The 69,785-nt window shown below is 55.6% G+C and overlaps 1 protein-coding gene across 6 annotated transcripts; it reads right to left on the bottom strand.

The window, feature by feature from the left end:
• Positions 1–29,694: 29,694 nt before the first annotated feature.
• AXIN2 (axin 2) lies at positions 29,695–59,642 on the bottom strand. 6 transcript variants are annotated; one of them, XM_033438347.2, is made up of 12 exons: positions 58,872–59,411; positions 57,720–57,813; positions 56,036–56,971; positions 47,243–47,374; positions 39,923–40,025; positions 37,604–37,744; positions 36,992–37,518; positions 36,616–36,813; positions 36,126–36,350; positions 35,625–35,720; positions 34,298–34,465; positions 29,695–30,946 (listed from the first exon to the last, which is right to left on the bottom strand). In XM_033438347.2, the coding sequence occupies exons 3-12, from the start codon at positions 56,848–56,850 to the stop codon at positions 30,820–30,822; spliced, it is 2,532 nt and encodes an 843-aa protein (XP_033294238.1). In that variant the 5' UTR covers positions 56,851–56,971; positions 57,720–57,813; positions 58,872–59,411; the 3' UTR covers positions 29,695–30,819. The 6 variants fall into 6 exon arrangements, with proteins under 6 accessions (XP_033294238.1, XP_033294239.1, XP_033294237.1 ...); XM_033438348.2 differs by lacking the exons at positions 57,720–57,813; positions 58,872–59,411 and adding an exon at positions 59,506–59,642; XM_033438346.2 differs by lacking the exon at positions 57,720–57,813.
• Between the last annotated feature and the right edge of the window lie 10,143 nt (positions 59,643–69,785).

Genomic DNA, 69,785 nt, shown 5'->3' with positions numbered 1-69,785 from the left:
CTTCTCATCCACTCTCCCAGCAGCCCAAGGAGGCAGGAGGGAAAGGTAAACACCAACCCCTATTTGACAGGTGAGGGCCTTGGGCTTGAAGAAGACTGTGGTCTTGGTGGAGGTCACACCCGTGACCTGGAGGAACTGGCCGTGTCGTCCAGTGTTGGCTCTGGGTTCCCGAAGGGCATTTGGAGTTCAAGGCCAAGACAATCATTCACTAATTCTTTCACTGTGGCTGCTCTCGGGGAATAAAGTCAGAGAATCTCACCCTCCTCTTCTCTGCAAAGTTCCCAGCCTTCCAGAGGGGAGGAAAGACTCGGGATTAGAACGTGTTGAAGCTAAAGCATGGCTCCCAGTACCTTACTCTGCTCCGTTGACATTGTGTCTTAGCTTCCTAGGGCGGCTGGAACAATCACAAAGTGGGCGGCTTGAAACGGCAGAAATGTGTTCGTTCATAGTTCTGGAAGGTAGAAGTCTGAAGTCAACGTGTGGGCAGGGCCGTGCTCCCTCCGAAGGCTCTAGAGGAGAATCGCCCCTGCCTCTTGCAGCTTCTGGCGGCCCCAGCGGTCCTTGGCGTCTCTTGGCGTTCAGCGCATCACTCCAGTCCCTGCCTGTTCTCTCTGTGTCTCTCTGTGTCCTTTGCTCCCTTTAGAAGCCGGTCGTTGGATTCAGGGCCCACCCTGATCCAGTGTGACTTCGTCTTAATGAATTACATCTGCAAAGACCCTAATTCCAAATCAGATCACATCCCGAGTTCTGGGTGGACGCGAGTTTCGCGGGGGACACCCTTCAACCCACTGCCCGTTGTCCTCGTCGGTGTGGTTAATCAGCAGCTCTTGGGTCACCCCCACTGACTCCAGCCAATCCTGCAAGCGGGGTGCTGAGAACATTCCATCTCAACACTCCTAAACCCACCCTCTTCCTTCACAAGCCGCCCCTTCTCCTGCGTCCCCTAGGTTGGCGCCTAGCGCAGCCATGTATCCAGATATGACTCATGCCAAAAACTTGGAGGTCAGTCTCAACAGCTCGTACCCCTCACTCCCTCTGCCTCCAAACCTAAAAGCCACACAATCTCCTATGTGTCTGTTCGCACACCTCTCACCTCCTCTCCACGCGTCTCATTTCTGCTTTCTGTCGTCATCACCTTTCACCTGGACCCTACGAACATTTCTCACCCCCATCCACCCTGCACTGGAATCAGCTAAAATATGAAACTGGCCGGGGCGTTCCCAACACCCCTTTGAAAATCCCTTGAAAGTGATGGACCCTCAGCTTCGGAAGAAGCGCACATAGACGCGTATCACACAACTTCGCACGGAATTTCAAGGGCCTCACGAGATCCCGTTACCCACAGGGCAAAGCTTCTGAAACCTTACATCACCTGGGGATCTGGGGAAGACGCTGGTTCCGTCTCCACGCAACTGGGCAGGCCCAAGAGTCTGCATTACTCCCAGCTCCCCGCTGAGGCAGATGTCGGTGGTTCTCGGACCACAATTTGAGTGGGTGCATGACTACCACAGTGACCAGTTATTGTATCATCTTTAATCCCTCCAGCAACGCTCTACGGGTGGCATTATTAGGTTAAAAAACTGAGTTTTACAGACTTATGGTTACCAAAGGGGAAAGGGTCTGGGGCATAAATTAGGAGTATGGGATTAACAGATCCATGCTACTATATACTAAAATAGAATAGATAAACAACGAAGCTTTACTGTAGAGCACAGGGAACTATATTCAATAACTTGTAATAACTTATAATGGAAAAGAATCTGAAAAAATATGTTTATATAACTGACTCACTTTGCGGTACACTTGAAACGAACACAAAATTGTAAATCAGCTATGCTTAAATTAAAAAAAAACTCGGAACAAAACTGAGTTTCAGCCAGAGTAAGTAAACTGCCTAAGATCGTACCACTGCCACGAGCAGAGCCCAGATCTGTCCATCTCTAGGTTCTCTGCCTTTAACCCACACGAAATGCCCCACAAACCTTTCCCGTCTCTTGTCACCGAGGCAGATGGACTGTCCTCTCCTTGGGTGCCTCCGGGCCAAGAACTTCCTTAAAGGCACCTGTAAGGTTTTCAGCATGATGGTCTGTTTACACGTCTGTCTTCTGTGGCTTTGAACTCCAGCCCTTGACTGGGGCTCCACAAAGCTTTGAGTGACTGGGTTGGTCTTGCCCCCCCCCCCGACCCGACCCCAGGCTGGGCACCCCCTCTGGAAACTCAGCCTGAGACTGCTTTTACCTTCTTGTTAGGTCAGCGGGCACCCCCTGGCTGCAGGAGCCCGGAGAGGAGAGGCCGGGCGCACTCCATCCCGCCAGAGGTAATTGTGTCTCTCGGCCGAGAGCCGGGCCCCTGCTCCTTGCCAACCATTCACGGGGGAGAAATGATGGAAAAGCTGGAGACACTGACTCGTGAGGAAATAAGAAAAACGCGCAACAGTCCCCAACTGTGTTTAGCTTGGCTCGCACACAAAGCGGGGGATGTGATAAGGGCTCCAAGTCAGAGGGCGGCTACATGGGAGAATCGTGAGAGTGTGGCTGGGAGGGACCCTGCGTGGGGGGCGGGAAGCGGGACGGAGGGGACCAAGCTCGGGATCTGAGCTCCAGGGGACCAGAGCCTAAGGCTCCCACACGCCCCTCCATGCTTCCTGCACGGCGGTTCTGGCCAGGGGAGTAAGCGTCCTCCCTCCAGCAAACTCTCCAGCGCCCACCCTGGACCCGGCACCCGCACCAGGCTGGAGGGGCAGCCGGTGAGGAAGCCAGGGTCCGCTCTCAGGCAGCTTCTAGTGCACCAGCAAGAAGCGGTTCCTGAGGCCTCTGTGCTGGCCCTTCCCTCTTTCTAGAATGTTCTTCCCCAGATATCCAGATGGTCAACTCACCACCGTCGTGTTGGGATGACACCGACTTTATAACCGACCCTCTTTTTAACATGGTCAACCGCACAAAGCCCCCCCGACTGCGGCCCCCCAAACCCCACTCCTCCGTTCCGCCCACGTGCTCTGCGCTCCGGAGCGCTTGGCACTTTCGAACACACGTGTAGCTACTTGTTTGTTTTGTCTGTTGTGTGTTTCCTGACTCGTCCCCCTGGGAAGGACCGGGGCCCTCTCACTGTCCCCTGAGGCTGGGGGTCTGCGGAGCCCTCAAGGCGACAGGACCACGTGGACCAAGGCTCTGGCTCGGGGGTCCCTCTGGGGGTCCAAACACCCCTTTGCATCTCTTCCATCCTGAGTCACCTCCTCTGAGCCTCCTTTCCTCCAGCTGCCCGTCAGGCGGGCTGGGTTGCCCACAACTGTAAAGAAAGAATTAGAAATCATCCGGCTACTGGGGAGGAGATGACTGTGGGGGCTCCCCGCCACGTGACCAGCCGCCCACACTGAGTTATCGTGGGAATGACGCAAACACCAGTCTCTCCCCTGAGCGGGAACATGTGTCCGTCGTGTAGCAGCTGCTGCAAATGCCCCATCGGGGGTTTCACACTCTACCGAGAACAGAGGGAGCCCGAGAGGCCCAGGCTTCACCCGGAGTGAGTGGTGTTTTAAAAAGGAGCAATAAGGGCTTCCCTGGTGGCGCAGTGGTTGAGAGTCCGCCTGCCGATGCGGGGGACGCGGGTTCGTGCCCCGGTCCGGGAAGATCCCACGTGCCGCAGAGCGGCTGGGCCCGTGAGCCATGGCCGCTGAGCCTGCACGTCCGGAGCCTGTGCTCCGCAACGGGAGAGGCCACAGCAGTGAGAGGCCCGCGTACCGCAAAATAAATAAATAAAAAATGGAGCAACAAAACCAATTAAATAAGCACGAATCACCAGCAGGGGGTCAGTGTGAGTTCTAGGGGCAAAAACTCAGGAGGTCAAATCCCAACAGCCTCTCAGGTCTCTGTGACCTCAGTTGAGTTGTTTAAAGACGCTGAGCCTCCGTTTTCTCATCTGAAAATGGGTTCATGACAGGACCGTCCTCACTGGCCGGCGTGAAGCTCAGAAATGAGTGTCAAGCGCTGAGCACGACGCAGGCGTCGGGAGCGCAGCTGCACGGAGCGGCACGGAGAAGAGGAGGGTGGGAACGACAGGCACTGCTACCGGGGGCTCAGTGAGTGGTTGGGAAGACGAGGCAGGGCCCAGGGGCTTTGGGGGTTGCTGCCCCCCGCGTCAGGGTACCCACCTCCTGATTTGGTCTTTGAGTCAGTCAGTGGCCTTCTCCAGCCCACTGAGAAGAGTCCCCCCAGCCCCTCCCTGCTTCACCGCGTCTGGACGGCCTTTCTCTTCCTCTGGGGCAGGGACCTCGTCTCATTCACGTCCCCCAGATCCTGGTCCAAAACCAGCACTGTGGCCAGCAAGCACCCACTGCGTGCGTGTTAACGTAAAGTGAGACCCGTGTAGACAGCTCATACGTACCACCAACGCTGAGTGCTTCGTCACAGACGGAGGCCAGCTGAGGCCCCTGCAGGTTACGGGCCCAGCCCAGGGCCGCCCACCGTTCATCAGCAGAGCCAGCCTTGGCATGAGCCCCCTGACGCCTGGCTGCAGCCTCCCCCACCAGCTTCTGAGGTCCGCACTGGAAGGGTTCTGCTGGCCACATGCCCCGGCACCCAGAAACCCAAGCATGGTGGGCTGTCAGGAGGACGGAAGGATGGGGTTTACCGTGAAGGAGACCAGAGCTCAGTGGGAAAGGATCTACTGTCCTCTGAGCAAGAGAAACAGAAGAGAGAATTCTAGAGAACCCAGAAGTTCAGAACAAGAATGAACCGTTCGAGTCTTGGTAAACGCTGCGTGTCGCCATCCGGGCCGGGACTTCTGAGGCCTCAGGGGTTTTCCAGGGGCAGGTGGGGGGTGGGAGGGGGGACAGGAGTGTGTGGGAAGGAGGGGGTCCCGGTAGGGAGGCCTCCAGGCTCCCTCCACCCCTGCGCTAGCTTTAATCTGAGGGCTCTGCCTTTATCGGTTTTATTTGTGTATATTTCTGGGTACAATTTCCTTTGAACAAAGGGATCTGTGACTCAAAGAATGTTTGAAAACCACTTACTATTTCCAGTACAAGATCAAGGCGAAGAGCAATCGGGAATGGCTGGGAGAGACGGGGCAGGCTTCCAGGAGGGAGAGCTGGAATTCGGACAAGGAGAGGGCCCTGGGTCAGGCCGATGACGATAGGAGGGGGCGTGGGGACCAGCCAGGTGACCGCGGGATAGCCAGGGGCCTTCTCGGTAAGAGCAAGAGGCGTGCGGATAAACGGCCAAGTGGGGAGGGTTAGAGGGGCTGGGGTGGGGGCTGCTCCCCTCTCTCTTTTGTTAGGTACCCCGAGTAGCAGGCCCAGGTTTTAAGGTCTAGGGCAGCAATTCCCGAAACCTGGTTCTAGAACGTTCTAGGCATCTCCCACCATCTTCATGAAGTCTACAGCACACGGTGTCATTGGAGAACTTCCAGCAGAGCCCAGTGCTCGGAAATGTCCTCCCTCCCCTGCCGTGTCTGACCCCCTCGCTCCTGGGTTTCACGGCCTCTGGTTTCAAAGGCGTTGATCCATGTTCACGTACAAACATCCGACCCAGCAGCGGTACCCTTGGGTGTTCAACCCAGAGACGTGAGACTCACGTTCACCCAAAATCCTGCACCCGGAAGTCCCTAGCAGATGTGTTTGTAACAATGCAAAACTGGAAACCACCCAAATGTCCTTCAGTGGGTGAGCTGTGGTACATCCATTGCCTGGAATACAACTCGGTGATAAAAAGGAATGAATGATTGATGTGCAAACATCTTGGATGGATCGCTAGGGAATTATGCTGAATAGAAAACTCCCAGTTTTAATAGGTTACATACTATGATTCCGTTTACATGACACTCTTGATATAACAAAGTTACAGAGATGGGGAACAGATCACTGGTTGACAGGAGTTAGGTATGGGGAAGAGGGTTAGCCTGGCCATAAAGGGGTCGGGGGAACACCAGAAAGCCTTGTGCTCCAACGGGAGCAGTCCTGTGTCTTGGTGGAACTGGTGGCTATACCAAGCTACACATGTGATAAAAGTGCATAGAACTACACATGCACGAAATGAATGCATGTGAAACTGGCAAAATCTGAATAAGCTTTAAGAATTGTACCAACGTCACTTTTCTCATTTTGATATTGCTCTATAGTTACCCAAGATGTGGTCATTGGGGAAAACTGGGTGAAGGGTACACAGGACGTCCTGTGGATTCCTTTCTTTCTTTCTCTTTCTTTTTCTTTCTTTCTTTCTTTCTTTCTTTCTTTCTTTCTTTCTTTCTTCCTTCCTTCCTTCCTTCCTTCCTTCCTTCCTTCCTTCCTTCCTTCCTTTCTTTCTTTCTTTCTTTCTTTCTTTCTTCTTTCTTTTTCTTTCTTTCTTTCTTCTTTCTTTCTTTTCTTTTTTTTTTGCAAGTTCTTCTGGATCTGTAATTATTTCAAAGTAGAAAGTTAAACAAACAGAAACCCCAAATATCACTGGGAGGGGTCTCTTGCGCTTCAGTTAAGTTGTTGGAAATCGGTCAGATGTTCGACAGCAGAGGAGGTGGCAGGGAAGGGGGGGCCGCTGAACCTCAGCCAGCATCTCAGCTGTTTGCCCTGGCTCCAAAGCAAGTGTCAGGTTGCAAAATTAAAGCCAAACAGAACAGCACCAAAAGGATGTATCCTTGAGAAAGAAAGGTCCAGTGGTGTGCTGGGGCAGTCTGGTTGCACTTCTCCTCCATTTCACGTTCCTTGAGTCATGCTGTGGCTTAAAATCAGCCGCGGTGGGAGTATTTACACCACAGAAATTGGCAAACACTACAAATCAGGTTTGTTTTGTTTTTAATGCAGGAGGCCAGTTGTTAACTATTCACCAGCACCCCCCTGAGAATCCCTGGCCAGAACTGTCTTAGACATGAAAGGACACGTACCAGCATCTACAGAGAGGCCCTGACAGGGTGTCCAGGACCGGTTAGTGTGGTCAGCTGAATAACGGCCCTCTGAATATACTTGCATCTGTGACTGTTGTAGTCACGCAAGCTATGTGAACTGGCACTGGACGCTTCATCCTCTGAACCCCCATTTCCCTTTCTGGAAATAGGTATGGTGCTAATGCTGGCTGCCCTGCCTGCTGATGGCTCACTGGAATGAGATAAGAGGTGTGGAGATGAAAGGGCTCTGTGAACGGGCGGAGGCTCTGCTCCAAAATAGACCATCAGTACCCGATGCTCTGCTGGTCCCACGCAGCTGGTGTGTTTACGAGTGTCCCTGAAGATTAAGGGCAGGGGCAGATACTCCCTGCTGACGTTAAAAGCCACCTCTAGAGATCCTAGGTATAAACTCACAGAAGAGGCCATAATGCAGGTGTAACCTATTTGGTCTACGTGACGCTGGCAAATCGTCTCCTGTCTCCAGACTCAGTTTCCCCACGTGCCAAATAAAGGCGTTAGTTGGCTGACGTACTTCTGTGAGTACTGAGAGACACAAACCATGACGTCTACACTCGCAACCCCGTCTGAGCACCACTGAATTGTCCCTGCGAGCGCTGCGCTCTGCCCTTAACCTGCTTCAACTGCAGTGTCCTCACAACAACCTGTTTCACAGGTGAGGCATGAGAAGCTCAGAGAGGTTAACGTTCCCGAGGCCGCAGGTCACAGACCCCTGGGCCAGGACTTGAACTTGGGCCTACTTGCTCTGACACCTATGTGGCTTCCACTTTGCAAACTTGCCATGAGATATTTTCATGTTGTTTTGTAGGGAAACCAGATATATTTTCAAAACCCTTGAGAGGGTCAAGACTGTGGTCATATAACAGGGTGAAGAGTGAATCCCCCCCAAACAACACCCTGTGCATGAACTGCCTCTACCATCCAGGCCTTTCCAGGGGGAGGGGGAGGGGCCTCGGGGAGGACGGACAGACACCCAGTGGCTCCTGCCAGGCCGGTGAAAGACACAGAGGTGGAAGAAGAAAGAGTAGGAAAGAGGTTTCTTCCCCGCTCAGGTTAGAAAGTGGGGAGAGACAGAGACAGAGCTCGAAACCACTGGAAGTTCCCTCCTGTCAACCTCTCCCCGTCTTAATTAAGCAGCCAGTCCACACACCCCTCCCCAAAACTGCTTTGCACTCAGCAGGAGCTGCTGCCCGGCAGGCCCCAGCTAAGCCTTCAAAGGCCAACTGCCTCAGGAAATGCCAGCAGCCCACAGGTGTGGGCAGGGGGGCCCTTCCCGCTCTCCTGCACCAGGCAGAACAGCCGCGAGGTGGCCCGAGAAGCTGCGAGAACATTCCCCAGACCCTCCCCCACGGGCTGGGACCCCCAACAGCATCCCACCGACTGTGACCACCCCTAGGGGGAAATGCATTGACCAGGGAAGCCTGGCCTACACCTGCGAGCACCCACACGGGTAAAACTCAAACAAAACCTCCTATACTTAGCACTGTGATGTGCAACGCACATGTGTTTTCTACGCTCTTTTTTTAATGCTGGTGGCAGCCTTCGACATTCATTTTACTGCTCATGGATGGCTTTTGAGTTTCTTTTATTTTTGGCTGCATTGGGTCTTCCTTGCAGCACACGGGCTTTCTCTAGTTGAGGCGAGCGGGGGCTACTCTTCGATGTGGTGCGCAGGCTTCTCACTGCGGTGGCTTCTCTTGTTGCAGAGCACGGGCTCTAGGCACGTGGGCTTCAGTAGTTGTGGTGCACGGGCTTAGTTGCTCCGCGGCATGTGGGATCTTCCTGGACCAGGGCTCGAACCTGTGTCCCCTGCACTGGCAGGCGGACTCTCAACCACTGCGCCACCAGGGCAGCCCCTTGAGTCTCATTTTTGAAAACCCAGCCCACTGGATGGAGGGACCAAGTCCTTTCTTTCTTTTCTTTTCTTTTTTTTTTTTGTTAAATATAATTTTTATTTTTAAAAAATTCAACAGCTATATTTATTTTTAAATTGCACCTAAGTTTGATTCTAAAAAAAGTTTCAGTTATGTGTACTTCCTTTTAACAAGCCAATCTGTAACTTGTTTTTAAAACTTATGTATACATTCTTTTTTTATACATTCTTTTCCGTTATGGTTCATCCCAGGAGATTGAATCTAGTCCCCTGTGCTCTACAGTAGGACTTGCTGTTTCTCTATCCTGTATATAATAGCTTACATCTGCTGACCCCAAACTCCCACTCCATCCCTCCCCCACCCCCCCCCCTTGGCAACCACAGTCTGTTCTCTGTGTCTGTGAGTCTGTTTCTGCTTCATAGACAGGTTCACTTGTGCCATGTTTTAGGTTCCATACACAGGAGGCGCCCAGGCCTTTCAAGGAGGCCTGGCCCGGTCCCCAGGCTCACCGCTCCACTCCAGGGGCCCCGTGCTCCTGCAAACCCTGGCGGTTCCTGAATGTCTCCAGTCCTTCCACACGTCCGGACCTTTGCCCACGCTCGTTGCTGAGCCTGGATGCCCGTCCTTCTGTCTGCTGATGTGTCCTACAGTTGCGACCACCTTGATGAAGCCTTTCCTGAAGTTCTCATCTGTGCCATGGGCCGTGTGCAAGCGCCTCTGTTCTCCCCTGATCACACGAGGTGTGGTCATCCTATGGGGCCCAGGCGTGAGCCCTCTGGGACCCGTTCCTCCTGCCTGGCCAGCATCCCACAGATCAAAGTTTCTCCATTAACATTTGTGAATGAGAGAGAGTGGCAGGTTGCAGAGGGAGGGCCGGAGGGGTAGGATTCGGACCTCCTCCAACGGCAGGCCCAGCTCCTAAGGAAGGAGAGCAGGATTTATGGGTTCATCGCTGTGTCACGGACAGCACCCACCTCTGTCTCCAGGTGGGGGCATGAGTCATCCTGCAGGTAAAATGTTTAAGAAAACCCTTAGAGATGCTTTGACAAAGCTTCTTAGAAGAGAAAAGCACAACCCCTTGACTTAATCCAGAAAGGCAGGAATGAGGTAGAGATAGGGAGATTTGGGGGCAGGGGGCAGTGGGAGGGAGGAGAGAGGGGGCCCCATTTCTAGAGCAGTGATGCCTGGCCTTCAATCTAGAGCCCCTCCCCCATGCCCACCCCGCCGACAGACCCAGCCTTTAGCGTCAGTGGTCCTTCAGGGGACAGAAGGGAGATGGAAGGGAGACCTTCCCCACCGGCACGTGACGATAATAATAGGACCCATCTCACAGGGTTTTGTGAGGACCCAGGGCGTTAACAGAAATAAAGCACTTAGAAAATGGCCTAGCATGGAGAAAGTGTTCCGTTCATTGTATTTCATCATCACGTCAACACTTCAAAGTGAATATTATTATTCCCAGTTTATAGAGAAGGAAACTAAAGCAGGGAATTTCTCCAGGAGAATCAGCTCAAGGAGAAATACGTCACAGAATCAACTCAGCGAAGAGGATTTCGTGAGCCTCTCTCACATGAAGGGCCCTGGGAGGGTTCCAGGAAACTAAAGGTCCTCCCTGTCCTGAAGGGCAGAGAAAACCCTGAGGGGAGGAAGGGGCTCGTGGCTGTCAGGGAGAGCTTGGCAGGAGCGACCACACCTGGAAAGTTCTAATCAGGGTGTGTGATTAGGTGGAGAGAAAAAACCATCAACAGCTCAGAGGCGGGGAGATGCTTTAGTTAGCTTTACCTCCTCCACCCTCCAGCCCTGCACGAGAAGGTGCTGATTACAGAAGATGAAATTGCTCTGCGCGAGAGCAGGTCACAGGACCCACTTATCATGAGCCTCAAAGTAGGCTTTTGATCTCCAAGTGAGGATGCTACCCCACCTCACTCCACCAGGGTGGAAAAAAGCACCCACCCTCCATCCTCACCATTAAAGGTAAAGCCCTTCAACCTTGGGGGCACATTAGAATCCCCTGGGGGAGTCCCACCTCCCAGCTCAATTAAGTCTGAATCCCCGGGGGTGGTGCCCAGGTATCAGCAGGGCTGACACCCATGGCTGCTCCAAAAGCAAGTTTGCAGCTCTGTTTCTTTGGCTTATTATTATTATTAATTATTATTTTTAATGGAAGTGGCCAGAGCCTCTTTCCAGGCGAAGAACAGAAAGCAGGGAAGAATGGGCTTCTCCTTGTGACCTGCGTCCAAACCTCTTTTTCTCTTGCTGAGGGACTCTTCCCAGCAACCTCCAAGCCACTGGCCGTGAGACGCTGCCCTGCGTTTTCGGTCCTCAGCTATAGAACGAAGAACGCTTAGAGGCTTAGTGAGAGCTGCTCAGCACTCTGGCCCCTGGGCTAGTAAGATCTAGAGTGAGAATCCGGTGGCCCCTTCTAGGACAGAGCAAGCCCAGAACAGGGCTGGAGGACTGCAGAGGCGGCAGCATCTCTGCCACTACCTGCTGCCCACCTGTCCCAACCTTCAAGGGAAACCTCAGCAAAACACGGGGCTGCAGGATACAACAGCCTCAGGCAGCGGGCCACACCCCGAACCCCATCCCTTAAATCCACTTGAATTCGACTGGTTGGTGGGAATCTCTGTCAATGGACTGTCTCCCAAGGCCCCTGCTCCCCGAGCTTTGTTCCTCGGGGACGCGACTGCAAGCTCGTCTGAAGTGGTCCTGACCCACCTCGTGTTGGGGGTGGGAGGCTAGGCAGTGAGCGCTGAAAAGGACTTGGGTCACGTGAATGAGGCGGGGGTGGAGGGGACATTGCGCCCACATTTTCACTCTCTCCAGGAGATGCTGTGTGGCAGGTGGACCTCTCTGAGCCCTAGCGTGGGACCTGCCAGTCACACCTTCTCACCCCTGCGGTTTCCACAGTTCACTCTTACCTGGGTCCTCTGCGTTTAGCTTTGTGAACATTTGTGTCTCTCCAGGGTCATCCTGCTGGCACCCACTTCTCCTCCTGCCTCCCTTGCTCTTTCAGGGTCTTCACCTTCTGCTCCCGCCCAGTCCTTCCACTGGACTGGTCCCATCGGATGACTTCCCAGACCTAGTCCACTCCTTTTGCCCAACATCTCACGGCCTTGGGTATTGCTGACCACACAATGTAGCTGTGGTGGTAGGGTGAAAATGACGATCTTGATAGATGGATGGACAGACAGATAGATAGATAGATAGTTGATAGATAAATAGATGGTAGATAGATAGGTAAATAGATAATAGATGGATAGACAGATGATAAAGAGTCAGATAGATAATTGATAGATGGATGGATAGAGAGAGAGATGGTAGGTAGATAGATAATAGATAATCAATAGATGGTAGATAGATGATAAATAAATGATAGATAGATAATAGATGGATGGATATAGGTAGATAGAAAGATAGCTAGTTAGATAGTTAGATAGATAGATAATAGATATATGGTAGGTAGATGATAGATAGATGATAAGTGATTGATAGATAACAGATGGATGGATAGAAAGATATAGGTAGATAGAAAGATAGATGGTAGATAGATGATAAATAAATGCTTGATTGATAGATAACAGATGGATGGATAGATAGATATAGGTAGATAGATAGATGATAAATAAATGATTGGTAGAAAGATAGATAATGGATGGATAGATAGATATAGGTAGATAGAAATATAGATGATAGATAGAGATAGATAGATATAGGTAGATAGATAGATAATGGATGGATAAATAGGTATAGGTAGATAGAAAGATAGATATAGATGGATAGAGGATAAATCGATAGATATCACCTAGTGCTTAAAGCACGTTTGCTCTTTTCCGCCATTTCTGCCTCCCCTCTTGAGGGTTTACGGTGCCGAGTTTACCTGGGGGCTGCTGCTCTGTGGGTCAGCAGTGGCTGGAGGGGGCTACAGGGAGGAAGGTGTTCAGAGACGACAAATCACTGGTCTGAGGCCCCATGGAAGTGGCCATCCCCAGCCTTCTGGGGCCGCCATCCCTGGAGTGGGAGAGTTAGTGAGATGGTCCCTGCCTCACCTTCCCATAGAAGCAGCACGACCAGGAGGTGGGACGCTCTTGCGACGGAAGCAGCTACAGCCCCGGCTTCTCCCGCGGCTGCGCTAATAAGGAGGCAATCTTTCTTTTCCTCTGTCCTTTGAAGATCTGGGTCTAATTTGCAAGGGAGCTGCTAGTCTGATTGTTCCATTTTAAGGACGTGTAGGCCTGGAGGAAAACACCAACTAAGAAAACGGATTATCTTAAAGAGGCAGACAAAGGAAAGAGAAGAAATGGCGCAATTTATAATTTTTTAAAATTTGGTAAGAGAAACAGGAAAAATATTTGTGAATAGTTATGAGGTCAGGTAGGGAAGCATTTCTAAGCATACACATATTAAGAACATATAGGACTTCCCTGGTGGCACAGTGGTTAAGAATCCGTCTGCCAATGCAGGGGCACAGGTTCGAGCCCTGGCCCAGGAAGATCCCACACGCCACAGAGCAGCTAAGCCCGTGCGCCACAACTACTAAGCCTGCACTCTAGAGCCCATGAGCCACAACTACTGAGCCCGCGTACCTAGAGCCCACGAGCCACAACCACTGAGCCCGTAAGCCACAACTACTGAAGCCTGCGTGCCTAGAGCCCGTGCTCTGCAACAAGAGAAGCCACCACAATGAGAAGCCCACACACCATAACGAAGAGTAGCCCCCAATTGCCACTGCTAGAGAAAGCCTGTGCACAGCAATGAAGACCCGACACAGCCAAAAAGAAAATAAATAAATAAATAAATATACATATTAAAAAAAAAGAACATATAATGGAAGGAGTGAAAGATTTGAATACTTTTTTTAAATGTAAAATTTCTCTATGTGAAACAGAACAATTTCTATAGGTAAAAAGAAAAATGTGTACAATTATAAATTATATAGGTTAACAAACAAAATATTAGAACATATATGACAAAGTAAATGCCCTTCATATATAAAGAGCTCTTAAAAGTGAATAAGGAAAAAATGGAAAATTCCAGTTAAAGAAATGTTCAATGAACATGTAATTTACAAATGAAGACATACAAGAATACAAAGTATATCCTGTCTAGTAATAAAAAATACAAACTAAAATAACAGTGAAATTCTATTTTTTTCACTTAAATACTCAGTGTTGCTAAGAGTATGGGAAACAGGAATTCTGATTCAAAACTACCAAAAATATAAATACATTTTTGGGGGCAGTTTGCTAATATGAATTAAACTCTTCACATCCCTTCACTTAGTCACCCTCACTTTTAGGAATGTTGCTTAAGAAAATAAATGTGAAGATTTGCATATGAAGATGTTAATCACAGAGTTCTTCATGATGATTTTATTTATTTCTTAAAAATTTGTATTGGAGTATAGTTGATTTACAATGTTGTGTTGGTTTCAGGTGTACAGCAAAGTGAATCAGTTATACTTATATGTCCACCTTTTTTAGATTCTTTTCCCATATAGGCCATTACGGAGTATTGAGTAGAGTTCCCTGTGTTCTTACAGTAGGTCCATGAAGATCTTAAAATTAAGAACAACCTAAATGTCTGAAAATAGGAAATTGATTTAATATAGTTTAGCATAAATATATTGGATAAAATACAATACAGTTAACAAAACCCTATTTTCAAAAGAATATTTAGGGATACACAAAAATGCTCACAATATAGTATTAAATTTTTAAAAAGGCTACATTGACTTCCCTGGGGGTCCAGTGGTAAAGAATCCGCCTTCCAATGCAGGGGACACGTTTCCCTGGTCAGGGAACTAAGATCCCACATGCCGCAGAGCAACTAAGCCCGTGCGCCACAGCTACAGAGAAGCCCACGCACCACAACAAAGATCTCGCGTGCTGCAACTAAGACCCGACACAACAAGAAATAATAAATAATACATCTTTTTTAAAAAATTGAAAAGTAAATTAAAAAGGCAGGCTACACACTTTGTATGCATTCGAAGGCAAATATGCCTTTTTAAAAAAACAAAAAAAACAAGCTAAAGGAGTTTGGGAAGCTCTGTGTATCCCTGAGCCAAGCATGGGGCCAGATAAACTGAGTGAGTGAGTGTTCCGCTGGGACCCCGTACCCACATCTTTTTCAGGGGAGGAAGAGCCCTGGATCGGCAGCTCACCAGAGTCACATGGAGTCGGGCAAGGAGATTACCCACGGGAGGGACTTGGGGAACACAGATATAGCCATCCTGCCTACAATCTCATTGACTGTGATGATGGCAGTGGCGAGAGGGGGAGGGGCTAGAGGGGCACTGAAGGGATGCCACCTGCCGTGCTGGGGTTCCCAGGGGCAGTCTAAGCATGTACTTGGTCACTGACAAAGCCGGGCACCAAAAACTAATTTTTAAATGTTTCCCAAAAGCTTTGAACTAGAGAAAGACCAGAAATGATTGATTTCTTTATATTTATTTTGTAGCTATTATATTGAATTTGCCCTTGAGTATTGTTTTTCTTTTGAATTAAATAGGGCAGGGAGAGGAGTGGGGCTCGTCTGGCCCTCATTATCACTCTGTGCCACCACCAGACTGCTGGGAGGGGTCTGATCTCCAGCCCACCCAGAGGAGGGGGGCTACTGGCTGCAGGACTGTGGCCCCTCCTGCCTGGGAAATGGAAGGCTGGAACCAGAGACAAGGTCAGGAGAGCCTGCTGGTGGGCACCAAGGCTCCCAGACCAGAACTCAGCGCAGACCCTACTCACTGCATAAGACAATTGTGCACCTAGAAGATATTCAGGAAGCTAAGAGAAATGAGTGAGTTCTGCAAGAGCACAGGATATGAGGTCCAAATTAATACTCAATTATTGAGACTTCCCTGTGGTCCAGTGGTTAAGACTTCACCTTCCAATGCAAGGCGTGAGGGTTTGATCCTCGGTCGGGGAGCTAAGATCCCACATGCCTTGCAGCCAAAAAACTAAAACATAAAACAGAAGCAGTATTGTAACAAATTCAATAAAGACTTTAAAAATGGTCCACACCAAAAAATCTTAAAAAAAAAAACTCAGTTATTGTCTATAGACTATCAAAGAACAATTGGAAAGTAACATTTTAAAATGCCATTTATAATAGCATTTTAAAAAAAACCCAAGAAATACCTAGGAGTATATTTAACAAAATATATCCAAAATATGAAATATGAGTGTTTGAAAACAACAGAACATTACTGAGAAAAATTAAAGACCTTAACAAATGGTAAATTATGCTGTGTTCATGGGTTGGAAGACTCAGAGTTGTTAAGATGTTAGTTTTACCCAAACTGATCTATGGATTCAACTCAGTCCCAATCAAAATCCCAGAGTCTCTGGTCAGAAATTGACAAGCCGATTATAAAATGTGTATAGAAAGGTAAAGGACCCAAACTAGTCAAGAATATTTGAAAGAAGAATCAATTGGGAAGACATACCATCTGATTCCAAGACATTATAAAGCTACAGTAACCAAGACAGTGTGGGACTGGCATTAAAGAAAGACAAATTTATCAATAGAACGGACTAGAGAATCCAAAAATACGCCCACAAATCTATGGTCAGTTCATTTTTCAGTGAGTATGCTGGAAAAACGTCAACAGGGAAAGGAGAGCTTTGGAAAACTGGGGATCCACACGAGGAACAAAGAAGTGAAACGTAAATCTAAACTTACACCATAGACAAAAATTAAGCCAACGTCAATCAGAGAGCTAAACTTTATAAAAGCTAAACCATAAAAATTTTTGGAGGAAAAAGTCTTTTTGACTTTGGCGTAGGCAAAGATTTTCTTTTAGAGAAAACACAAAAAGCACTATCAAAAAAGGATAAATGGGGCTTCCCGGGTGGCGCAGCGGTTGAGAGTCCGCCTGCCGATGCAGGGGACGCGGGTTCGTGCCCCAGTCCGGGAAGATCCCACATGCCGCGGAGCGGCTGGGCCCGTGAGCCATGGCCGCTGAGCCTGCGCGTCCGGAGCCTGTGCTCCGCAACGGGAGAGGCCACAGCAGCGAGAGGCCCGCGTACCGAAAAAAAAAAAAAAAAAGAATAAATGGATGTTTGACTTCATCAAGTAAATATCTGGTCTTCAAAGATATTTCTTATTTTTCATTAAAGAATTGAAAACGAAAGCCACAGACTGGTAGAAAATATTTGAAATACAAACATCTGACAAAGGACTAGTATCCAGAATATATGAAGAGCTCTTTTAACTCAATAATAAGAAAACAAATGACCTAATTTTAAAAATAGATAAAAGGTGCTATCAGATATTTCCCCAAAGAAGATGCATTGATAACCAATAAGCAGACTAAAAGCTGATCGATGTCATTAGTTGTCAGAGAAATACGACGGGATATACTATACAGGCACTAGAAGACTGAGAATTAAAAAGCCTTATCACTCCAAATGGTAGAGAGGACAGGGAACTCTCACACATTTTCATCCATTGTTAGTAGAAACATAAAATGACAAGACCACTGTGGAAAACAGTTTGGCCTTCTCTTATATGGTTAAAAACATACTTACATAAACTAATGCAACATTTTAAATCAATTATAATCCAATATAAAATAAAATTTTTTAAAAAGGGCAATTTAAAAAAACATATACAACTCAATGATTTCACTCCTTACTTAAGTGAAAACATATGTTCACACAACTTATCAATGGATATTGAAAGGAGACTTATGCATAATGTCCTCACACTGACAACAACTCAAATGTCCGTCAACAAGTGAATGGACACACAAGTTGTGGTACGTCCATACAATGACTAAGACTCAGCAACAAAAAGAACGAACTAGACACATAACAGGGATAAATCCTCAAAACTACCATGAGCAAAACAAGCGGACACAAAAGAGTACTTCCTGGGTGATTCATTTATCTGAAATTCTGGAATTGTCAACTGTGGATGAATTTGTGCTCCCAGGGGACATTTAGAAAGATCCGGAAACATTTTTGGTCTGTCTCAAGTTGGTGTATGCTACTGGCATCTGGTGGGTAGAGGCTAGGGTGTGCTAAACATCTTAAAATGCAAAGAATTATCTGACCCCAAATGCCCAAAGAAACCCGGGCAAAACCAACCTATAGTGACAGAAAGCGGATTGCTGACTGCTCCTGGCTGGGCAGGGGGAGAGTGAAGATTGACTGCAAAGAGTAAAGAGAATGTTTTCTATCTTGATTGCAGTAAACAGAAGCATTTCATTTTATGCAAATTATACCTCAATAAAACTGATTTTAAAAATGACCCTTAACACTACCTTGAAATCCTTTTCTGTTGTTCTCATGCACCAGGTCACTAAAAATGCCTGGTTCTAAGTGCAAAGTACCCTGAGCAACCTCTTAGTTCTGAAGATACGCCTCCCACCCTACAAAACGGAACCTACGTTTCCTAACTAGAATTTGAGGAGGGTGAAACCAGGAGGAGAAGCAAGAACAAAGACGTCTGCGGTCAATCCATCGTATTATAACATACGATTATTACACACACAGATGCGGATACGGACACACACACACCCATTTCCACAAATGCCGTTTGCATGGTGCCCGACATCAGGAAAATATGTGTGTTAATAACCTTTGCTGCAACCCCACATTCCTTATGCTTTGATCTCTCCATCCATGGATGTTTTCATAAAGCCAAAAGACGCTTTAACCTTCTGGTGAGGGGCAGGCTTTGGGAATGGAGGCAGGTGAGGAGAAAGCAGTTCTACGATCATCATCTCAGAAACGTTCATCTTGGAACCCTTTTCCGTGGTGTCCTGGGACCAGCTCACAGAGGCTTGTGAAAGCTGACCTCAGGTTTCAGTCTCAAAGCAGCCGTGGTGGGAGCATTTACACCATGGAAACTGGCCGATGCTACAAATCAGAGCTGGTTGGTACACGTCTGCCGGCACGCCACTGCCTCTGACTCAGAAAGAAATGAAATTCATACCAAAAAGAGGATGCCCACGGGGTGTGAACATGGACATTGCGGTTTGGAATCTTTTGCCTCTTAGGTCGTAAAGACAGTTGCAACCGCGCTGAAGATGCATCTTCCTGTAGGACAGAGGGTGGGAGTGGGCGGTAGGGAGGAGCCTGGACCACATTCCATGCAGAGGTTTAAGTGAAAACTGTGCTTGGTAGCATGGGGGCTTCCGGTTAAGCAGAACCCCGTGTTTATTCTACAGACCTGTTCTTTGTACTGCACTGAAGCTGGATGCAGCACAGAGTCGGGTGGGATCTCGGCCGTGACCTCAACGCGAGGGCAGAGAAGCCCCCATCTAGGGAGGGCCCCACCACAGCCTCTGCTCACTGTGTTCCCGACGGTTCATGATCCCGCGGGGAGGCCGAGGAGGCGGGATTGCTCAAGGGGCCACACGGTGAGCCCCAGGCAGAGCTGAGGCGCCCTGCGGGGCTTCTGGAGCCTGACTCACCGTCTGCTTTTCCACGCGAGCAAGGCCAGGAAGGAGAGAGCATCCCCAGGGAGCAGCTTCTGGGGAGCTGTGGCTCTGCCTCTGGCTTTCTGGTGCCAGCCTGGCCCACGCGGAGAAGTTCGTTTCTTCCTGGTGCGGGAAGCAGCGCGATGACCAGACGAGATCCCAAGTCCGCGTGGTCAGTGGCAGCCCACGGCGGCCTTGGGGGCGGGACATGCAGTCCTGTGGCTTGAGGGCCCTCCGAGCATGTATTTAAATCACCTTGAAAACGGGACCTCTATTTTTTTTTCATCAAGGAGCAGTTTGGGGTCCCCGCAAGATACTGGCCCATGTCCCTGGGCTTGGAAATCAGACCTGGAAAGCTGAAGACCTTCCTGCCCTTCTGAGGGCAGATGCCAGGGCCAGGTCCCCTCCGTCATGCTGGGACACAAGGAGGAGCGGAGGGAGGCGGAGACGCCCACCACCAGCAGCCCCGCTGGGCCACCGGAGCTGGGCACAGAGTCTAGGCTGCCCCCCTGGCCTCCTAAAGGACCCTGGGCTACTCGGGCTCCCGTGGGACCTGGGATGGGGGGTGGGGAGTCTTCAGCTCCGTCCCCACCCTCCCAGCAGAACAGGATGGCAGGGCAACCTGCTCTCCTGGGTGAAACTGTGGGAGAAGACCCCCCAACCTGTCTGCCACTCTCTGCCTCTGATAGCGGGATCTTAAAAACTTGATAAAAAGAAAAAGAAGAAGAAAGCAAGCATAAAGGATTGCAGGGGGGCAGGGGAGGCAGTTTGAGGAGTGGGGAGACCCTAGGTAGAAATCAATGAAGCCTTGAAATCTTCTGCACTGAAAAAGCCTGCCCTTCTCTGTTGTCTTTGGGAAGCCGCGGAATGGCTGGGAAACTGTTTTTAATAAACAAGAGTTCAAACGCTGGGGCTCCATCACCAACAGTCACGTCTTAAACTCTAAACTTTACATGAAACTCTCGCGGTCCCTTTGAACTGGCCTCCCCTCTCCGGCAAGCATTCCAGTGTTTATGCATTTTTCGAGATTGCTGGCAGGATCTCGGGCGCTTTGAATACTTTCTCTCTCTTTAGCAATCGCCTGCTTTCAGAACCCATTACTGCTCCACTCAGCAGCACCAAGGTATTGCTTTGAAGTCCCTTCTGGCTACAGGCCTCTCACACTCTTTGGTTACTGTGCAATCAAATAATTAAATGGATTCTCAGGGAAAAAAAAAATCATTCTTTTCCTTGGTAATTAAACACTCCGGGTTGGACAGGAGCGCCGGCTTGCCAAGGAAGCGAGGCTCTGTAAAGACGCGGAGCCCAGCAGTCTTTTCTCGTGGTCCCTGGGGAGAAAAATAATCACAAGCACTCAGCTCGGTTCTCACTTCCCTTCTGCACAAGCGGCTTCCCTGGGCTCCGGGCTCTGGTCTCAGGACCGCCCTTCCAGGGCTGGGGGCGCAGGGATCCCCGCCGGGAGGCTCCCTTTGGGGGTGGGGGATGGCTGGGGTTGTGGGAGGGGCATCTAGAGGCCAAAATGGGCCTGTGAGAGATGGTAGGTGCAGGAGGGCAGGGACCGGGGCTGCTCCAACCCCCCTGTGAGTACTGGGAGGGGGAGACAGAAAGAGGAAGGGGAGAGGGGATGGGGGAGGGGAGGGAGAGGGGAGGGGGAGGGGAGGGAGAGGGGGGAGGGGAAGCAGGGCACGGGGGCAGAAGAAGGCTGCTGCCACCGGTTCTGTGTCTCCATCTTCTGTCTCCATCACCTGTCTTCCAGCCTCCACCAGGGTTAGCTTCTCCCAGAACCATCAACCCCCCACCTTTGATGGGGGTAGAGCCCCAACCTGGAAGACCCCAAGGTCCCCTTCATCACCTGCTCCACCTCTAGACCCTCCATTCTCACTTCTGTCCCACCTTCTGGCCTTGGCCAAAGTGGTCCCCTCTCCCATGACCACCCTCCCGCTCTTTTCCTGTTCAATTCCTAAGCCCCAGTAAGTCCCAGCCCCGAAGTGACCTTCCTCTGGGGAGGCCAAGCCAAGGTGCCCTCCTCTGCGCCTCCAGACAAGCTTCGTTCAGGCGACACCTCACCCCGAATCACATCAGAACCAGGCCCTCCTCTAGGGCAGGGACCATGTCTTCACTGTCTGTGTTCCCCCATCCCAGTACAGGCACACAGTGGTTCTCACTAGGTGCCGGTGATGCTGGCGATGAGGAGGTCCAGCAGAAAAGAGCCAGAGTGGGCTTAGGTCCAAGAGTCACTTTAAAAAAAGGCCATTACATACCCGAAGCCTCTGGTTGCAAGCATGTAAAAGTGGCATCCTCTAGAACTTGAACTTGAGATATCTCTTCATCACTCCATCCTGTTTCTCAAAGTGGCAAGCGTCCTCCCCCCAACCTCTCTCTCCCCATTTCGGACCATGTGGTGTGTGTTCTTGGTCTTGAGAATACATCTGCCCACTCCAGGGACAGGAGCTGTACTATTAGTCAGAAGTCTTCTGGTTGAGTAAAACAAAACCCAAGTCAAATTGAGTTAAGACAGAAAAGGGAGGACAGGATTTATTGGCTCCCAAGGCCAAGTTTGGGGGCCGTTGAATCTGAGGATACGAGTGATGTCATGGAAGTTGGTCAGTCTTTCTCTCTGCCCCCCATCCCTTCCTCTGTGGCTCTGAGTTCTTCTCTGTTGGTTTCAACCCTGGGGGTGGGGTTGGGTCACTCTGCACACTGTGGTCTCCAGGAGCTCGAGGATTCTGCGCCCATTGCAGAAGCCCAGCAGAAGGAGAGCGTTCTCTGAATTCCTGGCACGAGCCCGTGTCTGACTCTCACTGCATCCACGTTAGTCACGTGTCCGTCCTCGAACCTGTCATGATAGCCAGAGGGATGGAATGTAGTAATTGCCCAGATCCTGTGCCGTTTGTATAGCTGAGGGGTGTTCCCCAAAGGAAAACCAAGGGACTATCATCAGGAGACGAAAACATGGACGCAGAGCCAGCTAAAATAACAGCGGGGACAAATGCAAGAAAAACATCTCACCGCTGTCATTTATGGAGATTCTCGCAAGGAAGTGGGGCCCAAAGGGTGGAAATCAGCCGGGATCAGAAACAAGACGTCATCAGATGTGGTACAAAGTGGGAGACGCAGAGCAGTGGAACCCGGCAAGCAGCGGACGAATCAAGCAGGTGTGATCCAGAAGGAGGACCTCCCAACAGGTGAGGGGCGGGGCGAGGCAGGCAGGAACCGCAAGCCATTCCTTCCCCGTCCAAAAGTGAATTCCACAATTCCTGGGGAGTCAGGAGCCTCTGCTGGGCTTAGCCAGCCGCCTGCCTCCGAGCAGGAGAGCCTGTGCGATGGGCTCTCGTTGGAAGAGGAGGTCCAGGTGGCTGGTCTTCACAGTGACCAGGGCGGTCTGCAGAATGGCCACAAAGTTTGCTTGCAGCAATACAAGTCTTCACACATGTAGGGGGGATTTATCCTCAAAAACTGGGAGATGCTCAGAAGACTGAGCAAGAGATCATGCCATATATTGGTGTCTATGGGTAGTGGGATTATAGATGGATTTGGAGGGTCTTTTCTTGTCATTCTATGTATTTTTCAAAATTTCTACCATGAGTATTTCTGTGGTTAGCAAAAAAAAAAAGAAAAAATTTAAAGGAAAAATCTCTAAGTAACTCATATCAAATGTTCTATAAGCCAGACTTTTACTATCATAATCCACTCTCCCATTTAATTCATTTTCTCCCCATCTCTCTGTCCCTTGCCCTGGGACCGGCTATCCCTCAGTCTGGATAATTGGCCTCCGGCTGACAGGGAAGCAGGTGGCCCGAGCAGCCTTACCCCCTAAAGCAAGGCTGGGAGGCGTCTCTGCTTCTCCAGGTGGCCTGGTGCTGAGGGGACAGGGCTCAGATGCACAGCAGCTGCGCCCCTCCCCCAGCTCACGCCCCTCCCCGTTCTCTCACCCCCTGGGCGTTTTTGGGCTGGAGGAATGGACAGCTAAGGCCTGCAGCCGTCTCATGTCTGCCAAGCAGTGGGTGTCATCTGGCGGCCCTTCCGCCCAAACCTTTTATGTTGATGAACCGTGTCCATCAGAGGACTAATTGCGCCTTGCTGTCTCCAGCCCGGCCAAGGGCTCCGCAATGATTCACAAACCATCTACACAACTGATGATCGCAGAAGACTTCACCTCCGTGGAAACAGATGCCCGAGCACCCAGTGCCGGGTTGAGGATGGGAGCTGAGGCTCGTTTTACCGATGCCGGTCCCTGCCAGGACAGAAACCTTCCCCAAAAGTCAGTAACACTCCCCTGCCACCAGCTCCACCTACCCCCATCCCTCCCAGCTGGCCCCCAGCAACCAGGGAGCCGACCGCTTCCCTTGGGAAACATACAGTCACCCAGGCCCGTGCCAAACTCAGAATCCCAGGGAGGAGGAGACGTGGAAAGCCCATCTAGTCTCGGGCGCAGCCTTCGGGCCTAAAGATGACCACGGACGTCGTCTTCTCAACCTGGCAATCTGTGGAGACGGAAATTCCGCAGTTTCTCCCAAGGGTTTTATATCCTGGTAGCCAAGAGGGTTTTTTGGAAAGATGGTGGCATCCTGCTTTTCGTCCTGTTGTGTCTTCCAGGAGAACAGAGGGGAAATGCCCAGATCCTGGCTTCATTTTCAGATGGTCAAAGATTTGGACAACCTGGATTTTCCAGCGTGACCCAGGCTGAGTGGAGATGAAAATCACAGGTGTGTGTAGTAGTCGGGATAGGGCGTGTGGACGAAAAGCCGGCAGAGTCTGCTGGGGTCTGTGACAGCAGGCAGGCTGGGAAGATGCAGTTACCAAGTTGACGGGTGGGCGGGGGGAGTGTGGAGGTCTTTCACGTGGTCAGAGGAAGTTTCTCCTCGAGACGATGCTTCAAGTTTTTCTCTTTGAAAGATGTGTGCTTTTCTTTTTCTGTTAGGACAAAATGGTAGGTGTCCCCATTCTATCGGTCGGGAGACAGCCACCACTCTAGGTATTTGTTATGGGTTGAAGTGTGTCCCCCCTCCGGGGAAGTCCTAATACTCGGTACCTCAGAATGGTACCTCATTTGGAAATAGGGTCTTTGCAAATGCAGTCAGATTAAGATGCAGTGACGAAGGTGGGCCCTAACCTAAAATGACTGGTGTCCTGATAGAAAGGGGACATTTGGGCTTAGTCACAGACAAGCACAGAGGAAGGGCTGTGTGAAAAGACACGGGGAGATCGCCACGTGAAGACTGGGCTCGTGCAACCACCAGTCAGGAGCAGCTGGGGCCACCGGAAGCCGGGAGAGGCAACAAAGCCCACTTCCCTCCAGGTTTCCAGGGGAGTCTGGTGCCGCTGCCACCTTGACTGGGGACTTCCAGCCTCCAGAACTGTGAGAGGATACATTCTGCTGTTCTCGGCTACCCAGTTTGTGGTATTTTGTTACCGCACCCCAGACTAATGTAGCGTTTTAACATAAAGTAAACCCTGATACAGGGTAGGAGACGCTCAGAAATTTGGTGAACTCAGCAACGGGCCAGGCTGAGCCTGTGGTCACGACTTCCAAAGCTCTGCAGAGCTCACCTGCCCAGGCAGCGCTCCTGGGTCCACTGCTACGATCCTACACGTCCTACACGCACCACACACCCGCGAGCTGGTGGCCGGATGCCACCAAGGGGAGTCGGGCATCTCTCCCAGCTCCAAGCCCCTCGGGGACCAGGGAGCCGAGAACGGGCGCCCACGAGGCTGCAACAAGCCCCGTGTCTCCGCCACTTGGAAGTCAGCCGACGAGCCAGAGGGAAGACACCTCTGCCTCCTACTGAGAGAAAGGAAGTGGTGGAGCCCACTTCACATCCAGACACAGAGGGGTCGGGAGAATGCGGTGCTCAGCTTTCCAGCCTCTGCCGTACAAGAGAGCGTGTCAGCAGCAAAATGGGAGGAGGACCAGGTGAGAAATTCACAGCACCCATCACAACTGGACTTGCCAGGTTAAACGCCCGCCACCCCGCCACCTTTGAATTTCAGATATGTTTTTAGTATAAGCATATCCCGACTGTGGTGTGAGATATACTTACACCAATAAAATATTCATTGTTTATCTGAGATTTAACTGGCGTCCTCTACTTTTATTTGCTAAATCTGGCAAACCCAAACACAATGCCGTAGGGAGCCGACCCCCGGCTTCCTCTTGTTGGTAAGATCACTTGGAGAGGGTAGGAGACAAAGCCAACCCTCAACTTCCTGACCATCGGACTGTCCTCTGATCCTCTCCGTGCACCACGTCTGACACGTCCGGGGCTCCCGATGACATAATGGCGCCAAAGCCGAGTTTGGGAAAACGGAGCGAAGTCGGATATGGGGTTCAGGAGGGTGGTGTGGTCATGGCACGTCTGGAGGAACTTGCCCTCGCACTTTCTCTGTCACTCCGGGTGACCTTCTATCCGTAAAGTTCTTGCACATTGAGGTCTGAGCCACAGGTCTTGCTCTCCAAGTGGCTTATAGCTCAGGGGAGGAAAAAGAAAAAAATAGCCAATGTGAGCACAGGCTGAGCGAGTTCTGGGGTTCTGAGATGGAAGGCTGGGGAAGGGGGGAGCAACGGCAGGGGGACAGGGCTTCATTACAGGCAAGAGGAAGAAGGAAGAGGGCTGAGCAGAGTCAGGCCTGAACCCAGTCGGCAGGGGACAATAGCGGCCGACGTGTACGAGGCCCTTATCGTGGGCCAGACTCTCTTCTGAAAACCGCGCACACCTCAGCAACTGTCATCAGCACGCTGAAGGACGCTCATGACTCTCGTTTTACAAAGAGGCAAAGCCAAGTAGAGGGAAATTCACTGCTCACGACTACCCAGCTCGCAAGTGGAAATCACGGCAGAGAGACGGGCTGGGCTCAGATTAGGGCAAGCCTCGACTATTCAGGCTCGAGAGGGAAATTGAAGCCACAAACCCGGCTTGAGTGTCGCCCGTGAGCCAGTCACTGGGGAGTCACAGTCAGGGATTCACAGACAGGATGTGGCCAAAGCCCTAAAAAGGACCTTCCGGGCTTCCCTGTTGGCGCAGTGTCCGCCTGCCGATGCAGGGGACACGGGTTCGTGCCCCGGTCCGGGAAGATCCCATGTGCCGTGGAGCGGCTGGGCCCGTGAGCCATGGCCGCTGAGCCTGCGCGTCCGGAGCCTGTGCTCCGCAACGGGAGAGGCCACAACAGTGAGAGGCCTGTGTACTGCAAAAAAAAGGTAAAAAAAGAGGAACTTTTTTTTTTTCCACAAAAGAAAGAAAACCAACCAACCAACAACCGCAAAAAACCCAGTCTTACTTGATTATTCAGATACACTGGACTACTTTCTTTGGGGTGATTTCCAATTTCCTTCCTTTTGACAATACGATTACGGTCCCTGAGGCTGGGGGAGAAGAAGACGGGATCCTTTTCCCCAAACCCCACATCTCCACGTGAACCGTCCCCCTAGGTGAGGGTCCGCACAGATTTCCCAGGTACCGTGTAAGGCCAGACTTGATAAAGAAAAGTTTAAAGATGTGCTGGGGTCAAAGCGAGGCTCCGGCTGAAAAGTCTCAGTTTCCGACTCCAGCCGCCTGCCAGTGCCTTGCCCCCCACTTCTAGGTTCTGTGCCAGGGCAGGAGAAGCCGGACGCCCGCGTCCAGATGTTGCAGGAGGAAGAGGGGCAGGGCTGGAATTTCCACGCGAGGAGCTAACTCACCCAGGGAGCAAGGATGGAGCTGTGAAAACTCCAACAAGCGCAGCCCAGTGTGGACTCAGCCCCGTGGTCCGTGCTGCCCCTCTGACGAGCTGGTCAGCAATTAACCAGGAAAATGAGGCCGGAGCGCCTAGGAAATGAAGATGAGGTTGGTGAGCCCGATTTACAGCTGGGGTTTCGAGAGGGAAGGTGGAAGAGGACCGGAGCAGTGACGCTCCATCGCAGCCAGGCCCCCCCGGGGCGTGGACGGGGGTTGGGGGCGGATCTGGGGGGGGGGTCGCAGCCAGGCCCCCCCGGGGCGTGGACGGGGGCTGGGGGCGGATCTGGGCGGGGCAGCTGTGTCTCACCAGCTCCCTGCTGAGACCGGAGGGCCCGGAGGAGGCAGGGCTTGCGTTTTAGCTTTTTCTTTCGAATATTCTAGTAAAGCCATAGACCCTCTCGTCAGAGGAAGGCACAGGTGATTCTGCAAACAATGTCAAGCGTTCAGGGATCCCAGAAGCCCATCCCCGCCAGGTGAGGAGCCCCAGACGGTGAAAACAAGAAGCAGAGGTACGGGGCCCCTGTGAAGAGGTACAAGCACGAGTGGTCACCTCATCTGGTTTCTGTCCCACAGATGCTGCTGGGAAGGTGCCCACGGTCCCCCAGGAGGTGGTGGCACCGGGCCTTGGGTTCAGGTTTGTCCGAACCCCAAGCCCGTGTTAGACCTCATTACTCTCATGAGATGAACCCAAAGGCCTGAAGACGAAAAGCCCTAACCCCCCACACACCCCCAGGCACAATGGCTTGAGCCTCTTCATCCTTCCGGATTGGAAAGAGCCTTACGATTCTGGGAGTGGGTCTGGGATACCCCGGTATGAGCCCCCATTCCAGCCGGAGTGAAAGGGTGCAGCCACCTGCATCCTGAGGACCAAGGTCACCGAATCCTGCAGCCCGGACTCTCTCGGACCCTCGCCAGCTCCCCTGGCAGCTGCCCCATCACACCGCCACGCGGAGGCTGCGCACTGCAAGCCGGCCCCGCCCCCATCCCCGCGCGGCCCCCATCCCCTGCCTTCCTCTGCCTCTTCGGCCCTGAACCAGCTTACAGAGGAGCAAAAAGTCAACCAGATCCGCCGCAGACCCCGCTCCTGAGAAGTCAAGTCCAGCTGCCATCACAGACACTTTTTCTTACATTTTATTGTAGTTGATTTTCAATGTTGTGTTAATTTCTGCCGTACAGCAAAGTGATTCAGTTATACACATATATACGATCTTATAATATATTCTTTCCCATTGTGTTTTATCAGAGGATGCCGAATATAGTTCCCTGTGCTCTACAGTAGGGGCTTCTTGTTTCTCCATCCTGTATATACGTTTGCATCTGCTAACCCCAAACCTCCCACCCCACCCCTCCCCCACCCCCTCCCCCTTGGCAACCGCAAGTCTGTCCTCTGTGAGTCTGTTTCTGTTTCGTAGATGAGTTCATTGTGTCGTATTTTAGATTCCACGTATAAGTGATATATGGTATTTGCCCTTCTGAGTTACTTCACTTAGTATGACAATCTCTAGGTCCATCCATGTTGCTGCACGTGGCATGATTTCATTCTTTTGTATGGCTGAGTAGTATTCCATTGTATAGATCTGTACCACATCTTCTTCATCCGTTCATCTGCACATCTGTACGGCGGACATTTAGGTTGTTTCCATGTCTTGGCTAACGTGAGTCACGCTGCTATGAACACTGGGGTGCAGGTATCTTTCTGAATTATAGTTTTGTCCAGGTATATGCCCAGGAGTGGGATTGCTGGATCATACGGCAACTCTATTCTTAGTTTTCTGAGGAACCTCCATACTGTTCTCCATAGTGGCTGCACCAATTTACATTCCCACCAACAGTGCAGGAGGGTTCCCTTTTCTCCACACCATCTCCAGCATTTATTATTTGTAGACGTTTTTAAAGATTAAAAATTTTTTTTATTTTGAAGTATACTTGATTTACAATGTTGCGTTTCAGATGTACAGCAAAGTGATTGTCATATATACTTTTTCAGATGTTTTTCCATTATAGGTTATTACAAGATAGTGAGCAGAGTTCCCTGTGCTGTACAGTAGGTCCTTGTTTTTTATCTATCTTATATATAGCCGTGTGTATCTGCTAACCCCAAACTCCTAATTTATCCCTCGCTCCCCCACCTTTTCCTCTTTGGACATTTATTTCAAAAAGGGTTCATCATAGGACTCCTTTACATGGACTTGCCCTCCGGGATCTGAAATGCAACCCAGCCCTGAGAGCTCTGAGCGCGGGGACGGGACATGTGTTTGTTGGATGAACAATGGCCACACGAAACAAACTGTCAGTGAACAGCGCACGCTTCGCACTGAACCGTCTGGTCTACCCAGCCATTGGGAGGACGGCTGAGTAGCACCGAGATCAAGGTGCACTGACCCCACTGGGTATTCACGACCTGCACACCATTTTCAGTGGCTTTTCACCCCCGAGACACCTATTAAAACACAAGTACTCCTGGGAGGACCCCATCCCAGCTCCTCACCTGTACCTACCTGGCCAGATGGCAGGCATCTGCCTGGGAGGAAGAGGCTGAATCCAGGTGGCAGACGGGGGGAGGACATCAGAGGAGATGCTGTCCACACCTGTTCCACGACGAGAAAACCCTCAGCCGGTCAGCAACCAGGTGATTTTGAAGAAATCGTTTTTCGAAACACCAGTAGGGCAAGAAGAGCTCCAGGTCAGATAGAAATGGGCTCGAGCAAAGTGGGAAAAACGAAGCAAAGAATGCTCACGTACAAAAGGACGCCTCTAACCCACTTCCACCCCAGGGGACTCAAAAACGAGGCCGATATTTTGAAAAATATAAAATTTTAATAAAGGCTACATCTCTTAATTACAATAATTATTGTACCAAGTAATTTTCCTTAAATGAACTCTTTATAATGCATAATTTACAGTATAAGTGGGACAAGATGCCATGGCAAAAGTCATCGAGTACAAGACTTGTAATAAAAAGGCATAAAATATATTTGTACATAAACCCCTTTCAAAAAACAAGGGAAAGCTGGAGCCCTCAATATAGGGCGACACACGGCGTGGACACCGTGCAGGTACAGGTACTGTACTGATTCAAGGTCAAGCACTAGAGATAGTGGATTAATACTCTTTTCCGTACAATATATACAGACGTATGGTACAAGGAACAATGGCAAACAGAATGCACAGATTAAGTTAATGTAAAAACCCGAACGTCACGATGAAGGTGTCTGGAGGAAAGGTGCTGCTAGGTCTTCCCACAACTGTTCGCTTCTTTGCCGGGCGGGGCGCAAGGGGAGGGGGTAGTTTCCAGAATGCCTGGGGTCCAAAAACTACTTTTAAAAGACTCCCAAGGAGTTGTCATCTCAAGAAAAGCACGAGTCGAACCACGTGGCTCCGGAAGGCCTCAGCCGTCGGGTGCTGGGCCCTGATGGGGAGCTCCAGGAAGTCACAGGGTGAACCTGGGGCCCCGGGGAGGCTCCCCCTCCTCCACAATGAACCATCCTGTCCGACAGGAGGGCCCCCAAATCAAACCTCAAGACCTTTATGACAAAACAGAGCAGCGCTGGGGAAAAAAGATGCACCATTTTCTGCGTGTGGCAACGGCAGGACACCATTTTTAAAAAGTCTATGTTCACCTGGAGAAACGCACGGCACACCTTAAATCCTCTTTCCGTGAAACAGAACCACGAGAACGTCCTCTCTCCCCCTTCCGTGTTTAAAGCAGCATATCCACAAACTGGGGGCGGGGGAGTCGACTGTCCAATAAATAGCAGGAAGGGTTCCTGTCCAGGTGAGCTACACAGTTTCTCCTAGCGGATGGATCCGGAGCCCTAGGAAGTCATAGGTTATGCACGGCGGTCTCTCCAATACCGTCAGCGTCTACAAGAGCCAGGAGCCGTCCTGTCCGAGGCCGGTGGCCCGAGCCAGACGCCGAGGCTCAGTCGATCCTCTCCACCTTCCCCAGGATCCGGCCCTCGTACGTGGGCAGCACCACCTCGTCGTCCCAGACCTCCTCAAACACGGCTCCACACGCGAACTCGTTGCTCGCTTTTTTGAAGTAATACCTTAAAAGGAAAACCCAACACGCGGCTTGGTAAAGCTGCATTTTCTACTGGGTTTGAGAGGAGAGTCTGTCAGCGCTGGGGGCGAAGGGGTCTGAGAATGCCGCTACCGCGGGCGGCAGGGAAGTCTCCGCCCGGGTGTCTGCTTCGTGCGGCTGGTGGGAGGGCAAAGCCAGGCAGGGGCCCCGGAGGCGGCGGCGGCGGGCCCACAACGCTGAGGCCCAGCACCGTCACCCGACACACACGGTGAGAGGGACCCTTTGCAGAGGACGGCTGCTGCTTTCTCCCCACTTTATTGGGGGGGGAGGGGCGGGGAGCGCAAGGCGTGCCTGGAGGGGTGGGTCCCTCAAAGAGCCCCCGACGCAGCCCCCCGACCCGGCAGGAGCCTGCGGAAGGCCGGCACCTCTCAGGCCCCCTGCCCTCCGGCGCCCAAGGGCCGGCCCTCCCGGCTGGTGTCGGGCACAGCTCGGGCTGGCGGGGCCAGGACAGGCTGCTTCCCCTGTGGTCACCGCAGGAGGCGGGCAGCCCACTGCTTCCCGGGGTTGCAGCCACCGAGACCCCCGCTGCTCTCCCCTCTGCCCGGCCCCTTCCCTCCCCTCCTCCAGGGCAAACGCTAAAGGCCCCTATTCTGCCCGCTGATTAAAAAAGCTCCTTCCATCCCACCCCGGCTTCTTGCTTGAAGCGTGTTTAGCTGTAAGGACGCAAACGACCAGCCTGTCCCAGGAGAGTCACGTGTGAAAACTGCTGTCCCGCTCAGCCAGGCCCACCCGAGACCCTTCCCAGGACACGAAGCCAAGGCCTATCCCTCCCCGCCCCAGGCCAGGGAGACCCCTCAGACGCTTTAAACTCGCCCCTGCAAGCTGTCATCTTCAGCCAATAAAGGCCACCCGTGGAGGGAGGATCACGGTCCCCTGGGGGGAGGGTAATAGCTTCTCAAAAAAAAAAAAGTAATTGTGTCTCAGGGTTACAGTGGTTTTCTGTTTTCGTCTTTTCTCCTTAAAAAGTTTTTTTCAGTTCCCCTTGGTTAGAGCTAAATTTCTTTCCTCTTTAATGAAGGCCAGCCAAGTACTTTCATAGGAGATAAGGCTAAACCCAGTGAAACAGCTGCATTTAGTCAAGGGTCTGGGTTTCTGGCGTTCCCGGCCGGGCTAAGGCATCGGGGTGACCGCCCAGCTCGAGGGGGTCAGCGGAGAAGACGCTCTGGCACGAGGAGGGCAGAGTCCCGGGGGGCCCGATGAGAGCTGGGGAGGGGCGCCGTGCACAGGAGACCCTGGGCAGCGGGGGGAGTTCTTTCTAAATGAGAGGCTCCAATGCCTATGCCACCCCGGGCAGGCCTCGGGCCCAGCATGGGGGCTCTCCCGGCCCCTCTGAGCAGAGACACGCAGCGAGTGACCTTGTCCCTGACTGCGACCTCCTCCCCGGCCCTCCCCTGCGCCCCCAGACTTCAAAGGCACTGCGCTGCCCTCAGCTTCTCTTCCACTGCGACCTGCTTCGTGGCAAACTCTGCTTCCTTCTGCCATCTGGCACGTCTGCAGGGGCTGCTCTGAAGCTCTGCCACGTTGAGACTGCTCAGCGCAGCCCAGGCCCCCGCTCCCCGCCCCCATCCTCTGGGCTCCGGATGGCGGGCGGCGGAGAGGGGTGTGAGGAGAGTGTCACAGTGCCACCCCACCGGGAGGACGAGGCGCAGCGCCCGGTGCCCTCCCGACCAGCGGGCAAAGGGTCCAGCTCCGGCCCGGGAGCCGGTGGAGCCGCCTAGGGCGGCTGGGAAGGGCCGCAGCCCGACCCAATCAGCAGAGAATGTGCCAGTCGCCCATGTGTGCGAGTCTGTGTGTGTTAAAGGGGAGGCCGGGGCTTCAAAGCCAGGCTTGCTGAGTGCGCCTCAGAAAACACTCCGAGCCAGACGGGGCTCGAGTGGCTGCGTGTGGAGCCGTCCCTGCAGCCTCTGCTCAGCGCCCCTCGGCCCTGCTCCCCTGAAGGTCACCTGCGCTTCCAAAGTCCAGCCGAGCCAAAGCTGAGATCAAAATGAATCCCTGGGGGGCACACTTGTGTAATTAGTTTCACCTTGTGTCTGTTCAAGATAAAAAAGAAGAAGAGGAAGAAGGAGCCAGGCCCGTTCCCCAGTCCCCTGGTTCATTTCCAGAACTGTCTCTGCCCGGGCGTAAAAGGGAAAGATCTCAGCCCGGCTCCGGGCCCCGCTGTCGGTCACCTGCAGGGTCCCGGCCCTGAGCCACGTCCCTTCCCTGCAAACAGAGTCACTCTGGGCTGCTGCCCAAATCAGCACCTCCCCTCCCCCCGCACCGGCCCCGGCGGAAGGGGCTGCTCTGGAAGGGCTGGGGTCACGGGCCCCGGGGGTGGGGTTGCTGGGGGTCCAGAGCCGGCACGCACCCAGCAGGTGGTGAAGTGTGTTAGAGCTCTCCGTGCCATCCCTGCTCGGGGCAGCAGCAGGGGAGCACCTTCCGGGCCCGGGCTGTCTCCTCTCTAACCTCCTGCCTCTCCTGTCCCAGCCCTGCACACGGCACTCGGGACACAGCGGGATGGAACCCACGGGTTCCCTTGGGACGAAGGCTGCCGAGAAGGGGCAGGTAGGACTCTGGTCATCACCTGCCCCACGTCGAGGGGAAAGTGACCGAGAGACGCCCAGGGCCAGCCCCCGGCTCTTGAATCCCCTCCAGGGTCCGGCAGGCCAGGGTGGGCATCTGGACCGTGTAGAGGGGAGAGGACGCCGGGAGGGAGGACGGGTTCCAGTCCCGAGGCCCCAGCAGGAGGAGCGGCCAGCCCTGACCCCGCCCCCCTGTGCCCACCCACAGGTCCTGCCCTTCCTCTGTTACAGGCAACCCTGTCCCACATGACTTGGGACACGGAGGCTGAGGGAAGAGGACGCTGCCACAGTGCAGGCAGTGGTCTCTGCCTGTCCCTGAGCCTTCGGTGAGGACGGCCTCTCCCAGACGTGCCAGGAGGGCAGCCTTTCAGCCTTCTCATCAGACAGTCTCTCCGTCTGCCTGTTCCCTCCCTAGCTTTCCCCCGCACCCCTCGCCCCTTTCAGGCAGAGCCTCCACGAGACGGCCCCAGCCCAGCTCTCCTTCTGGCAAAGCCAGCCGACCCCTTGCTCCTAACCCTAACCCTCAGGCTCGTCCACCTGGTAAAAGGAGCCCACCAGGTGCCCAGAGCCCTCCCCGCCGCCACTGCTGCCGTGTCATCTCGGGGAGGGGGGAGGGGACGGCATCAGTGAGACAGAGCGAAGCGTCACGCAGCCCCTCCAGCGGCCCCTCCAGGTCTGGCCCGGCCAGGAAGCGACCTGGCTCTTGGTTCTGAGCAAGCCAAGTCCGGAGCAGAAGGAAGCCATGGGACGCTTACCTGTAATTTCCCTTTTTGCTGAGCTGCTCTTTAAAGTGGCCCAGGGTCAGGCTCTGCGCCTTCAGCATCCTCCGGTACGGGATTTCCTCCCCGCAGAAGAAGTAGGTGACCACCAGCTCGCTGGCCTGGAGAGCGTGCACCCCCGCCAGCTTCTTTGGCTCTTTGTGACTGAAAATAAGATGGAAAAGCAACAAGTCCCGCATTTGAAGGCAGCAAGCACGTGTGCACGTACGTGCACGTACACAGCCGGGGGCGCTGTCTTCAGAGATAAAGTCGGGCTGCAGCTGTACACCACACGGGCGCGGGTCCCGATTCACAGAGGCAGCCACCTCCGGTGGACACACGGTCCCCCCTCGGGTCCTCTGTGTGGGGCAACCAGGAAGGGACCGTCTCCTTCCACCCAATGGGAGGACAGAGCAGTGTCCATCAGGGGGGCACCAGTAGGGTGCTTGCCAAGGAAGATGAGAAAGAAGAAACCCACCCAGAGCCACAGGGACACACCCAGGAGTGGCATGAGCCCGGAAAGCCAGAGTCCACTGGCGGGGGGTGGGGTCAGCCCTCAGTCATCTCAACTTCTGCGTTTTTGTGGAGTGGCTTTAAAAAAAAAAAAAAAAGATGCAGGCCCGGACAGCTGGTCAACTTAAGGTCCACCAGCTGTTGACAGGGTGGAGGTCTTCTCAGCTCGAACACTGTTCATTGCTCACGATGAACAAGTTAACCAAAAGAACTTTAATGATTCAGGCCACTTTAGATCTCTGCAACCTAACGCTTTTTCAACGCACCACCCTGGAGTGAAGCGAAGCCTGGCTTCCCCGCCCAGTTTACAAGAGTGTAGGTTTAGGACAAGAATCATGGGACCAGTGGGGAAGATGTGCTGCTCCCCCCGCAAAACAGCAAAGATGGTCCCCTCTCCGTCCCTGCAACGGTGGAGAGGCACCCTCCTGCTCAGTGTGACACAAAGATGGTTTTCCAACTCGCTAACTTTCTGGGCCAATGGGGACAAGTTTTCCATCTGGGTTTGGGGTCCCTCTACCCGTCAGCTAAAGGCTTCCCGTCTGAGCTTGAGTCCAGGAACCCCGAGCCATCCACCACCTCAGGAGGGAACACTTGTGTACAAGTCATGATGCGTTTCTTGGTGCAGGTGGGCTTTTTCGAGATCCTAATTTACGGTAACATCTGGGTTTACCGTTCCTTGTCGCTAATGTGAAAACGAAGGTGATTTTATAGACTAAAAAAAAATTTTCAAACACCACAGCCCCTGATAGAGAACTCCCTGAAAACTAAAGCCTCTGGGCGGATCTCAGCAACACCAGGTAAAGACACTCACTCTTCCGAAGCCAGGCTTGGGCTGGAGAAGGGCGTGGCTCCGGGCTGACCAGTGGCCGAGTGGTGCCTGTCCCTCTGCTGACTGGCCACGCAGCACCTGAGGACACCAAGGACTTAGACGGAAGCCTGCCGTCCCCGGGGCCAGTGGGAAGCAGTCAGAGAAGCGCTCTCCCCGGCCTGCGACTTCCATCCCCGCGGAGACCCAACCAAGGCCTTGTGTTGACGGCAGCCCCTGGAGACCTGGCAGAGCTGTGCTAAGCCCCCCAGGAGCCCAGCGCTGGACGCCGCAGCCCAGGCAGAGGGCTGAAGCCTCTAGAAGCCCCCTCGGCCACGGCTCCCCGTGAGCTCACCTCACCGTTGGGACCTTCCTAAGGGAACGGGAGCTGTGAGGGCTGCCTCCTCCCACGCCTCGCCAGGTCCCGGGGAGCCCTTCGGCTAGCTCAGGGGAGCCGTTCCTAGAGGCCGGCGAGGGGACCCGCCACCGGCCGCCCCAGCCACTCACCGCTGCTTCGGGGGTTTGGACACCTCCGCCAGCCGGCGGCAGGCCTCCTCCAGCTGCGCCAGGGTGTTGGGTGGGGTCAGGGGAGGCACCGCAGGGTCCTGGGTGAACGGGTGGGCGCGGGCGGCGGCGCGGGGGTGCCCGCTGCTGCCCACCCACAGGTGGTGACGGCCGGCTGGGGACGCTCGGGCGCACTCCAAGGGATAGGCCCGCTTGGTGCTTTGGGCACTGAACGGGCAAGGGCGAGAGAGAGCCGAGGGGAGACACGGGATTAGGGGGCCGGAGAGCACGACTTCAAGAGAAATCACAGAGACAGGGGAGAAAAGAAAACGCGACGGTAACACGGCTAGGCGCATGGCCCCAGCGCGGCACTCCTGCGGGCCGCCCAGTCGGACGCTCACGACCAGAAGGGCGGGAGCCGCCGGCGTGGCCGCGCTCGGCGCAGAGGGCCCCCCACCCCCACCCCGCCCGGGCGGCGAGCCGGCGTGTTCACCTGTGCGGCTTGGGCTTGCCCGGCCGCTCGCTCTCCAGCACCCACTGCCATACGTCCTGTGCCCGGTCTCCCTCCTCCCCGGGCGGCTGCAGCGGCCCCGCTCCGCCGGGGGCCCCTCCTTCCCGGGCTGGCCAAGCTGGGCCTGGCTCCGAGCCTCTCCCGCTCCGTCGGGGTGGGACGGCGCCTCGGCCACGGCCGCTGCGGGGAATGAGGAGCGCATCCATCCCGGGGACCCCGGCCGCCTCTGCCTCCGCGGCCCCTCCAAGCCGGCAGGCGAGGGGCACCTGCTGCCCAGCCCCACGCCCCCGCCTGCCCCGCCGCCCTCCCTGCGGCCCAGCGCCTCCGCTCCCCGACCCTCTGACCACGGGACACCTACCCAGCCTGCGCGGCCGCCGCGGGCTCCGGCGCCCCGGGGTGGCTCTTGCACTTGGCGCAGCAGGGGTAGTCGGCGCCCCCGGGGGTGGGGACGGGGCAGGGGCAGCGCGCGCGCTGGGCGGCCTCGGCCTCCACCTCCTCCCGGGTCCGGGGGCCGGCGTGGTGGTGGATGTAGTGGTGGTGGACGTGCTTCGTCGTCTGCCTGCTCACGAAGCCCCGGGCCCCGAGGAGGGGGCAGCCGGCTGGGGCGGCGGCGGGGGGGAGCAGCGGGCCCCCGGGGGGCGGGGGCGCGCGGTGCTGCAGGAGGTGGTGGCGGCGATGCTGGTCCGGGGAGCGCGCGCGGGGGCTGTAGCGGCCCACGCCCGGGGACTGGCAGCCGGGGGTCTTGAGGACCCTGGACAGGTGGTCGTCCAGGATGGTCTGCGGGTCCTCCTCGTAGCTGCCCGATGGCAGGAGAGAGAGGGGGTGCTGGGCAGGCCCCGCCTCCCGGGCGCTCAGCGCCAGCTCGGAGCCCTCCTTCTCCTCGTCCTGGAAGGCAAGGTAGCGGTCGGGGGGCGCCGGGGTCAGCAGGAGGGCCCCCCCAACCTCGGGCAGGGGGCGGGGCGGCGCCCACCTCTCGGATCTGCTGCAGGCGCTCCTCCAGGCTGTGCCGCGTCTCCAGCTCCAGCTTCAGCTTCTCCAGCCGGGAGATGAGCTCGGCCGCGAAGGCAGCTGGCTCCACGGGGGTCATCTCCTTGGGCAGGCGGTGGGTTCTCTGCGGGGCGCGGGGAGGACACGGGGCGGACGCAGTCAGGGGGCTGCCCGGGCCTGGGGACGGCGCGTCCATGGCTGCGCGGAGAGCGGGTGGCGCGGGGCCCGGGCTGCTCGGCCGCTTTATGTGCCGCGGCCTCGGCCTCATGGAGAGCCATGGTCCCGGCAGCGCGTGCCGCAGGCAGGAGCAGTTGGTCGCACTGCGAGGGGCCCCGCTTGCCCTCCCTCTGGAGTACAACCAGCCCATCAGACGCTACTCTGAACTAGAAAATCTTCAAAGACTGTTGTCAAACATCAAAAAAAAAAAAAAAAAAAAAAAAAAAGGCAGCTCTCTGCGATGGGGAGGGGAGAGAGCCCACCTCAAGGAATAAAAAGTAGAGCCTAAACAGAAAGGGAGCTGGAAATGTAAAAAATAAGATTGGAAGGGCGGTGGGCAGGGGGAGGAAAAAGGGGAAAAAAAGGGGGAGGGGGGGAAAAAGAGGAGTCACAGGGCCCAGATCAGACGCAGCGGTAACGTCTCTCCTGGCCGCACACTGCGCACCTTTGAGGCGGCGCTGTCTACCGCTGCCCCGGACCCCCTCTGTTCCCCGCCCCTCCTCCCGTCTCTTTGTACAGAAAATGAAGCAAGTTGCTGCCGGCTAACGGCAGAACACTGCTGCGCTCGGCTGCCGGAAGCGCAGCTACCGAGGGAAAAGGGCGCATCTCCAAACCGGGATGGGATACAAACAGGCACGAGCACGCCGGCCACCGCCGCCAACAGAGAGGACCCCCGCGGCCGGCTTTCTGTCCCCCTGCCGTCGGCTGGTGCCCGCAGCCCCCGCCCCTCATGGTTCTGCCCCCTACCCCTCGTTTGCCTCCTGCTTTGGCCCTTTTCTTTGGGAGGGGGCGGGATGGGGGCAGCAGAGAGCCAACCTGCAGAGGCTGGCATCTCCCCACCCGAGCCGCAGATGAGAAAACAATCGCACACCCCAGGACAGAATCACCGAGTTCACAATCCTGGGGGGCCGCACAGCTTTCCTTAAACACACATACCTCCCCCCAGTGCCCCCACCAAGTCAAAAAAAAATATATATATATATACACACACACATATACGAATACATCATCGATACTGCTGTACGGGTGGGGGGGATGTTATTGAGGGGGGATGCTGGAGGTCCCCAGAAAAGCAAACTTAGTAGGCTAATTTTACAAATTTAAGTCTTCCCTGGACTGTCTGAGGGGCTTCAGAGAGAAGTGGCAACAGTCCGCACACTAACGCAACGTGGGATTAGCAACTCGATGTGTCCGCTTCCGACGTGTGACATCACCGATAGACAAATCGGATTCTCTGAAGCTGGCAGGAAGGACTCTAAGCAGAGATGCTGCTCTAAGCTGGGCACTCTCTTCCCCTCCCTAAGGAGCAGCTGGACCTCCGGGTACCACAAGAAGCACAGCTCCTGAGACGCAGATGGGGCAGCTCTCCATGTGCGGGGGCCACGGGCTGGCTGCCCCCGGGACTTGGAAATCGTAGGGGAGGACCCGGAAAAGCCCTCCACGCCACGCTGGCCTCTCATCTCAATCGCAGGAAGGAGCTGCTCACGGGACGCTCAGACACTTACTGGGAGCAGATTCAACAAGCAGGCACTAAGCCACGTGCTGGGGTTGGAAACAGACAAGAAGAGGGACGGCCGACCTCCAGGGCTTCGGAGGAGAAATGGCCGAGCACAGAGATGAACAGTGACTGAAACGACACGGCCACGCGGGCAATGCAAGGAGCACGTCCCAGGACGCGACCCTCACTCAGAAGGCAGATCCCTCCAGCCTCATCCTCTCTCTCTTTCCTTCATTCAGTGGACCAGCAAGTGTTCAGTGAGGACCCACGACGTGCCGGGCACTGTTCTCGCCTCCGTGGCGGGATGGACTTAACGGGATAGCCCAACGCAAAGCACCAGTTCCTCCCACCCTCCCACCCTTTGCTGCTTCACTTCTTTCCCATGGAGTTTTCTTTTTTGAATCGAGGAAACGGAAAAGGCCGACTAGGGCACCGTGGGCGCCCCTGCTCTGGGTTACACCGCAGTGAACCGCAGATCGCCCCTTGCGTGGCCCTCCCCTGCCCTCCCTCCCCCCAGGTCCCAGGCGCGCTGGCCCCCAACCCCCCACCCTTCCCCCCAGAAAAGAGCTGCCGGCCGACCGTACTCACCGGGAAATGAGGTAGGCACACCTGGCCGTTGGCCTTCACGCTGCGATGCATTTCTCTCTGGAGCTGTTTCTTATTCCCCCCGAGGTAAGGAGGGATTCCATCTCTAAGGGAAAGGAAAGGGCAGAACCCACCGGCTCACGAGGAGGCCTTAGCGCACGGGCCGACTCACGCGCACCTGCCTGAGACCCCGCCGACAGACGGGGCCGCGCACCTCCTGGAGCTGGGAGCGCCCCCAGTCCCCGGGCGCTGTGGCCGTCCTTGCAGGGAAAGTCAGTCCAAGGCCCAACCGCCACATGTCCTGCCCCTCAAGCCTCTCTGGAAACGGCTCCCGCTTGGATGCAGGAGTATCAACCTGGGAAGAGTTCGTGTCTCAGCTCGTGTCTCAGAACTGCGCCCACCTCAGAGTGAAGGTCCCCCTATTTTACAGGTGCCCCAAGCCGGAGACTAAGACCCCTTTGGTCCCTCCGACGGTCTGTTACCACGGCAACCAGGGACCAGACCCACAGAAGACTAAGCCAGGTGCTGGTGGAGGGTGTGCGTTACCCTCCAGCAGTCAACCTCCCAGGCGTTCCCGAACGTCTCCTTTTTATCAGCCACCGGCAGGCATCCCTGGGCTCCTTCCTTCCCTCAGCTCCAAACCCTACTGCCCCCAACCAATGGATTCTCAGATCCGTGACCAATGTGGGCATAGAGAGAAAGCCCCTACTCCGCAGTGCTCTGTGCAGTTCATCCAAATATCTGAGTACCTACTACGTGCCAGACCTCGTTCTGGGCTCCGGGCAAGAAAGCAGCGAAGGACGGGGATAAAGGTGCAGACGACTGCCCTGAGGAAGCTCGTGTTCTAACGGAGCGGAACAGGTAATAGGCAAAAATTAAAGAGCAACATCTATGGTAAGTTCGAAGGTGGTACAAGCACTGTGACGAAACACACTGCGGGAAATGGGGAGTGAAGACGGCTGGGGCGTGGAGCTGCATTTTGAACAGGAGGCGGTGGCCACTGAAATCCTCTCCGTGGAGGTGATTCTGAGCAAAGACCAGAGGCCAGAAGGGCCCCTTAACGTTCTTCTTCACTATATTTTTAAAAAGCAAATGAAAGAAGTTTAAAAACAACTCTACCACCGCCACCTCCACTCCAGCTAGTCTGCACTAAAAACAGGACCCGGAGTTGCTATGTCGGACGGTCACGGGAGGATCATTTTCCCATTGCTGTTCCTTCCAGAAGCCACTTATTGACAAAAGCCTCAGGTTCACACATTTCCGCACTGAATCATCCTTCGAGGCTGTAAGTGTTGAAATCAGCTGCTTGGCTATTTCCCTTTCCCTGGTGTTTTGTTCATCGACGGGTGGCTGGCTCATCAGCAGTGGGTGACCGTCAGTTGTGCCTAAAAATGCCAGGAGCGGCCTGGACCAACTGGTCGACCTCCGGCTCCTCTGCATGGCCACGGATTCTGGAAGGCTGCTGACCTGGGCAGGAGAAAAGGGCTGCCGCCTCAGGGATGCAGTACAGATACAGATGAACTGACCTACGAGCCAAACCTTGGAAAAGAAGCACTTTATAAAGTCCGATCGTACCGAGGGTACAGGCGGGGAAGACAGGTCGACATAAAGCAAGGACTGACGCGCGCGTGTGAGCCCTGTCCCAGGGAAAGGCTGAGGGGGGTCAGACAGCAAGCGCTGTGGAAACGGAGAGCCCGCTGACCAGTGAGGTCAGGTCTCCTAGGCAGCCTCCTGCTCACTAAGGCCTGGGACGGAACTGGGCCCGTGAAGGTCAAGTAGGAGAAAAGGTTCTCAGTCCAAAAACTTCCTGAACCACGTGGAGCTGCATTACAACTCCTCACCCCAGGATCACTCACAAGACGTGGGCCGGTCGCAAGCAGGCCTGGCTTGACCAGCCGCTGAGGCCCATGCCCGCCGACTCCAACCCGAGGCTGCCGGCCCCCCGTGGACCGAGTGACGTATAATCCAGCTGCACCCTCACAAAAGCCCTAAATCCCCACCGTTTATGGACGAGCAGAGACGCTCCAGAGCTCTCCCGGAATCAGCCGGCAGGGCAGATCCAGGCTTCTGAGCCAAGCCACTGGTGGACTCCAGCACAGGCATCCTTAACTCAAACACGTGCAGTCCAGGCCCAGCTGGAGAAGCCGAGCTTCCAATGGTCTGAACGCAGGGGACACCATTTCCTACGCCCCACGGGGTCACCTGGCATTCTGAAGGGGTGAATGGGGGGTTGGGGCACATCCTGAAAGTCCTGCTGACCACTCGGTGCTCACTGGCTGTGGGGCATGCTGGCCCCCCATCTCCCACCTAAAATCCCTTGTGGGGTGTGGGTAACGGCAGGGGACCAACAGACTGGGTCTCACGATGGTCTGAGCAACAACTTCTGCTGCCCCAGGGCTGCAAGACAAGGTCCACATCCCAACCAGCAACTCTTCCAGGGCCGTAATAAGAGGATGGCTCTGCTCCAGGCCTCTTCCAGGCAATCCTGGGGGTGGGAGTCAAGCACCCCGTGGATCCCACCGTGACACACACGGGGCTGCACGAGTCCCAGGAGGCCCCCGCCTGTCCCCTCCAAGACTCTGACCTTGAGTGTCCCCCAGAAGCCTTTGCTCCTCCCCCTTGCCTCCCAAGATGAAAGGAGCGGTAAGGCTTTCACACCTCTCTCCTTCTCTGTATAAAGCAGGAGAAAGAAAAGTGAACTGGGGGAGGCAGAGGGAGCAGGTCCCTGGTCACTTGAAGGCAAGAGGAACAAATGCGTTTTTAAACCACTCCTCCAACCAAGAACGTGCCCACCACAGCCAGGGCAGGTCAAGGGTCCAGCTGTAGGCAAGGAAACGTGAGACCAGCACAGAAAAGGGAGACCGACTCGCAAAGGCTCAGAGGCTCAACAGGCACCTTCAAGGAAGTGTGCCTTTAACCCCACCCCCACCCCGACCCCCCAGCCAAGAATCTTCTTCCAACACAGCCCCTCATTCCAGAAAGGGGCCTCTCTTCTCTGTACCCAGGCTCTGAAAGCCTGTGATCAGTTTCCTGGCTTCTCAGGACCACGAGCTGACCCGTGTCTGCGTCTCGGTCCCCGAACGGCCTCCTTTAATGATAAACATTTTAGTTAGCGCGCCCGCCGCCGGGCCCAGCTGTTTCTGGGGAGCGCTGGTTCCGAAGTGTGGACTCCACTCAGTTGCCATTGAAGCCAAGCCAATGAGTTTAGCCTTTTGACTTGGCCGTGCCCGGCCTAACCTGAATGTCGCTTTCCGGTGGCCTTGAAATAGCGGGCTCACGTACACACGCGTCCACTCGCGTTTTCGTCCGGCCACCACCCCGAAGGCGGCCTCTGATCACAGCCAACATCAAAAGGCCGGTTTGTAAGATAAGGCACTATTTGAAGTTCACTCAGGTGCTTTCCCCGGGGTCCAAAGTAAACCCATAAGTAAGATATAAGGAAATAAAAATTATAAAATAACCTGGGCCACCCTCTGTGTGAAAGGCGACAAGAAGGTCTCGGGCTGATTTTGTGACACCCTGAGCAGAAGCACCCTCCGATCGCGCGGATGCTGATTTCAGGAGCAGCTCTGCGCAGAGAGAGGTGTCTGCCACCTCCATGCTGTCCTCCTAGCTTTCACTTCCTAACAGAGGCCACACCTGGGCGCCAGGAACCTGCTCCTTCTGATGTTTCTAGCGTGCCCCCCGCTCCCGCCACTGCAATCCTCCTACAGCCCCCCGCAGTCCTTCTGCCCAAGGGCTGGGGTTGAGGACTTGGCTGGGAGTCTAACTTTCCAAACAACAAAACAAAACAAAACTAAAACTAAAAAAGCCATTTCTTCTGACAATGTAGGTTTCAGAGCAACGGGCTCGCGAGAGGGCCTGCGCAGAGGCCTTGTGCGAAGACTCGACTCCCCAGACATCTGAGACAGGGCTTTCTGCACGGCGGGGAACCAGAAGTCGGCAGCGGGCCCTGGACTCGCCAAGGACAAGCCCCCCCCCCCCCCCGCCCAGCTTCTCCCGGGCCTCGTGCAAAGGCCCTGGGACTTAACTGCTTCCCTGGCAAGTGAGACAACTGCTTGTGTCCGATGAACTCCACCTTCTGGAGTCTACTGAAGGCGTCCCGTGACCCCCGCGCCTCCCGCCCCCTGCCCAGCTGTGCCCCTTCCCCAGCCCCCAGCAGGGCAGCCAGCCCCGCCCCCCGGCCTCTGTGCCCACGAGAAACGGCCAGGGCTCCTTCCATGCCTTACGGGGCGCTCCTATTCACTAGCGCCAGGAGGTTTCAAAGGGGCCTGCTGCCCTCTCGTCCCGCTAAGCTCCCCCGACTCGGTTCAGCTCTGCGTCCCCCTCGCACTCCAGCGCTCGCTCGGGCTCTGCTCTGTGCCGGGCCCCAAACTGGCCCAGCCGAAGAGGGCTCTAATCCCGGCCCAGGACCCCGGGGGACCTGCCCGACGGGCCAGCCGGCCCGAAAGCACCTCGCCCGGCCCGGCTTTCAGTGCCTGCCAAGCCTGCGGGCCCGCCTGCGCACCGTCGGAATGGCTCTCGTGCCGAGACCCCTTTCCCACGCTGATGGGAATCGTGGGCCCGGTGGCACCAACATGCCCACGTGGGGTGTGGCTGCGCCGGCTGTATCCAATAAGCTGCCCTAGAGGCTGGGAGGAGGACCAGAGGCCCCCAGCGCTGACGTCAGAAGACGGGCTCCAGCACAGGAGCCCCAGGTCCCCAGGGACCCTCCCCCGCCCCTTGGGGTCCTGGTTTTCTCATCCCCAGCCCGAGGCAGCTGCGCCGAGGGAAGGGCTGGCCACGCCCTGAGGTTCTGCCACCTGGGACCCGGGGGCACCTGCTGTGCTCCGGAGAGAAAGTTGCTGAACGAGGGATTTGCCCTCTGTCTCGATTACCAACACGGACCCTCCTGGCCCACACGCTGACCCGTGCCGCCCAGGACAGCTGGCTTCTCTGATCCCGGAACGCGGCTTCCCCGGGTGGTGAGGGCCTTAAGCCCACGATCGCTCTAGCTAAAGGAGGGAAGGGCGGGCAAGGGCTCTAAAGTCATCGCTCGACAGAACTGGGGGTTTTTCTTCTGGGCATAAAAGGGGGTTAAAAAAAGAGGGGAGAAAGCATTACTTACTCCTCCCTCCCCCTCCCCCTTAAAAAAGAAAGCTGTGTGATCACTAATAAATAAAAACAAAAGAGACTCAAGGTAGCTCAAAGGTCTCATTATCAACTACGGGGCCTCACGTTCACGTGGGGCCGGAGGGAGCAGGCCAAGGACAGGGGCCTGTCTGGCCCGGATCTGAGTTCTGTCTGTGACGGGAGTAGTTACGGGAGCGCTGGGCGTTCCTCCCTCCTCTGTAAAAGTCACAAGCGTTGCCCAACCTTTCCAACTGGGTCCTGCGGGGCTCACCCGGGTATGGGGACAACACCCGAGTTATCTCATCCTGAACCCAGAATCGCACGTCCGTGATGGGGAGTCGGAGGCCGGCCAAAAATAACCTTGCAGAAAACTCAACGGAAGCCTCCTAGTCGAAAGGAAACTACGTCTGGCGAAGGAGGGTCGCTCGATGCCCTCGTTCAAGTCCAGCTCACTCTTACTTTACACATGACGCCGACTACCTCGTCATCCAGACACTAGTTCAAAGCTAGAGGAATGGTGCTGCTGGAGACAAGCGCACAAGCGAAAACACGACAGCAGGCAGAAGGGCAGAGAGAAGAAAGGAAAACCGTCGTAAAAAGGGGGTGAGGCACCAATATCTCCAGGGGCAGAAAGCCTTACACAATCTTGAATTCTGTGAGATGAAATTACAATGGAGAATGAAAACAGACCTTGGGATTAATTATTTGAATCAAGAAACAAATTATGCCTTGCCTGATACTACTGAATAAACGCAGAGCAAAAGCACGTTGCTTTAAGGAATACGTCCGCCAAAGGATAATATTTTTCAAGTACAGTAACTTAGAGTTCAGTCGATATGGAAAACTGACCTCTGTGGAAGCCCTCATTCCTTCACTTTGGATGAAAGGTGTGTTGTTCCCTCCCTCCATTTTCACTCCTGCCAAAGGGCTATTCTCCTATTAAACTGGAACTTTTCACCTTAAACATCTCCCTCCTTTTACTAACAGGGGAATCTGAGGTAACACAATAAAAGCCACCAGGAAAATCAACAGTCGAGTCCCAAACCAACCCGTCAACTTTCCTTTCAACTGGTTCCACACCGCAGGCCAAGCAACAGATCACTGGCCAGTGGAAACCAGATCATTTCAAACAAACTGGAAGAAGAGCCGGTCCCGTTTTGGGAAGCAAGCCAGAAGGAACAACCTCGACACAAGCGCGCCAGAACTTACAATGGCTCCACGGGCCTGCCTTGCAACACGGTTCCCCTAGCAGAGGATCCTCCTCCAAAATGTGTGTAGAAAAGCCTCCAAAGACCACTTTTAGGACGGTGGTTCTCAACTGGGTGCTGGGAGACGTGCCCTGGGGAGTCTCGCCCAAGCCCAGGCCCCACCTCCTCCGAGCCTCCTGAAGCAGGAGACGGGGACGCCTGGTCCACCTCCCCCCTCCGCTCCCACCCACCTGAGACTCACAGAGGATCCCTGTTCTCCATCCACAGAGGTCACCACTGCGTGACCTCAAATGACCTCCAGCTCAAAGCATGACCCTGCCCCATGGCCTGCTGACCACATCAGACCACCCCGATGGCTTGGACTGCATCCAGCAATGCCAGCCGTCCATCTGCAAAAGAGCTGAGGTCAGAAACTGCTTTGGAGCAAACCCCCAGCTAGGGGCAGAGCCCCGGCTGCAGAGGGAAGACGCCCGCCGACACCTGACGAGCTGAGCGACGGCCGCTTGAGCACATCCGTGAGCGAGGCTGGCACGCAGTGTCCTGGAGGGAACCCTGGCTTTCTGACCCCACCTTCACTGAGCCCCCAGACACATAACCTTCCCAGGCCACCCCACCTCCCCACCTGCTGGCTCTGCAGAGGGACACCTGGATTCAAGACCCTCTTCTGCCCACCGGGAAGGCAGGCGAAATGATAACCGAAAGAGGGTCTTTTAAACTCAGGGAATCTGTGCATATTCACCTTAACCTCCTACCTTAGTTTGGCTTTCTTCTGTGAAGGTACCATTCAAGCCCCTTCCAAGGCTCTAAGCTTCACTCCACCCAGGCGACCACGGGAGCCTCCTGAGCCAGACCAGGCCCACCCCGGGGCCTACTCCCCTCCCATCCAACAAACGTCCACGTGGACACAGGTGGGATTGGCAAAGCCGGGTGAGGACCCTGCCCCGTGGCCTGGCGGGTCACACCGCCAGCCACGTACGTGGTGGGGAAACCAGAATGTACTTACACGCTACTGTCCGTCATGGACATGGAATCGTCGGTCAGCGCGTCACTGGATATCTCGCTGTCGTTGGCGCTGGTGGCTGGCGCGAAGACGCAGCCGGAACCCACGTGGTACGGATTCACCGGATCGCTCCTCCTGAAGGACCACAGCACTGCATCACCGACTCTCACCCAAAACCCAGGGAACCGGGGGACCCCAGGACAATCCCACAACGTGCTCCAGGCCAGCCTGCTGCCAGGGCTGGGTGCTCCTCTGGGCAGAAAGCAGGGGCCACAAAGGGGCCTGCTGAGCCGCAGCTCTGCCAGGGGACAGGGGACGCCAGGGGCTCTTACAGAGTTCTCGAGAGACACCTGGAGGGAGGACCCTGCTCTTAGAGGGGAGGCTAGGGAATGACGGACGGGATGGAGTGTCCTCTCTCCCTGCGCCCACCCCCAGGCCTGTATGGGGAAGGAGACAAGAGGACAGCGAAACTTCCACACTCCCCTCCCGGGTTCTGTTAGCGGAGATCTGAGAGGCAAACAACTAGCGGCTGGGCCTGGCGAGCGGACAGACGGACAGATAGGCAAGTTCAGGACGCGGTCTGGGGCTTCCGTCCTGCCCCGAGCTGGGCCTCGGACCACAGCCAGGCTGCCCCCCCAGGGCCGCCGAGGGCCTCCGGACGCAGAGGAGCAGCACAGCGGTTTCCAAGGAAGGTCCAGGCCCTGCTCCGGTGCCTCTGGCCCTGTTCTGCCCCCCCCCACCCCGACCTCCTCCCAGAAACGCCAGTGTGCCGGCCCAGCTGGGCTGCATTCCTCTTGTGTCACCTGCTGTGTCACCGCGAGGGCCTCAGTGCGGGAGGGAAGGGAGAGGCAGAACCCACCGTGGTTGGTGGGCTGCAGGAAGGGCCCTCGTCTGCAGAGACCCAGGCCCGCTCTGCCGGGGCCACTGAGTCCAAGTAACGGAACTTACTCCATCAGGCCACAGCCGCCAGTCTGTAAAGATGGCCTTGGGGTTGGCGGATGAAAGGGGCCCCTGAAAGGTGACAGCACCTCCTGCCCGTGCTCACCGAGCCCCAGCCCTTTCGTGATGTGCACAGCCCCGGTCTCTGGTCCCCTGGCACCCATGGCTTGGCAGGCGGGTCCCCGTGACGGGGGTTGGGCAGGGGTACCAGAAGGAAGGCATGAAGGCGCCCGACACACGCCACCTCCTCCGGCCCTCTCTGCCCCTGGGCGAGGAGCGCGTGCCCGTTTGACAGATGTGCCCCACAAGCACAGCAGCCCTGGATGTCAGAGCTGGAAGCAGCGGGTGTGGGATGGATTCGTGCGGCTCCCATTCAGCCTCTCTCTCTGCCCCTGTTCAGAGACCACCCTCGACGTTTCAAAGAGCTCTCGCATAAGAGGCAGGATGAGTGACCTGGAAGAGGAAGTCCTGGCCCTGCAGTGTCGGAGGGGGCGGGCCGGGAGGCTGGGTGGCTCCCCGGGACGGGGGGGAGCAGATGTGAGGATCAGGGATGGGAGAAGCGGTGGACAGTCCTCCCCAGCCTGGGGCAGGAGGGCGTCAAGCTGGCTGGGTGAGGGGGAGCCGGAGGCTTCCCCCGCGGCACGAGGGGTCTGGGGGGCCACCAGGCTGCACTGAAGTGGCCGTGGGGCAGGCAGGCAGCCGCTGTACAGTTTGGCGGGAGGGAGGGCAGCGGGGCTGGAGAAGGTGGGAGAACAGCTTGGCAGCTGTCCTCAGGGGGCCTATCCTCTAGCTGCAGTGACAAAACAAACAAGAGTGACAATAATTGTCCAGCCCAACCCCGCCGCCCCGAGATGCTAACGAAGCCCGAGGGCCACCAGGACGTAGGGCTCGCTGTGGGCAGGGCCTGGTTTACTCCCTGCTGCACCCTCCCCCGGCCCCCGGCAGGGGCTCAAGGACTGTCTGCTGCCCGATCGTCTTCACGACCCCCCAGGGAGGTAACGGGCCCCAAGCAGGGGCCGAAAGTCTTGTCGGAGGCCACCCGCTGGAGGCCCGGCCGCGTGGAACCCACCTCCGGTCACCTGGAGGAGGTGACGGCAGCAGGGACCCCGAGTCTGTTGGTCTGAGCTAGGCCGGAACGTCAAGCCAGATTCCAGGAATGTGACGTGGTGAAGTGACCAGAAAGTGCAAACGAGGAACGTGGCGCTTGAACCCATTGACCGCCACAGCCCAGCGACTCTGACCTGTCAACTAGACATTCTGGTCATTGAATACCACGGGCCAGCGACCTTGACCTTGTCACCTGGATACTCTGCTCCCCCCACCACTCTGCCCCCAGGATTTTCTACGATGATGCAATGAGGCTGGTGAGATCTTCCATGACGTAGAACTGGTCCCCACGTCCTCAGTGTGGGATCTCCAGACACCAGGGCAAGAGAGAGAGGAAGGTGGTGAGAACCAAGGAGAGGCAGTTGGTCTTTCTGGAGAAGAGACGAGATGAGGGATGATTTAGTGAGAACAGTCTCCTAGCCGATAAGGAGGAGGGTGGCTCTGGTGGTATTGCCACTGAAGGTGGGACAAGAGGAAATGGCGTACAAGCCAGAAAGAAAAAATCCCTTCTCCACGGCCAGGGCAGCCCCAAGGGGCGGGTGAGTGCAGGTCACGGGGTCGCCCAAGGCTTTAAAATGGCCCAAAGCCCCCAGCTGCCTCGATGGGCCGCTGCCTCAAAGCAGGATGGAGAAGCTGATGGACTCCAGGAATCAAGTAACACAGAAATCAAGAGGCCGCGGGCTGGTGCTGGCCTGGCTCCCGGCCAGCTGGGTGACCCCAGGTGTCACAACCTCCGTGGACACAGGGCTCCACTAAAACAGCACGCAGTTCAAACACGGCCACCTGCACGGGGTCCGTGTGTTCTCCGAAAGGCCCAACGAGGGCACTGTTTACGGGGTTGGCATAGGAATGCTCCAAAACACCACCGCCAACAAAAACAAGACTTCTTGGGTGACATTGATCATGACAATTACATAGCGTCAGTGCGTTTCCATGGTGAAGGCCTGTCCCGTGTACGCGACTGCAAGCTCCACGAGGGCAGGGACAGGTCTGTCTTCCCCATCTGGGCCTCCCCAGCCGCAGGTAGCGTGGGGCTCGTGGCAGAAGCTCAAAGCTTTTTCCACTCTCCTTCTTTAAGGACCCAGGACCAAGCGGGCTGCTGAGGGGTGTTTTCGCCTAAGAGGCGTAGCAGGGAGATCAAAAGAGCCAAAATGGCCTTAAACCGCCTTCACACACTCTTTCCATCCCTTCAGGGTGCTACCTTCGTGGTATTAACACATTAACGGTGCCCCAAGCATGAGGGTTGTAACTCAGCCTCTGCAGGGAGAAAATGACTCAACAGAAACCCCTCCCTCCCCCACAGAAAAGGGCACCTCGCTCAGATCCCGAGCGTGGACAGAGTTCTGTGCTCCCGGTCAGACACACGGGTCCCAAAATAAACTCGTCTCCCTCCCTTCCAAAATAGAGGGCTACTGTGTGACCGGTAATTAAAAATGGAATATACTGCTCTTAGCTCAGCTGCCTGCAATAAGTATTGGGATTTTCCTACCATCATAACAGGACAAGGCAGAGGAAGGTGGCAGGCCTGTGGGGAGAGACAGAGACTCAATTTTTTAAGAGCTCAGAACTTTGTCAAAATCATCACGTAATTTCAAGAAACTGAATTAGAGCTGCTTTCTTGTGATCGCTTAAAAAAAAAAAAAAAAGAAGAAGAAGGGAAGAAACTCAACCACACTGCAGTAATTGTCCCCAGATGCTTTGAGTGTTTCTTCAGGACTGTTGTGCTCCCAGTTGCTGCAAGGGTTTTAAATTGCTCTGGAGAGTAAAGGCCTATGTACAGATTTTGCACTGGGCATCCATCCACAGACCTGGTTTGCAATTTCAATATGCAAAGGGCTTTCAGCTGTCAGGTAGCAGAGGCTCCTGGGACCTTAAGGGAAGGGAAATGTGGGCTCCTCCTCTGCCCCCCACCACCATTCTTATCTCTTATCTCAGTGAGATGCTGCAGGCCCCCGCCTGCTCCCCAGACACCAGGGCAAAGCCCATACAGAGAGCACAATAGACGTGACCTTTGGGACCCCTTTCTGGGTCCCCTCTCACAACAATGCAACTTAAAAAGTATTGGCTTCTAAGGCTGTGTGCTCTTCTTTTCAAAAGCCCTCTGACAGGGGCTTCCCTGGTGGCGCAGTGGTTGAGAGTCCGCCTGCCGATGCAGGGGACGCGGGTTCGTGCCCCGGTCCGGGAAGATCCCACATGCCACAGAGCGGCTGGGCCCGTGAGCCATGGCCGCTGAGCCTGCGCGTCCGGAGCCTGTGCTCTGCAATGGGAGAGGCCACAACAGTGAGAGGCCCGCGTACAGCAAAAAAAAATTTAAAAAAAAAAAGCCCTCTGCCTGGAGCGAGAGAGGCCAGGCACGCAGATGGCATCAGGCAACACCCTTCTGAGAGCAGGCCAACTTCGACAAGCGACAAGCGTGTCCCAGCAAAGCGCCCTCCTCAGAGCCTGCACCGCTCGCTGTGGCCCGCTGCTTCCAGCACAGCTCTCCTCTCGCCTCATTTGCTTTGAGGATGGAGGCCAAGCTCGATTCCAGTGGCTTCGCATAAACCGGCCCCATCAGCGAGCACTCTGGGGGGACAGGAAGTGCGGGGAGCCACCTGCTGGGGCCCCCTGACTTTACGTGAGGCCAGAGCAGAGGGTCCAGTGAGAGACAGGTGAGACCGCCCCGGGCAGGACAAGGAGAGCATCCCGACCCCGGCTCCGAACTCCACAGCCCCTCCGCACACGCCTCCATGCTCCAGGTGTTGTGTGTCTGTGTGTAGTCTGTGTCTGTAGTCTCTGTGTGTATGTAGTTTGTATGTACGTGTGTGTGTAGTCTGTGTGTGTCTATGACTGTGTGTGTGTCTAGTCTGTGTCTGTGTGTATGTGTGTGTAGTCTGTGTGTGTCTGTGTAGTCTGTGTGTAATGTGTCTGTGTGTCTGTGTCTGTAGCCTCTCTCTGTGTGTGTAGCCTGTATGTCTGTGTGTAGTCTGTGTGTATAGCCTCTCTGTGTGTCTGTGTGTACCCTGTGTGTGTGTTGTCTGTGTGTGTCTGTGTGTAGTCTGTGTGTATAGCCTCTCTGTGTGTCTGTGTGTAGCCTGTGTGTGTGTTGTCTGTGTGTGTCTGTGTGTAGTCTGTGTGTATAGTCTCTGTGTGTCTGTGTGTAGCCTGTCTGTGTGTGTCTGTGTGTAGTCTGTGTGTGTCCCCGTGTGTGTGCTGTCTGTGTGTGTGTCTGGGAATAGTCTGTGTGTATAGTCTGCATGTAGTCTGTGTGTGTGTGTGTTGTCTGGGTGTAGCCTTGTGTGTGTCTGGGTGTGTGTCTGGGTGTAGTCTCTGTGTGTGTGTGTGTGTGTCTGTGTGTAGTCTGTGTGTGCCCCCGTGTGTGTGTTGTCTGTGTGTCTGTGTGTGTGTCTGTGTGTAGTCTGTGTGTGTCTGGGTGTGTGTCTGGGTATAGTCTGCGTGTCTGTGTGTCTGTGTGTCTTGTGTCTGTGTGTCTGTCCGTGTGTAGCCTGTGTGTGTCTGGGTGCAGTCTGCGTGTGTGTGTCCCCGTGTGTGTGTTGTCTGTGTGTGTGTCTGGGTATAGTCTGTGTGTGTGTGTGTCTGGGTATAGTCTGTGTGTGTCTGTGTGTGTGTCTGTGTGTCTGTGTGTGCGTCCGTGTGTAGCCTGTGTGTGTCTGGGTGTGTGTCTGGGTGTAGTCTGTGTGTGTGTGTGTCTGTGTGTGCGTCCGTGTGTAGCCTGTGTGTTTCTGGGTGTGTAGCCTGTGTGTGTCTGTGTGTAGTCTGTGTGTGTGTGTGTGTGTCTGTGTGTGTGTGTGTCTGTGTGTAGTCTGTGTGCATAGTCTCTCTGTGTGTCTGTGTGTAGCCTGTGTGTGTGTGTGGCCGTGTGTGTGTGTGTCTCTGTGTCTGTGTGTAGTCTGTGTGTGTCCCCGTGTGTGTGTGTGTGTCTGTGTGTGTGTGTGTAGTCTGTGTGTGTCCCCGTGTGTGTGCGCGTCTGTGTGTGTCTGCGTGTCTGTGTGTCTGTGTGTGTCTGTGTGTCTCGCCCTGGCTCTGGGTTACTTACAGGGACCATCAGAAGCCCAGGCCTCCTGCTGGACCCCTCTCCAACCCAAGCCCCTCCCTCTGAGGACCATGCCTGCTCCTAGGCTCCAACTCTACATGAAACCTGACACCACGTCAGTAAGGACACAAACAAGTCATTAAAACGAGGCTGCTCTAAGAGCTCAGGGAAATCAAAGGGCTTAAAGACCAGCCATGCCCTTGGCATCCAGCTGCCCAGACTGCTGCTCAACAGCTGGTGAAAGGGACCGACCCTCGGCAGGGCAGGACTCGGGGCTCCTAGTTCATTCACTGCACCTGGCCTGACAAGTGGCGGGGAGGCGGACTTGACTTGGGGCCGATCCCACATCCCAGAACGAGCTGCGAACGCGGCTCAAGTTCCGCCAGCAGAGAAAGCCGCGGCGCGGGGAGGGGACACGCTGAAACTTCACAGTGAACACGCGCTAGAACCCAAGGCTCACTCTCTGAAAGCGGGACCCAAACCTGGCTGGCGCTTCTCACACAGCCGGTGATGAGTACTGTTCAGACATTTCCCTTCGCAACGGGCTTTCCCGTCTATTATCTTGGTCCTAATGTTACAGCGACCTGTGACATAAACTGAAGGGAGGGTTGTCCGCTCCCTTTACAGAGGACACACGGGCTTCAGAAAGACTTCAGCCCAGGCGGTAAGAGGCGGTCCGGGCTGCAACTCGGGCCTCTGAATAACTCGGGGCAGCTCCTAATAGCACACCTCAGGCACCCTTGAATACCTCGCATGTTAAACAAAATACCGGGGTGCGTCTTAATTTCTCTCTGATGATGCCCAGGTAAGACATGTGCAGTCCAGGTAAGATATGTCATCTCTTCCGAACAGTGGGAGAAAACACACACACGAATCTCGTATGGAAACCCCAGAGGCCAACGAAAGGTGTCATCTGTATGTGAACACCCACGGTTCCCATCCAAAAGGCAAGTGCTGACACGCAAAGCACCCCAGGCCCTGCATCCGGGGTCTCCGACGCTCCCAAGGGCCCGCCCCCTAAAGCTGAACCCTAGTGACAGCCCAGCCGCGGGGCTGTGGAAGGGGGAGGGGCTCGCCAAGGCTGGGTCCTCCTGCCCACCCGCGAAGGGGAGGGGTCACAGCAGGGTCCCACCTGGGGAGCCTGTCTCGCTGTTTACAAAGGTGGTGCTCTGGGCCCTGACACTGGGGGACACAGAAGCCGCACTGTCTGAAGGCTCTCGGAGGAGCTGCCTGACCACAGGCCTTAAGTAGCCTTGGCGACCGCTGCCAACCTGGAGGGCATGGAGGCCAGCGGGTTTACCCAAACGTCCACCTAACAGAACAGGGCAGGGGTGGCAGGTGGCCCGTGACTGCCAGCCACAGAAGCCAGAGCCAGTATCTTCCTCCAAAACAGCCTGAAGCCATGAGCTTAGAGATGCTGAAACAACTCCGTTCACGTGATCCTTGGCTCCCCGGCAAAAGCCAATCCGTTCCCACTTAAGGTGTAGACCAGATGTCTGCGCGCAGACAGCCGGCTCCTGAGGCTGCAGGCGCGCCCCCTGGTGGACCCAACACAATCCTTCCCTCCCTGCAGGGCCACCCCGAGATCACAGGCTTCCAGGCTCAGACCCCGCTCCTCTGCCCCTCCTCCTACCTCGGACCCTACAGAGGGAGGGTAACCTCCAGAGAGACAGCCGCCAGATCGCGTCTGCCTTTCCGAACCCACGGAGCCGGACACAATGGACAGCGAGATAAGCGGCTCCCGGCCAGCCCCTCCCCTCATGCTGTCCGCAGCAACCTGGGATTGAGAGGCTCACTCTCTTTTTGGACATTTGGAAGGGGAGAGCGAGAAAGAGACAGAAAAACTCATTCTAACAGGAGGTCTGAAGTTGCCTCCAAAGGTCAAGAATCTTGAGACTTGGCCATTCTATAAAGAACCATTGGTCTTTGAAGCCTCGAAGGAGAAGGTGCTCTTCCCTTCTCCAGTCTTCTCCGGCCAAGACCTCTTCTCCATCAGCACCAAGCAACGCAATAATCAACTGGGGTCTGCTCCTCGGGCCGCAGGCACTGAAAACCCAGAATAATGTATCAGCGGCTCCAAAGCTAAGGGTCCTGCATTCGGGAAAGTCACAGGGCCTCCCCTCCTTAGGAGGGTTTCTTGCAGGGTTAATACCTCATTCCACAAAGAGAACCGCAAGCCCAGCTGTTACGCCAATTGCTGGCTCTCATCTGAACGGAAAGCTCAACGGATCCCACTTATCCCCACGGTCGTGGGCACGCACGTTATTTCCTGGGGCTCCGCCACAAGCCAGGTGCCTCCTTGGCCACGTCCATCCTACTCCCTATGTCTTAGCTGTGAACAGCCCCTTCCCAAACCGGTGCCTGGTAGCTGGTGAGTCATCGGCATCAAAAGCTGCCGTCCTCTCTCCACCACCCCACCCCAAGACTGGCCCAGGATAGGAAGTGACCCGCATGAACGCACACTGCCTGCCCCTGTGTGAAGCCGGCACCGGAAGACTACAGGTATTCAGCTGTGTGTGCATTGCTTTCCCGCCCCTTTCAACAGCAAAACGCAAGGTCGAAGGGTTCGTGGCCAGCGGTCCGAGCTCAGGACAGGCCTTTGTCAGCCTCAGCAGCACATGCATCTGTCCATCCACCCTACTTAACTCAAAACATCTGCAAAGGCCAGCTCATCCTCCAAGCTCCCCCCAGCCCCTCACCCTCCACCAAAGGCTCACCTGTATCCATTCTCGACAGTTTCTGTGGACCTCACACCGACTGTAGCCCTCAGGGTTTTGCTGGACAAGCCGACCACGCCGGGGGACAGTTTGCACTTGAAGTCGGCACAAGTCCACTCTTCCTCCTCATTCAGCGTGGGGAGGTAGCCGCACACGAGCTTCAGGCTCCCCAGCCCCCCGCCGCCCACGCAGGCCGGGTTTTCACCCCCACTCCTCACGTACTCGAGGTATATGTCAGAAGTCAGAAACATCTGGTAGGCATTGTCCTCCATCACCGCCTGGATCTCCGTCTGCGCCTGGTCAAACATGACAGAGTCAATCTGCTGCTTCTTGATGCCGTCTCTGATGTAGGTCTTGGTGGCAGGTTTCAGCTGCTTGGAGACGATGCTGTTGTTCTCGATGTACCTCTTGTAGATCGCTTTGGCTACTCGTAAAGTTTTGGCATCCTTCAGGTTCATCTGCCTGAATCCATTGCAGGCAAACCAGAAGTCTAAGGTATCCACGCATTTCTCCCTCTCCAGGAAAGTCCGGAAGAGATAAGCACCGTCTTGGTCACCCAGCAAGGAGTGCAGGGACTTGGTCCACCTGGTCAGAGGGGAATCCGGAGACGCCCGCCCCTCCGGCTCCCCCAACCCGTCCTCATTGCGCCTGGCATTGGAGGAGACAGGCAGGGGTTTGGCGACCGGGCCCTTTCCCACCCCGGGCTGGCACGGTGGGGTCTCCCCTTCTTCGCCTGGCACTGGGGGCCGCGGGGCATCCTCGCGGAAGCTGCTGCTGGGGTCTGGGAGGCGAGGCACCAACACAGCGCTGCTCATGGCGAGTGAGTTCTTCTCGCTGAGTTGAGGAATTTTTTTTTTCTCCTTCCAGTTCCTCTCAGCAATCAGCGTGGTCTCTCTTTCTCTCTCAAGTCAGCAGGGACTCATCTGAGCCTCCTTTCTGGGAAGAAAAGGAAGGGGGGGGAGGTAGAGGGAGAGAAAAGGGTATTGATATAATCAAAACCAGATCTACCCAACATCAAAGCAAGAAAGTAAACAGGCTTTTCAACTCCTCAAATTCAAATCAAGCAACCCAGCTATCTGAGAGGTGCTCATCTAAAGTATCAGACGCTGCTTTTTCAAAGGCGAAATCTGAGCTCCCTGCACGCTTGGCGGGGAGGAGGGAGGAGGAAGGGGCGGGGAAGGGGCGCGGGGAGGGGGGAGCGGGGGCGGAGGGCTCGGGAGGTGGAAGACACCAGCTTCCAAAAACCCACCGGCCCGGGCGCACGCAGGGCGGCCCTCCCCTCCCCTTCCCTCCCCTCGCCCCGACAGCATCCACTCCAAAGACGCGCAACTCCGCGCCGCTGGGCTGTGTGCAGGTGAAACCAATTTCGGTAAATTTCCCCACTCGGCTCTCCGCACAGATAACTCGAGCTCCAAACGCGCCCGTCCCCGGCATCTGGTTCCCATTCCCCCCACCCACCCCTTCCCCCTGCGCCCCCCCTCCCACTCCTTAAAAATTCAGAAGAGCCTCGACCGAGGAGGAAAGCCCGCCCAGCACAGGGCGGAACGGGCGCCCGGACTCCCGGCTGCAGCCCCCGCCCCGCAACCCAGATGGAAGCGTTCGCTGCGCCCCCACCTCCCGCCAAGAATCCGGCTCAGTCTACACCTCGGTCTTCCGGGCTCCCCCAAACCAGAAATCCACTCACTCAGACAAGGCTTTGATCTTCCAACTTTGCCAGGGAGCAGAGAAGCCTCACGACCCGTCGCCCCCGCGCCCCCCGCCTCCTGGAGCCGCAAACCCTACAAAACCGGATCAGAGACCATCTCACGCTAACACTGCCTGTGCCAGGAATCCCAGACTCGGCTGACCTCAAGCCTCTTTTTCCCAAAAGCAAAAAGTCTTATCTAACCAGTAAACCAGCCGCTTTCCCCAGCAAGGGGAGGATCAAACTCGGGAGAGGGCAGGGGCGGGGCGGGGGGCGCGACCCCGAACCGGGGGCGGGAACCCTGGGCTCCGGGTGGGCGCGCGTGGCCCCCGTGCGGGGCCTCAGGCCGCCGGTAGCGCCGCGTTCCCCGGGCGGAGAGGAGGTGGGGCGGCCCCGTTACCTGGAAGACCAAGGCGGCCCGAGGCCCGGCTCTCATCTCCGCCGAGCCCCCCCGGCCCGACGCCCGGCCCCAATCCACCCAGACACGTCCAGAGCCCCGGTGGGCGCTCGCAGCCCCCGAGCCCGGGTCGGAGGCGCCCGCAGGAGAACCGCGGAAAGCGGCAGCCGGTCCAGCAATGGCGACGCGCGGAGGCTCGGCCTCTCTGCACGAGGGGCCGGGGCGGCCGGGGGCGCGGGGCCGGGCGGCAGGAGAGACGCGGGGGACGCGGGCGCCCCGGGCTCGGGCCGCTCGGGCGCGCAGACTGAGCCTCGGCCGGCGCTCGGGGCCCCTCTGCGCGGACCGGGGCTGGGAGGGGAGGACGGGAGGGGAGGAGAGGAGGGGAGGAGAGAGAGGCGGGAGGGGGCGGGGGGAGGGGAGGGGGCGGGGGGCGCCGCCACCCTTTCATCCCACCTCCCAAAGGCACTCCGGCGCACACTCGCACCCAGACTCCCATCCAGCACCGCCCCGGCGCGGCGCCCCCGGGGGAGGGGATCTGCCCCCGCTCCGCCCCCGCCGCGGCCGCCACTCGCACAAGTCTCTCCGCCGGGCCCCCGCCACCCCGGCCGAGCCCCCCGGAGCGCCGGGCGCCGCGCCCGCCGCCCCTCTCCGCGCCCGCCCGGAGCGCGCCCCGAAATAGCCGGCCTGCCCACTTCAAAGAGCCGCCCGGCACATCAAAGCGCGCGGGCCGCCCGCCGCCTCGGCCTCGCACTCACCAGGGGTCAGCGCGCGCGCTCAGTGCCCAGACCTCGCGGGCGCCCCGGGCAGGGCCTCGGCCCCGGCCCCCGGATCGGCTTGCCGCCGCGGCCCCGGGCCCCCCCGGGCCGGTCCCGGCGTCGGGGAACATGGGGGAGTCGCGCGGCCGGGGAGGGAGTGCGGGGAACCCGGCGGCGAGGGAGGGGGCAGAGGCGCGCCCCGCCGCCCCTCTTTCTGCGGAAGATCCGAGTGGGCCTCGCCCCCGCCGCGGCCGCCCTCGGCCCCTCCGGCCCCCGCCCGGCCCGGCTTTCGACACGGGCCCCGCTTCCAGCAACCACTCCGGGCACCCAACGTCCTCCGGGCGCTTCCAACAAAAACTGCGCCGTGGATTTCACTGTGCACTTCAAAGGCGCGAGCCGGCGCACGGTCCTGAAAGGGAGGTACGCGCCCGCCGCGCTCCGGGCCGTCCCCGGCGCCCCGGCCGCCCCTCTCCGGGGCCGTCCGGCTCGCGGCCGCCCTCCCGGCCGCCTCTCGGCCGGGCCGGACCCTCTCCCGCGCCCTGCGCCCGCGACGCGGCTGGGCGCGACCTCGCCCCCGGCCCGGGGGGGACCCGGCTCGGAAGCTGCTCGGCCGGGGCCGCGCCTCCGCCCCCACCTTTTACAGCACAGCTTTCGCCGGGGGAGACGGGCGCCTTGGACGCCCGGCGGCCCGGCGATCCATGACTGCGAGGGGTTATTTTTATTTCCCGGCGCTCGGGTGGTTACCGAGTTGCCAGGACCTTATCAAAGCGCAGCCGGCTCCAGCCGACTCCCCCGGGCCGGGCCCGGGCCGCCAGTGATCCCGCCGCGCCAATCACTGCCGCGCTCGGCCGGCCCGCGCCTCCCGCCTTAAAGGGACAGCGCCCCGCGCCCGCCCCGGCCCGGCCCAGCCCGCCCCCGCCCCCCGCCAGGCCCCCGAGGCCACCCGGGCGCTCCCGGCCTGAGTTCTGATTCCGCCTTTCAAGTGCTCTGGCTTCCTCCCCCGGCTTGCTCCGTCCTCCCCAGCTCGGGAAAGCAAGTTTATTGTGGCATCCCGGCCATCGCAAGAACTGCAAGCAGGCAGGTTTTTTTGTTTTTTTTGTTTTGTTTTGTTTTCTATCATCGAACACTTTTCTACCTCTGTTCAAGTTTCCCTGGGACTTTGGGCTTGGAGTGGCTAGTCCCCGGATGGGATGGCCAAGTGTCACAGGAGGGACGCGGACCTGGACACAGAAGGCAGGGACCTGCTTGTGCGCTCCTGCCTCCGAGTGTGAGTTAGTGTGAGTTAGGGTCAAGGTGCGTAGTTTGTGGATGTGTGAAGATGGGGGTGTGACTCTGCCAGCAGAGGCCTGAGTGCTGGAGAGGGGCCCTGACTCCTCGCTGGGAAGCAAGCCTCAGTGTCCTGAAGATTTAACCCCAAATTCCCAACCTGGCCATCAGGACTCTCCCAGCACGTACATGGACCGTCTTTCTGTATCAACTGCATAGGCAACGCGCTCTTGGAAGCATCCCCCCCATACTCCCATATGTTACATATTAAACAGTCATGGGATGTCTTTTTTCCCCATCGACTCTCAGTTTTAATGTATTGAAAACTCTTCACCCCACTGCCACCTTTGAATCCTTCCCAACATCCATCCAATAACGTTTAGAAGGTCCAACCTTCTCACTTAAAGTAATAAGAAAACATACCACAAACCCAGAACGTTATTTACTTGTCCGTTGCTATAGAATGATCTCTCATATGATGAGCTAATAATTGATTTTTCCTCCTCTTAAAAAACATAAAGGTGCAGCCCAAATGTGTCCCGGAGGTGAGAGGAAGAGCTTGGCATCCTCAGAGCTGCGGCTTTCAACTCTACTCACTTTCTCTTTATTTACTTCCTTAGTGAACTGAATGGGCGACAAACCCTTTTCAATGCAGAGGTGCCTCGAACCTTCATTAGGCCTTTAGGACTTTAAAACATGCAAGAAGCGTGTTTCTCTCTCTGTTTAGGTTTCCCTAGGAAAAGGGGAAGAGGATGCACCACCCCGTGACCTGCTGGAACACGACAAGCAGCAGGGAAGATGCTCTCCTGGCTGTGACAAGGGACCAGAGCTCTGGAAAGCCACGCTGCCGGACTTGTCAGCTCCTGGGCACCGTGGGGGGGTGGCATCTCCCTCCCCAAGATCTGCCTCTCTGTGTCCATGCTCTGCTCCTTGGCTCACCTCCCCAGGTGGCCAGGCTGGCATAAAGCCAGTGGTCCAGGCTATGAAACACATGGCCACCTTGGGGCAAACCAGACAGGCCAGTGAGCGGGTGTGGCCAGATGACTCAGCCCTGCCTTGGGACAGCTGCTGGGTGCAAGGAAACTGGAAGCCGGTCCACTTGAGGTCAGCTCCCTCCAACAGCCCAGCCTTTCAGAGTGCTGCACACCCACCCCCTTGGGTGACCGGGGAGAGCCGGGAGCAAAGCTGTCCCTGTGGTTCCCAGGAGTCTTTCAGCCACAGAGGGTGTGATCCTAGGGCCAAAAGTGTATACAGAAGGGGATGAATTGCCATAAAAGCGTCTGCAGTATAAACAACAACAGCATGTGTGTGAGTGCACACGCACACACGCACACACATACACGCACACACGTGCGCACGCAATGTGAGGGAGGGGAGGTTGCAAACTCCAAACATCCAAAATCAAAATAAACAATGATCAGAAAGAGGAGGCTTTCGAGAAGGAAGTGGAAAGCTGGTCTTCATGGGTGGTTTTCCTCCCCTCCAAACCCCCCCCCCCAGCCCTAACCATCACAGGCTCCGCTTTAACCCAAGGGCTCGCCTTCTGCTCCCTCATTAGCCCAGGGCTGTAGTGACAAGAAGGGCGGATGGAGATAGCGCCACAGGAGCAAGGCTGCGTTCAGTTTGGTCCTCTCAGTAATAACCCTTCGGAGAGCCCGGTTTCCAGAACAGGTGCTCGGTCACCTTGGGCCAGTGACTCCCCTCCCCCCAGTTTACCCCTCGCCTGTCCCCTGGTGGTACATTTGCCACCCAGCCGTGGGGCTGGACTGGGGACCCAGAAGCCGGGAGTCCTCTCAGGCCTCCAGGTCTCCGACTACTTGTTGATAACGTTTCTGGAGGAGAATCCAAAGGCCATTGCTCACACCCGGCCCCTTTCTCAAGATAGCACAGTTTTCCATTCTCCCCTTCTTCCTGGCAGCCGCAAGGTCACGTGACTTGTTGTAATCCTGCGCGGTTGCCTGGAAACTGCAAAGCAAGGTGATGGATTTCTGCACATGCTCACTCCCCCCTTCTTTAAAGACAACCCTACCCAGGACCAGCAGCCCACTTGGCCTAGGTGCAGACAAGGTTAATAAAGCCGAGAGTGATTCTCTTCTGCAGTTATGTACCGGCTGAAATCCTAGAAAACTCAGCGCTCCCCGAGCGGCATCCGGCCAGATCTCCAATCTTCAGTCAGCCCGACAAAAACCCCTCTGGAGGGGAAGTCACACCAGCTGCGACTTCAGAGGAGCTCGGACCCAGGACATCACTCTTTAAGACTCCATGACTTTGTCTTTTATTTCTTTGGAAAAGTGGCACCTTAGACAATGTAGCTTTGTTTGGGGAGGTGAGGGGGTGGAGAGACACTCAGGTAGCCTTTCTAGAGACTGCAAGTCACCTAAACGCTCTGAGGCCCTGCCCCGTGTGTTTACCTGTGAAGTGCAGGGAACACCCCTCAAAAGGCTGCTGTGAGGTAAACACCCAGCACCATGCTTAACACATCGCAGGAGCTCAGAACCCGGCAGTGATTTCTGTGCAGTCACCCCATTTCCTCAATAGCCTGTTAGCTGTTCTGGGAAGAAACTCCCATCTCCGCAGCAAAGATGCCCTCCAGTTAGGAGCCACACTCTGGGCTGGAGGCCTGGAAGCTGAGCAGGGGGGTCCTGCTGAGGTGACACCCCCCACCCCCCGCTAACTTCCCAGGGGAGAGGGGCAGAGCTGGGTGGCACAGGGGGCTGTGCTGTCTGCCGGCTCTCGAAGGCATCCTATCCAGTATTCCCCCAATATATCAGCATCTTCTAGCCAGGAGAGCCCTTCAAATGTCATCGAACCCAACCCATCATTTAAGAGATGAGGAAAATTAAGCAAAGAGGAGGTGAGATTTCCCCAAGATTTCTTGGCCCATTTTGCAGCTGAGCTAGAACCTCCGAGGGCCCGCACTCCTGCTGCACCCTCTTTGCCCCCATCCTATGGTGAGGAGACCCAAGGCAGGGCTGTCTAAGGGGGTCCTGAGCACCTTGAGTCTTTGGCTGCCATGGAAGCAGGGCTGATAAATAGAACTTAGCTAACACAACATTGTAAATCAACTATACGCCAATAAAATTTTAAAAAATAAATCGCCAAGTTAAATGATCACAAAAAAAGGTGAAAAAAGTCATCAGCCATCTTAATTACTACAATTATGAAGGTAATCAAATATTCTCAAGTGAGTTAAATAAAGGAAGGTTGCTACTTTAAAGAAGAAGAAGAAGAAGAATTTGGGATGCTTTCCTAAAAACATCATCACAGGGCTTGAGCTGGAAATTCCGCAGAAGCACATGTCATTCAGCACCTACCAATGAACAGCCTCGACCCCCGGAAGTGGGCTCCCTTCAGCCGGCTCCGGGGGGAGGGGGTTCCACCAAGTCTTTAATGGTGACAGACGTTTCCACGTGCATCTCAGTGGGGTTGGTGCACCTAAGGGAGAATTGGCTTTTACAGAGTCTGGGAGGAGGAAAAGACGGGTTCAGCTTCCTGCCACCCTCTCCCTACTTCCTCCCATTTGGAGAGGGGTGGGGGAGGCGTGGGGATGTCAAGGTGGAGACTTTGAAGCCACAATCAAAAAAGGGAGGTTTCCTTAGGAAATCCCATCCCTAGCAGCATTGGGGGGGAATCTTTTTTTTTTTTTTTTTTCTTTTTTTGCGGTACGCGGGCCTCTCACTGTTGTGGCCTCTCCCGTTGCGGAGCACAGGCTCCGGACGCGCAGGCTCAGCGGCCATGGCTCACGGGCCCAGCCGCTCCGCGGCATGTGGGATCTTCCCGGACCGGGGCACGAACCCGTGTCCCCTACATCGGCAGGCGGACTCTCAACCACTGCGCCACCAGGGAAGCCCAAGGGAAGCATATTTTTAATAAAAATGATCGTCTTCGGTCTGTTCAATTTAAAACACAGTTAACCAAAGCGATCATTTCAAACTTCCTAATCTGATTTACCTTCAAGTGCTTTTAATACTTATTATAAATGGAGCTACAAACTGCTGGCATCGTTGGTGTCCCACCAGGAATCATTGTGGAGTTTGACTTTCAGGGGTTGGTCTGCGCGCGGAACAAGAAGAGACCATCAATATTCAAACAAATCCAGAAAGAGGTTCCGATTTCCGAACTTATCTTCTCCAAAGTGTCAAGCACGTGCACACACACACACAGGTTATTTTCAGAAAAGGAAGTAAAAGACAGATAGGAAAAAAAAATCCCTGAAGTCAGCACTCCAGCTGGCAACATGGGAAACTCTGCAGATAAATAGGTTTGTGCTCCCAAGCTCTCTCCGCAGACGTTTTTGTTTTCTGCTCCTGAGGTTTCGTCCTGCTCCTTTTCAGCCACGTCTGGAAGGTGAAGCTGTGCCACAGGCTTGACGTCGGCTCCTTTATTCTTTCACATCAGTGCTTCCTGACTGGTTCTCAGCATCTCTGCCAGCTACGGGTGCCTCCCCGGCTCAAAGGATGGGCCACGGTGGCCCGGCATGCTTGCCAGGGCCCCAGGCTGCCCCAGAACACCTGGGAGGGTCTGGACTTGGCTCCCTGTGGAATCTTCCCTCCGTCAGGTCTGCGCTGATGCTCTAGCGAGGTCCTCATCCCCTGCCCCCCGGCATGAAAGCACTGGGAGTGAAAGGTGGCTGACGGACATCTTTCAAGAGGCGTCTACACTCGCGTCTACACTTCCTCCCCCTCACGGTCTCCTCCACCCACAAAAACCCTCGGCAGCCAGGTAGACGGCGTCCCACGTGAGTCACGTGGCCCACCTGGATCTGCGTATGTGCTTGGCCTGCCTGCAGCTCCCCTACTTCTCAAGTCCCTCGCGCTTCTCGGCAGGACTTTCTACCAAGGACCGACTCCCTCTCCTGCCTCTCTGGGTCCTGCCACCTACGGCGTTTTCTGGGCCAGTCTTCTGTCCCCATCCACGGCTCCGAGGCCCGCTCTCCCGAGACCCGGACCTCCCAGCCCTCTAGCCCCACCTCTTTCATGAGTCTCCTTCATCCTGCCCACTGTGGACTGCCGGCCACAGGTTCTCCAATCTAAGGCTCTTGAAACAAAAGGAACTTCCTTTGTGCCTCGTGGAAGCCAGGCGTCCTCCGTCAGGCAGTGCCCAGCATCCCCGCCGCCTCGGCGAGCAGCCCGGGCTGCGTCCAGACTCCTTGTCCCTCAAGCACCCCCGTCCAGCACCCAGCCCTGATCATTCTGCCTCCTAAAAATCGCCTGAAAGCACCACCCTCTCCCCATACCTGCAACCACCACTGGGCTCTGACCCTTCTCATCTCTTGTTGTCAGGAAGAGCAGAATGTTCTAACCGTCCTCCCCACCTGCAGTTTACAGCCCCCGGTCCCAGGGCCGCCTTCCGTGATGCTACCACGGAGAGCGCTCTGTACTCCCAAGTCGACTGCGGCCTTCCTGGCTTCAGATCCTCTCCTGGCTGCACACGACCTTCAGGATGAGGCCCAGAGCTCTGAGCATGGCGCCTGGGGGGTCGGCCGGGCTGACCTCCGCTCAGTCTCCTGCTGCCCCCGCGCCCACCAAGAGCAGCCCACACGGAGCCACTGCTTTCCTTCCTCGGCGCCTTTACGCTCAAGGGTCCCCCGGCCACCCGGCCACCCTCTCTGGCTTCCTCACTCCTCGCCCGACCCCTCCCGCCCAGACGGGGAGCATCTCTTCCTGCCTCCACGGCACTCGGGCTGCGCCTCTCAGCAGAACATTCAGGTTGCTCTGCTCTGGCTCCACCGCTCCACCACGAGCCCCAGGACGAAGGGGCCGTGTTTTATACTTGCACCCCAGCCCCTGGCACAAGGTCGGGACTTAATAAACGGTTGAACTGCACTGTGGGCAGAGGTGACCTGTGAAATAGTGAACAATGGGTGAAACACGTGCACAGGCCGAGCAGCGCGGATGCTGGCCTGGGCGCTGGAGCCGGGTCTCGGAAGCGCCCCTGTCAGAGTCAAGCCTTTAGTCGCTGCGTCAAGGACAGCGGTGGTCGGCAGGCTCTAAGGTGGCCCCCGATGACCCCGCGTCTTGGCCTTCATGCCCTGTGTAATTCCTTCCCGCCGAGTCCTTCAAGTGGGACTTACTGACTCACTTCCAACAAGTAGAATATGGCAGACGTGACAGGATGTCCCTTCTGAGATCAGGTCATGAAAAGACGAGGACTTCTGTCTCGGGTACATTTTTAGGATTATAAGGCAGCCCTGCGGAGTGAAGAGGCCCATGTGGAGAGAGACGAGGCCTGCTACCCACCAACCTAGTGATCTTGGAAGAGGATTCCTACCCAGCCGAGCCTGGAGATGCCTGGAGGCCCAATTGGTAGCTGGCCCGGAACTCCATGGGACACCTCGAGCCAGAGGCAGCCAGCCAAGCCATGCCCGGATTCTGGACCCCCAGACTGAGCTGCATCCTTCGCGAAGGGGAATGGCAAAAACAGACCCGCTGCTAAGACTGTTGCCCTGTCAGTCAACACTGCTGATGCTAAGAACCAAGTTGCAATATACACAGGTGACAGGAATCTTTTTTGCACCTCATTACATAACAGCACATGGATGGGGGGCGGTGACCAGCATGAATTGGCCATAATTATAACATGTTAGAAGTTCTTCAAAGGTCACTGGAATTTTCTATAAGAAATATATCAAATTTCTCCAAGAAGTTTATGAAATGAACACCAAAATCGTTTTGAGATTTTAGTGGGTTATGGGATAGTGACATTTGATCACACTCAGAAACATTTACTTGTTGTCACATTTTCCCAAGAATGTTCTCCCCTAAATGGAGACACAGAACTTATTGGTCTAGAAGGTAAATATGAACGTTACTGGTTAGTTATCACATTCGAATTTAGAAGAGGGAAATGAATCTTCCCTCTGGAGTGATGGGAACCTCGAAGAGAGATGCTAATGAGAATATCTTTGGGATTAAAAACGCTGCCCAAAGTAGCAGGGACTTGGGGCTGATTCTCTGAACGATGACGTTCTTTACAGAGTAATTCTCAGAATTCCTGTCGATGAACTTAGATGGGGGTGAGGGGCCATTCCCGAATGGCGTGGCCCAGAACTACCTTGGAGAAGTCTTTTTTTGTTCTTTGATGATCACCTTAATGATGTACCGTGAAGAGTAGGTCCCCTGAACAGACCAGGAGAAATCATCTGCACATTAGCTATGGCTTCTTAGCAAAAACGTTAGTATCCCAAACATAAATTAAAATGTGTGAATTGAACTTCACTCCTCTTACTAACGTTCTCTTGATATAACCACTTTCCCCAATAACTCGAGCACAGAACAAGATACAGTCAGGACTGAAACTGACAATCCGTCTTGATAATCTTGAGGAACCAGCCCAACACTGCGAAAATGTTAGGGAAAAATTAAGTGGAATAGTCGATCTTCTTGAAAAAAAAAATTCAAATTCTGCAGAGAAGAAATACTCAGTCCAGGGGGAGGGGACTAGATATTATCAGCTACAAGCCTGGTGTCCGGGCCTCAGGCTTCTGCTGAAGTTGGTGGAATCTCACTCCCTATCTTCCTGTCTGAAGAGTTGGGCCAGAACTGAGTTTGTTTTTTCAAGAAGATCAGAGCTTTTCACGTGAATCCATTACTTCACAAATCAGAAAATGATCAAGACCTTACAGAAGAGTCAGTTTTAAAATGATCATTTGTGAGACCAAAATATAAATGAAAAGTTTCAAGAATCTAAAACAACAAAAAAGAAAACGGTCAAGACCTGGTGGCTTGATCTGGGGGCCAGAAAATATGGTCACCAATCGGGAGTGAGTGAGGGGCTCCGTCCCCTCCCCCCATCTCTAGTCCAAGCTCAGAGAAGACCTGAGAACAGTGGGCCAGGTGTTCGGGCAGGTGTGAGACGGCTGCCTGCTGAGTGGAGAAGGGGGGGGGACGGGAGGGGGTGTCAGGGTCTTCCTGGTGGATGCTCGGCCCCCAGGGGAGCCCCCAGCTGCAGGAAGGCTTCCAGAGGCCAAGACCGTGAAACTGGCGAGGGCGAGCTCTGCCACCAGGGCGGGCAGGGCGGGGGGTGGCCGCGAGGGCTGTGTCCACTTGGGCTTTTCCTAGGCAGCCAGCGGCTTCGTGTACGTCGGGCAGCTGCTTCACCCAAGCTTGGCTTTTCTGCGACCGACCCGGCCCTCCCCAGCCCCCTACCCTGAGCTCCGACCTTTGCGGCCCGACCTGGGCCACGCCCCCCCACCCCCCCCACCCCCACCCCACCCCGCTCCAGCCCGCCCCAGGGCGTCCGGACTCTGGATTTCCCTGTGAAAAGGTGTCAACCTTAAACTCTACAAGACAATGGAGGTCCTGCGTGCCCTTGGCCTGCCCCAGAAGCCGGGCCTGCTCTCAGGATCCAGGACGGGAAGAGGAAGGCGGGCGTCCACCCCTGGGCAACGAGGCCCCGGAGTGGAAGGGAGGCCGTGGTGCTGGCCCTGAGCGGCCTGTCTGGGGGCGTCAGGGAAGAGGGAGACTTCATAACCCGACAGCTGGGTCGGTATTTTTTGTGCAGGCGCCGGGCAGGAGAAACCAGGAGCACAAGATGGGGCTCTGATCGCCCTGGGAGGCGAAGCCGGGGTGGGGGTGGGGGTTGGAAGAGCCGGCACCCCAGAATCTTCCCCGGAGTCGGTGAACTGCAGCCCAGGGGTGGCTGGAGCTGGGACCGCTGGAGCGGGACCCGCACAGGCCCCAGGCAGCCCTTTTCCGGAAACCCGTAGAAAGCAAGAGCAAGGTGGGCAGACTGGCCTCGTGGGCCCCGGGGAGGGGTTTTCTTTAATCCTGAAGTGTCACTATGAACCAGGAGAGTGCGGCTCACAGGTCAACACGGAGGCTCTGAAAGTCCTCAGCTCCCCGCCACCGGAGAGCTGTCGCTTCCCCAGGCCTCAGTTCCCCCAAGCATGGAATGAGAGGAGAGCAGTCCCTGTCATGAGGATGAAGTGAGGTGACACAGTGAAGTGGTGAGAACCCCGGTCGGGGACACGGAGCCCTGGCCGAGAATGAGTCCTGTGGGCGGCTGGGGAGGGCAGCCTGGGCTGGGCCCGGCTCCCCGACGAGGACGGCCTACACGTCTTTGGGGCTGAGACTCTTCCCTTAACTCTAAAATAGGAATAAAATCCTGGCATAGCTAAGGTGGCGTTTGCGCGGACACATGCTAGCTGGTCAGTGTAGCTTCTGAAAGATGTACGTGCTCCGCTTCCCGGCGCAGAGGTTTCCCAAGGTGGACACATCTCATCTCCCCGAGGATGCGGCTCAGGGCTGCAGCCAGCTGGCTTCCTACTGCGGCGACCGTGTGCTTTCCTGCCGCTTGAAAACGGCGCCTCCTCCTCTGTACAGCCTTCACGGCGTCAGCGCCCGCGGCTCTGCCGTGTGTTGACGTGTTATATGATTCTTACTGCTCGTCCCAAGAGAGGGGAGATGGGCCCCACGGGGTGAGGTCGGGGAGCCCGGGGACCAGCTTCAAGCCGCACCTTCCACAGAGCTTCGCATAACCGGCAGCAGATACCCACCTCAGCCTGCTGGATCTCTTCATTTTAACAATTTTTTAATGATCGAGGTTAAAATCCTGCGGGATGCTGTGTGTCATGGAACCTTTTCGGTGGAGATTCCAGCCTCCTTCATTTTCTGCGTTGGAAAAAAGGCCTGTCTCACTAGAATCCTC

This window comes from Orcinus orca, chromosome 19 (assembly GCF_937001465.1).
Source record: "Orcinus orca chromosome 19, mOrcOrc1.1, whole genome shotgun sequence".
Classification (NCBI taxonomy): Eukaryota; Metazoa; Chordata; class Mammalia; order Artiodactyla; family Delphinidae; genus Orcinus; species Orcinus orca.
The sequence above is the reverse complement of the archived record's forward strand: the minus strand, read 5'-3'. Positions and strand labels throughout refer to the sequence as shown.

Coding starts and splice junctions, on each gene's coding strand:
- AXIN2 (XM_033438348.2), bottom strand. CDS start 56,850: ATGAGCAGCGCTGTGTTGGTGCCTCGCCTCCCAGACCCCAGCAGCAGC. Junction 40,026..47,242: donor TCCATGACGGACAGTAGCGT/GTAAGTACATTC, acceptor CCTTTCCCTTAG/AGATGGAATCCCTCCTTACC. Junction 36,814..36,991: donor GCGGCGGCCGCGCAGGCTGG/GTAGGTGTCCCG, acceptor CATTCCCCGCAG/CGGCCGTGGCCGAGGCGCCG.